At 47.8% G+C, this 55,842-nt stretch overlaps 2 protein-coding genes and 1 pseudogene across 2 annotated transcripts; 1 reads left to right on the top strand and 2 right to left on the bottom strand.

Moving 5' to 3' along the window:
• Positions 1-62: 62 nt before the first annotated feature.
• LOC144129653 (uncharacterized) lies at positions 63-809 on the top strand (annotated as a pseudogene).
• An 11,462-nt stretch (positions 810-12,271) lies between these two features.
• On the bottom strand, positions 12,272-17,934 carry LOC144129654 (zinc finger Y-chromosomal protein 2-like). Its single transcript, XM_077663765.1, has 3 exons — positions 17,703-17,934; positions 14,999-15,164; positions 12,272-13,393 (listed from the first exon to the last, which is right to left on the bottom strand). Exons 1-3 carry the CDS (start codon positions 17,932-17,934, stop codon positions 12,883-12,885), a joined length of 909 nt encoding a protein of 302 aa, XP_077519891.1. The 3' UTR covers positions 12,272-12,882.
• Positions 17,935-22,815: 4,881 nt separating this feature from the next.
• Positions 22,816-33,153, bottom strand: LOC144129655 (histone-lysine N-methyltransferase PRDM7-like). Its single transcript, XM_077663766.1, has 5 exons — positions 33,138-33,153; positions 32,624-32,859; positions 30,364-30,616; positions 23,189-23,296; positions 22,816-22,988 (listed from the first exon to the last, which is right to left on the bottom strand). The coding sequence occupies exons 1-5, from the start codon at positions 33,151-33,153 to the stop codon at positions 22,816-22,818; spliced, it is 786 nt and encodes a 261-aa protein (XP_077519892.1).
• Positions 33,154-55,842: the final 22,689 nt, after the last annotated feature.

Genomic DNA, 55,842 nt, shown 5'->3' on the forward strand with positions numbered 1-55,842 from the left:
GACTGCCAAGCAAAGCGCTTTTCCTCTTTTTTGTTTCACTTTTTAAAAATGTGGCTCTTTATATTCCAAATCGCAGCACTGTAGCAGATGCTGTTCTAGATGTGCTAATGAAACTAAGGCTTGCGCTGGTGAACATTGACATCAGTCATCGTTTCGGGCTCTCAGAAACAACAGTGGCAAGGATAATGGTAAAGAACATACCAATCATAGCTTCTGAACTGAAGCGTTTCATTATTTGGCCTTCACGGGAGGACGCATGCAGAATAATGCCCATGATGGTGCGCAGGATGTATCCGACATGCATGGCCATAATTGACTGCACCGAAGTACGAATTCAAAAACCATTAGGGTATTCTGCTAGGTCTAAAACCTATTCCCATTATAAAAGTTCCAATACTATCAAATTCATGGTCAGCATCACGCCATGCGGTGCTATTAGCCTTGTCACGAAATGCTGGGGAGGGCGGGCATCAGACAAGATCATATTGAAGTCAGGCTTCTTGGACAAACTTCAGGAAGGAGACATTGTTTTGGCTGACAGAGGGTTTTTAATCAGATAAGATGTTGCCCATCGAGGTGCCAGGTTAGAAGTGCCAGCCTTGAGAAGAGGCAAAAGGCAACTTTCAGCTAAGGAAGTGGAAGATGTCCGGCACATCTCTAGAGTGCGTATTCATGTGGAACAAGCCATTGGCCGCATTAAAGTGTTCCACATTCTCAGGGACCGACTGTCCATCACTATGCTGCGGCATGCAACAGACATTGTTGTAATTTGTGCTGCTATCACAAACATGAAACCTCGACTTGCATAAATATGAAGCAGAGCATGGCACAGCATCTTTCCGCTATATCGAATAAAAAGGAGCAGCAAATTGAGGCGTGTCAACATGCGAAGATTTTGCTGTGTCTTTGCTTGTGCTGTTTTAGATGTGTGTGCCGAGTGAATTGCTCTGGGACAAATTAAACATGCTACTGCGTCGCAATAACCAACGTACCTGCATTTATAAACCAACGATTGATGGCAAAGTTTTGTACGAGGCGGAACTGGCTGATGCTTTCAATAATTTTTTTTACAAATATTAGTATGCCAGGAAGCTCCTCAAATGCATGTCAATATATCAGCATGCGGAATGCAAAATCAATATTTCTACAGCCAGTGAATGTACAGGAAGTAATTTCAACAATAAAAATTAAAGAACAGCAGCAATAGGGATATCAACGAAATTCAAATCAAACCAGTCAAGTATGTCGCAGATGTCATTGCACCAGTCTTAACGCATATTTTTAATAAATGTCTGACGACATCGACATTTCCAGTGCAAATGCAAACCGCAAAAGTAGTGGTTTTTCAAAAGGGAAGCCGAAAGGAATTGGGCAATTACCATCTGGTGTCTATCTTACCTATATTTTCTAAGCCCCTTGAAAAAATAATACACTGTATAGGCTTGTAAACTTTGTTCATCACTGTGAGATAATAACAAAACACCAGTTTGGGTTTAGGAAGAATATGTCTACAGAATTAGCTCTGTTTCACCAGAAAGGGTATATTTTAACAGTTTGAATGCAAGGCAATAGTACTCAGCCTATTTGTCGATTTTTCCAAGGCATTCGACCTTGTGAATCATGATGTTCTGCTGAAGCTGGACTTTCACGGTATACGAGGGTCTGGATTACAGTTATTGCAATCATATTTATCTCATCGATGTCAAGTAGTCCAAATAAGCAACTCGCGATCACGAGTGCTGCCGCTGCCTTGTAGTGTTCCACAAGGCAGCATATTGGGCCCCTTACTATTTAACCTGTGTATAAATGACATTGTTAACATTAATCAGAACGCCAAATTTATTATTTTCGCAGATGATACCAGCATGTTTTTTTCTGGTAATAACATCGATAAACTTATCACTGATTGCAATGATACCATAGTCAAACTGCAGCAATGGTCCTTATCCAATTACATGAAGATTAACGAAAATAAAACAAACGCAGTTCTCTTCCGGCCAAAAAATAAACCTGTTCCTCCTCATGCCGATATTGTTTTAAACTCTCATCCTGTGGAGGTTGTTGACCAATTTAAATGTCTAGGCGTTATATTCACTGCCAATCTTCCCTGGGAATCGCATGTGAATTTTCTATTAGCCAAACTTGCTCGAATAACCGGTGTAGTCGGTCGTCTCCGATACATGCTTTCTACTAAAACCAAAATAATGCTTTATCATTTTTTTCTATCCACATGTAAATTATTGCCAACTTGTCTGGGGCACAACTACTTTCTCTAACACAAAAAAAATATTCCATATGCAAAAACGGTATCTACGCCACGTGTACAATGCTGGTTATAATGCAACCACTGCAGAATTCTTTCACAGGGCACATGTTATTACAGCTCACAAGCTATACCGCTACCGTTTGAGTGCTAGGTTTAAGTATGAAGTGAAAAAAAATATTCATAGCCTCGATGCCTTGGCACATTTAGAAAGAAATGAGAAATGTTATAATACTAGACGTGGAGAAAACTGGAAGCTTGCTGTACCATGCTTGAATTCTGGTATGGAGCGTTTGTGTTTTTCTCTGCCATCTCTTTTAAACTATCATCAGTCACTGAATTTTGATTTATTTAGTTGTTCCACTGTTACACTTTCAGACCTGTTTGCTCATTGCCTAACGTGACTTCATCTATTCTGGTGTTTGTTTTATCTAGCTGACTTTTTCTTTTCTTCTGCAATTATCAAGTGTCTTGATATGCTTATGCTTGTTCATTCTTTTGTGCTGATGGTGTTTGATTGGTCTGGCTCAAGACTTTTTCTTTTGTTTTGCTCTGATCAAGTGCCTTGATTTGTTTATCGCTTGTTTATGCTCTGGTGCTGTCTAGACGCTGCCTTATATATGGATCTGCGGACTCGTCAAGCTGCCAAGTGGCAGCTTTTTTTCCGTAGCCCCTCCATCTGTAACACCTGATGGAAAATAAAGATTTGATTTGTATGACTTCAAGGTTGTATGCTCTTTTTTACAAAACTCCTGTAAGAGCCTGTCAAGGCCTTCAGTATCTATAAATAAAAAATAGTACCTCTTCTGGTTTCTGCTTCTGAAATATACTGCAAGTATGGCAGAAGACTGCGACTGCTTTCTGGCAGGCACATTTCTGTGACCATCTGCACAGCCTGAGCCACGCAGTAATGAATGCCAGGCAAGTAAGACTGGGAAAGTGGAAAAACTTTATGCCGTGAGGCCACATTAAAAACAGCCAGGCTGCTATATTTAGGCCTCATGACTGCAAAGGGGCAGTTATGTGCTAACTTGGTGTGCTCGAAAAACCATGCTAATATATAGTTATCGTTAACTCAATGCAGCAAAAAGGAACCCAGGCACTTACTGAATTTTTAATGGCTCAAGAGGCAAGCAGACAAAATCTGGCTGGTCACCCTTGTTTGCAACTGCTTTGTTGTAAGAGATGCAATACTAAGTAGATTTCTGAGAATGTTCCTTATCAACGAACAAAGTTCTTGCAATGAGAAAAGCAGCAGAAATTATGGTGGGTCTTCTGGATATGCTAGTCACTAAAGCAGCAAAGATAAAACAAAAATAAAGAACTCCACATCCCAGACTGGAGCTGAAGCAGTAACATAATCACTCGTCTTGTGGTGCACGCACAAGCCATGTTCCTGGCCCTCTTCCACTTGCTCACACAAATATTCCTGCTACAAGAAATACAGGCATTTTCTAAGTACATGTAGGCAAACTCAGTGAGGCAACAGTTAGTACAACTGGGCTCCTTGATTTTCAGAACAAGCTCTTCCTGCACAGTCTCAACATAAACACTGCTCAACAGTCGCAACAGTCTGAAGGTCACAGTAGCAACATGAGCTTTGACGTGAACATAGAACACATACATGGAATTTGCTAATGGACCTGAAACCACTGCATGCATCTGTAACGCACCATAGTCAGGAGCTTCCTTTCCCATTGAAGCTTAATGTCAAATACCATGCCCAAGTGAGCAAAGGTTGTGTACAGTGAAGTTCTTAGTTGCCAACCGGCCACTGAACGCTATCCTGGGTTACTGCGTGGGAAAAGCATTGAAATTTGTTGAAAAAAATCCGGATGCAGTAATTTACCAGATGTATGCATAGCAACTGAGGTTAAACAAAATGCTCAGCTTCTAGCCGGAGACGTCTTCCAAGGTTACCATGTTGTAATTATTATACCACAGATTTGTTAGCACTTATTACTTAGCACAGCCTGCTAAGTAATAAGAATGAATGAACTGCATGCATGAAAATAAAACATGGCCAGTAGTCTTTGCAGGCCAGCTTACAACAGAGCAGGAAGCACATGCTCGGCCCAAACAGCACGAGCTTTTTCTAAAAGAGGCTTGAAGAAGTGGCTGCTATATGGCACCTCTACAATTCCAAATTGGTGCGGCAACCACACCACAAAATGGCACACAGCTTTTCTACAAACGTGCAGCTGCGTCTGCACTTGTGTAAAATACGTGTGGGTCTCCAAAAGGGTCCCACTGGCACTCAAGTATGAGGCTTCCGATACTTGGTGGTGGGGCTCCTTAAGAGACCAGGGACATTTGATCTCCGGTAGGCCCACACCATGGCAACTGCAGTGCCACAGACCGTCAGGGGTTGCACCAAGGAAGGGAGCCTGGGAAAAAATATTGTGGAGGTAAATTCATGCACCACATAAAATGAACAAGACCACGATCAAGTTCCTTACAAAGCTGCTAACTGAATGTGAATTGAACAGAAACATACATCTGTATCAATCACAAAGCCAATTTCATGGAGCTCGAAGTTGGCATGATGTGCTTTCATGAACTCCAGGTACTGCTCCTTGGCCACCTTCTCTTTTTCTGCACCCCATCTGACAGCCTCAATGTTGAGTGAGGGCCGCCGCTGCAGGACGCTGTCCAGAAGGCCCTGGACATTTGTGTCTGCCTTCAGTGTTCGGATCTAAAAAATAAGATGCAGCTATTTTAATTCACTTACTCCTATGCTCTCACTACAAGCAAATAGTTACAAGTACAAAAATGATTTCTCACCCTGTGCATAGTGGTGCCAGTGAGCCTTCCGTACCTGGCTTCATGTCACAACGATGATTTGCTTGTTAACCTCGTGGCTTTTTCTATTCGCTCAATTTCACTGAGCGGAAGAAACATATCCTCAAGGAAGTCTTCCTTTGTGCTTCGTGCTTTTCTAGCATTCCTGGGTGAAAAATTAGGCATAATTTTTTTCCACCCAAAGCATACTGACTATATTTTGAAGTTGAACATCTCATTTCGCCTCAATCAAATATTTTGCAAAAATTATCAAAGGTGCAGCACTCATTAAGCATGTCGATGGAACACTAAGTGACGTATAATTAGCCATGTCATTTACCAACTACCTTTCATGCACCAGCCGATAATCTCAGAGCTAGACATGCAGGCCTAACAAAGTGCCTACTCTGCCATGGCAAGAAAACTTCACTGCCATTTCTTTTTGCACTGTTTGCAGCTAAGTGCATGTACATTTATTTCACTTGTTTCAAATGTCCACCTTCTAGCATTGCAGTGTGTTCTGCTATTGTTACCGCTTTTAATAGATACTCCTATTCATGTTTCTTTTCTTGTACAGCTTGCGTTGCAAATGAATGTGCTAGAGTTTGAGATCTAGAGTCATGCACTCACTTCTCGCATGATCACAAAAGGCAGCAGAAATTCTGGGATACATTGTTTTTCCGAAAGAGTAGATACAGGGTTGTCCATTCCTAGCTTGAACATGCGAGAGGTGCAGCAGTGCTTTTCAGATTGCCAGTGCGTCCAACATGGCTATGCATCAAAGCAAAGTGGAACAAGAGTAAAAGGTTCTAGAGCTGGTGCTTCTAATCATATACCGCTTTGCTTTGATGCACACGTGGAATGGACACACTAGCGTTCTTAAGAGCGCAGCCATGACATGCCGCTCGCGCGTTCAATCTAGATATGGACGCCCCTGTACGCTGGTTTAAAAATTCTGCTGCTAGCATTAGCTACCTGATGCAGCACAGAAACTCACGTATCAAGAAAGAGGTCTATATAATATAAAAGCAAGCAATAGCAGAACATGGACAGCCTGGGTTGATCCTGACCTATTACTGAATTGTGCATGACAGTGGCAACAAGAATTTGCAAATGAGCAAACATATAACAAAACATACTAATGCATGCAAGCTCCTGTTTTTGGGCAAATGTGCTTTCACGAAGACACTTGATGGCACTCAAACGTGAGAAATGTACCTTAAAAACGTGTACATTTCTTCATCCTCTGAAGCAGAGTCTGTGTCCTCTGAATCTGTCTTCGGAATGCTTCTCAGAACTACAGCACTTGAGCTTGCCTTCCTCAAGCACTGAAATATTTCTATGTCTCTCGCGTCATAGGTCTCAGAAGTGTGATTGGCTTCCGCAGCAAGTTTTCGTGCCTTCCTGCCGGGCATGCTCAAGTTAAGCTGGTCAACTGGGACCATGGTGGCCTAAAATGTAACAAAATTATGCACAATAACATGATGCAGGTATTAGTTGTTTCAAGAAAGCTTTCTCATGCCAATGTTAAATTTACCTTTTTGGACACAGCTGCACGCCAAGCACATGGCTGCGAGGTGCATGAGACATCTGCACGCTCCCGAGCCGCTGCCTCGAGCACAAACAGTAGTGCAGCAACATGGCTGCACACTTCACCTAGCCTGCATAACAAAGTACTCGATGATCACCCTGACATAAGAAGGATTTAGTGGAAGAAGTCAACTTACCCAGCTTTGCACTGGCAGTGGCCTGCCAGCATTTGTCCTGATGTGTCGTTAACACACCCATGTATCGTGGCCTTTTGCAGCCGCGGTTTGCGAGGGCATGACCTCGGCGCGCACAAAACTTATTTGCACATCAGCTGGCCTCCACAGGCGACACTTTCGGACCAGTCCTGCAGACGGAGGATACACCAGGAGATAAAAAAATGTACTTGTGATCCCAATGTTCCCATCCAAAGGCACAGCGAGGGAAAAAAATTAAAATGCATAAAATATCCAGCCTTAAAGGCGAACGGTAGTTTCTGACTTATGAAGCTGTACCTACATCAGATATCGACTTATCTGATAACCGGTTGGTCTGCAGAGTTTAGCGTCTAGGAGGTGTCCCGCAGTACGCAAGCTACCATGGAAGGCGCCAGATTAAATTCGTGCACGCGCAATTTTTAACGTGCCCACACATCACGCGGCACACGATGTGTGCGTTGCCGCCGCTGCTCGCGCAGGCTGAAGGCATCCCGCTACTGCGCTACCGCAGCGAGTCAAGTAGAAGAAACAGTTGACAAGTATTCTTGCGGGAATATAATAATTTTCTTTTTGTTCTTTGAAATGCGGTAGGTAACACCGACAGCGATGCCACAAACGCACAAAACGGATACAAACGCCACACAATTAATGCAGCGATTTCAACCGTCTAAAACAAGGGACTACATAGCCTGACAGTCCCTACGGCGCGTTGGCGCTGTGTTACGTTTCGCCTACGACGCGCGGTATAGCCGGCGCGGATACAACCGACGCCGGGGCTTCGTTCAAGGTGGCGGTCATTTGGACCCGTTCATCGCTGCCACAACGCCTCCCGCCAAGCGCGTCCAGGCAGGTTTCAATGCCACGTGTCTTCGTGTGTGCGTGTATGTGTGTGCATGTTGGTGCCCACGCTTGTCAAAGCGCGGCAGCCGGGGAGAGGAGCTCCCCAACTGGGAGGCGAGGAGGTCTGACCGGCGCCGGCCCGGCGGACGCGCACGTCACGTCTGAACATGTCCGAGCGTCGCCGTGTCGGGCGCCTCATCCCGAGCTGCTCCTTCTTGCCCTCGACTCCGTGGGTATAGAGGCAGCTGCCCCGGACGCCAAAGAGAGACTTCGATTTCTTCCGTCGAGTAACGTGGTCGCCCTGACCGGCTGCTCTTTTGCGATGCCAGAATAAACAAGTTGTTCTGTTGCCAGTCGACTCATCCTTTGCCAGGGCCTTCGGATGTTTCCAGCTGTGCCCCAGGCCGCCAGGCCAACGCTACCCTTGGGGCTTGCAACCCATTTGCAACACCCTGCTACCGTTGCCGTGCTTACCTACACTTATCTGCCATGCGGTCGTAAGTGCCATGCGATGGTGCTATAACCAATGAAGTACTGTGCGGAATGCTTGGTTCGCGCCATGCTGAGCGGTCTGCGCGCCCTGCTTGTATACGTACGAGAAGACACATCGGCCACTTACCTGACTCAAAGTAGTTGTAAGCCTCCAGAGCTTTGTAGTTCTCAACGTTTTCCGCAGTGAATTTGCTCGGTGAAAACAGCAGATATACAACAACGCTGCTCATCTTCACCGGCGGACACCGACGCTTCCCTTCTGCGCCTAGTACCCACTCGCTTTCCGGTACGGCGTACGGGTCCGGACACTGCGCACCGTATACATGGAGCTTCTCCATGTACTGCTTCTGGTCCGCACCGCTCAGGTTCACGACATAATCGCTCGCGGACAGCATGGTCGATGAAGCAGACAAAAAAAGCACATACAGCTCACTCTCGCTAGCTTGGTCGCACTGTAACTTAATGTAGCTTCGCAGCCTTTTGCCTACCACGAGGTCGCTAACGACTGCAGCGCCACCTCCACCAACTCGTTTGTTTGTAAACATGAAGGAGGTCCATAGGGGTTGTTGGCGGCCCGTGATATTGATAGTTGGCTTGTTATACTTAGTGCAGAGTGAAAGCACATCATGAGTCTCGAATAATTCTAGATGTGTTCGTATCGCTGCGCAGAACAGATAATTGTTTGTTCTTTTATCGATATAGCTTTCTGCTCAGGGTCCTAATTAGTGCCGAATTCTTTCTTACCTGCCAGCCTGTGAACAAATACTGTTCGAACGTTTAGTCTGATGCTTGGACGAGTTTGTATGCCATTTTCAAGAACAGCGCGAATTAGACAAGGACTGAAGGTAGACACACACAGACAAGCTCTGACTTGCAAACAAAAATTTACTGCCTGTTCACACGAATACACGGATACATCCTCTCATCTTTATACTTTTCTTTTCTCTTGCTTGCAATTTATATTTGTAATACGTTTCTGTTTTGAATTCTTGTACCCACTCTTTCCGGCAAGCGTTCGATTTCGAACCAACCAGCTCTCGCAGCCGAGACGCGTACCCAAGCGAATAAGCAGAGGCTACGGTAGTAAAATGTGCTACGAGCAGTTACTCATCAAAACTTGCTATCCAATAAATCATTAAAACAACCAAACTAAGAAAGAGGTGTGGTACTCACTGCTACTAAATTTGGTTGTTTTAGTGAGATAGGAGCCGCCACGGCAACCGATTAATGTTTATGATGTTACCACAGCAGAACGCATTGGTCTATTTCAAACCATGGCTGCTTTGCTAGACTGTGGCCGGCGCGTCGTGCTAATGGGTGGCTTTATTTGCGTACGTCATCCGCCAGGTCGTGCTACTTTTGATGCTCCCAGGGACAAGAGCGAAAAGTATTCTCACGTGTTGCAGGTGTCGCTGGGCTGATCAATACGGGAGCATCTCGCCCTCCTTCTCCCTTGTTCACGCTCATTCGAGGGCATTCTCGCGCTCGTATTGTTCAATGTAAGAACGTTCCGCTCTCGCTTCACATAGGCTTTTATCTGAAACTACCAGCTCCATTTGGCGATCATTGAAGGTTGTTTGATCAGCTCGGAGGCATTCATTGTTCAGAATTTAATGCACAATGTGCGCTTCGGAACAAAAATTTTTCATTCATATGCGACTGTAACTGCTATATTGTGCTTCTTGTGGCATTCCCCTGTTTGCCGCTTCGGTATTATTTAAGGAGGAAGTACGTGCGAAAGATTTTGAACTCGGCTGTTCTTTACTCTCGTAGGAAAGTCTAAAATCCGGCACTTCACAAAATTTGTACAGCTTGAATAAAATAACACGCAAAGCATCTGTCTCCAATGTGGTTGAAATTTCTATTATGAAGTGTGAACCAAAAAATCATAATGGGAGCCCAATGATGAAGAGCCGCCTCAGTTCGAAATTGTACGAAACGTGATTTGAACTGTGAACTCCAGGCATGAAACGCTTTACTCAACGAGCACTGTCTTTGACTGTGAAGTTTAATCTAAGGAGCATGTCCGAAACATAAATTTTCCTTCATCAATTCTTACACGGCAATGTGTAGAGCTCCTTCTCATATCCGTAATCCCACATTCCGTCGCATTTCACGTCCCTATTGGAGCTTTATCAGAACATTCTTGCTTCTTTATTGGCAGCTCGTTCACGAGGTATAAGTAGCAATTTATCAGTTACCTCTCAAAATCGCCTGGCCTTGATACAATTTCATGCGAATTTCACTCGTGTATTAACTAAATGAATGCGTCAAGAAAGTAGCACACCGTTGACTACTCGCTGTGGGAGCGGAAAATTTCGCCAGGAAAGCACCGGTTACTATGGTGCGCCAATGCAACAATATGCTATTGTTTACGTAACTGCATATACAAACATGTACTGCTTGTTTTCACTGCATATAACGGAATCTAAACTCACATTATCTAAAATATTTTTTGCGCACCGGTTGTATTTTCAGTTCTTTAGACACTACAATAACGCTGCAATAGGCGCAAATGATGCGATCGCCTGCCTGGGAAACGAAGCTTGATGGTCGGTTTTTGTTGACACAGCTAAGGACCAGCGCTTTCGCTAATTCTATCTTCTTTTTTCAATGTGAAAACATACTTGATTGTGAATGGTTCTAATCACTAGCATTCCCGGTGACCGTATAAATTTAATAAAACACTCAAATTTGTTGCCCACAGCTGGCGCCAACTGCTTCTGGCAGCCTGTATGTTGTCTCATAACATCGAATCACTGCAGTACATTATGCTTACTGTACGCGCTTCCCCAGACGTACGCAATGCTCTATTTAGGTCGCAGTTGACAGAACTACGTTAGATGGTCATTTGCATAAGGTGAAACTTGAGAATTCGCTTTAATCAAACGCCTGTATCGAACACACGAATCTGCACACTTGCTAGGCTTACAAGTCGAGGAAGTAGTCAGCCTGGCCGGCATCGAACGAAATTTCAGGCGAATCCCATCACTTCCAAGTGTTAATTTATGATCATATAAAATTTAGCCCATCCTTTCGGCTTTTCTAGCAAGCATAAGGCTGCGAGAAGCGCCGCAATTCAGGTCGTCAGCAGGAATCTCTTCATCGAGCTGCGACTGCAACCTCGATCGTAGACGAAAAAAGGCATGTCCACCGAAACCACCGCCCGCATTGCAGACGACTCTGCGGCCTGCATGTCCTTCCGACGTCCGGTGAGACTTTCAATGCGGCGGTCGATGTCGGATACCAGTATCTATCGCATGGGCACTCAAACTTTGGAAAGATAATCGCAGCCTCTAGTATTTTTTAGTGAAGTTCAAAACCGCAATACTTCGAAGAACCTTGCCATAGCCCGCATGAGAAACTCATCGTTTAGCATGATTCGTGCGTCTTAATATGTCCGCGAACACAACGCTGCAGATGCCGCTTCAATATCTCAGAGAGCGGATTTTTAAAAACTGCGCTTTACCTTCGATTAAACACCCTGTGTATATACTCAACATGCGCACATGCCGGCCAGGCAATTCGAGATAAATTTTGTGCTAAACAGGAACGTTTTAGGCGCTGTAATGGAGCTCGGCAAGTGCTGGCGACGACAAGCTGCAAATGTTGATATTTAGGAAAATAAACTAAGCGTTATGGCGAACTTGTCGCGTCTAAGTGGAATTGTGAAATAGGGCTTGCAGGTGCAATTAAAGTGAAAACCCATTCAACAGCCAGTGATGGCCACGCATAGGTTCTGTGCTGAGGCGAGAGGGAAATAAACCCGCAGTGAATTGAGGCCAATGACGAGGAATGTAGCACATGATAGAAGTTTTCGAATGGCATTCGGGAGCAAAACAAAAAAAATGAGGTTTCCAGTAGGCGGCGAAAACATAGCCCGCCGCCTATTTCCGTCCTTTATTTCCAGCTCTTTTTGAGATCTGTGCCATTTTAGAGAACGCTGACACGGCGCCGAGTATCGATAGCCGAGCAGAAGAACATCAACAGGACGAGTACAGAGCAGCGTCAGTTCACAATTTTGGATGGTCAATTCATCTGCGAGCACCACAATGACTTCTGCGGCGTTATAATGCCAAATTGCACAAGCGGGACAAATCCAAGCTTATCAGCACATGATTGTCTGAGCATTTACAGTAAACAAAATGCCTGCTTTTGTTTCCTTTCGTTGGGAAAGTACTTATCGAATGTAGGCGGCTCCACCCGAGGCAACTGTTTTGTTTTGTTTTTTTGTTTTAGTATTTCTGTGTTTCTCTAGATGCTATTCTCGTGAGACTTTTTTTGTTTTTATTGAAAACTTTCTTGACCAACTTAGATGAGATGGGTCGTTTTCCTCGCCATCTCGGATAAAAGTAACAGACCTCCTTTTTCAACTTCCGACACCTGCCACTGTGCGTGGGGGCGCCGCCTTACAAATTACTTCAGCTGTCGAGACCGGCGCAGTGTGCCCTTCAGTATAGTGTACTTCTCGAAGAAAGAAGTGCTTTGCCAAGTGGCGCTTCCCGCACAGTGGCACCAATCGCAACCTGGAGGGGTGGTCTGCTACTTTTGCCCACGATAGTAACTAGGCTCTTCCAATGGCTTTACACTCCATTCGGCTTTGTCCTGCCTCTTGGAGGTCGTCGATCATTCCTTTCTGTCGCACAAGCTTAACTTGGCTACGATACACTATGTACTGTGCGTTATATCTGTCTTTCACGTCGGCATTAGGACAGAAGCACATACCCCTTCCCTCGCGTGTGGGCGCATAATAGAGGTCGCTCAGTCCTCGCTGTATTGCGGTTCCTCTTTCTCAGCGGAAGAGTGGCATCTCTGCACGTGGATTCTCAGATGAGTCACGTCCCCAAAGCCCTGACCGCAGTGCGTGCAGTGCAGCGTGTACTGGCGGCTGTGAACTACTCTCTCATGCCTTGTTTTATTGCTGCGCGTCGCGAACCTCCGCCCACAATGCGAGCAGGCATGTGGCTTCTCTCCGGTGTGCGTCAGTATGTGTTGATTGAGGAGGCCGAGGTTGTAGAAACGCTTTCCGCAGAAACGACAAACGAGTGACGCAAACCTGCCGCCGGAGGAGTGCCGCATTTGGCGGTGACGCGTCATATCAGAGGCGCGTTTGAAGCGCTGTCCGCAGTCGGTGCACTCGTGAGGTCTCTTCTTCGAGTGTGTCAGCAGGTGGCTGGTGAGGTGATCCCTCCGTGCAACAGCCTTTCCGCACTCCTTGCACACGAAGGTCCGCTCGCCAGTGTGGGTCCGCTGGTGTTTGGTGACGTTGCTTCTGCATGGAAGCAAATGAAAGGAAGCGGGAAGAGAGCATATTTTCACCGGCATAGTTGACAACGATTACCAGAAAAGCAGGAATATTTCCTGCATAATACATAAACAACCTGCGCCTATCCATCATCATCATCGTCATCATCAGCCTTACTGCACCCATTGCAAGGTAAAGGCCTCTCCCATGTCTCTTCAATTAACCCTGCGCTTCGCCAGCTGCGCCCACCCTCTGCCCGAAAACCTCTTAATCTCATCCTCCCGCCTAACCCTCTTCCGCCCCCTGCTACGCTCGGCTTCTCTTGGAATCCACTCCGTTACCCTTAAGGACCAGCGGTTATCTTGCCTTCGCATTACATGCCCTGCCAAGCCCATTTCTTCCTCTTGATTTCTACTAGGACGTCTTTAACCGCGTTTGTTCCCTCACCCACTCTGCTCGCTTCCGGTCTCTTAACGTTACGCCCATAAAGAATTCAGCATGAAGAATTCAGATATTTTTTCCCGAATGCAACCGCAAGACTCTGCTCAGTTTGTTCTTGTAACAACAAAGTATTGATCATCTCCAACTCCGTTTAATCCGGACTGAAAATGAATAATTCCGGACAAGAAAAGGGGATGGTTGAGCAAGGCTGAGCATGAAATACCGTGCAGAATCGCTATAATCACAGTGCTGCATTTCCATTCCGTCAACGCCATAGCGCAACAACTCCTGGTCTTGCCTCCTGGCTGGTCTCAAATGTTTTTTTTATACGTCGATTTTTGCTGCGAAGCCAGTCATAATGCAAATTGCATAAAATGTAAGGCACATCACGACGAGGAATAGTAAATTATTTGTTGGGTGCGGTAATTGCTTTTCCAAATAATTAAGAAACCAAATTTGGTTGTATTCAGTTGCTTAAGCGAGAAATTTTCGCTCGGATTTCAGAATGCGACCAAACAAGCAACACAATCACCAGAGAAAATGAGAAATGGCTTCCGTTTAGTAGATTATGTAAAAAAAGAAACGAATAAAAAAGTGTTCTTGCAAAAATTCGACTCTTACGCGGTCTAAAGCAGTTCTCTAATGAACTGTGTAACATAAGAAACGGAAATCAGCGGTGTTAACTATGCATTTACACGTGCTCAGTAATATCCTATATTCCACGTGCCGACGAAGCTGAGTTACTGCGCTGTACCGTCGACGGTTCGAAAACGCGTGAAAAAACAGTTTCGAACTCGACGGGGCACAGAAGAGAAGGAAGACACAACACGCGCGCCGCCTTCTCCACGTGAAGTGCCTTCCTTCGTTTCTATGTCCCGTCCAGTGCGCGCTATTAGTGCCTAAGCACTAATTGGATGTGTACCAACGCAGAGAAGAACCGTCCGTTTTCTGTTCTATATTTGTTCGCAGCCGGCCCATCTCGAGCGTTCCGTCCTGCGGCGCTGCCCGCTCATATCGTCTTCTACGTGGAAGTAATCTTGTGGTTATAACCCCGTTGGAAGATATTCCTCTGCCCGCTCATGATCATCTTATACGTAGCAGAAATCCCTGCTTGCGCAGTAATCACAATATAGAAAAAAAAATTTTCTGCACCATGTCTTAACAATGAAAGCAAGACATATATTGGCTTACTTGTTATTGCTGGAATAGGGGCAGTATCTACAGCTGTAGCTCCCTTTCAGCTTCTGCGAGTGGCTGCTCTGCCGATGCCTCTCCAGAAGCTCTTGTGCGGAGAACTGGTCGCCGCATGTCTCACAGGGGAAGGCCGGAACAGGAGCAGACTTAGTGTTTTCACCCTCTGAGAATGGATCAGAGTAGACAGGATGTTTTGGTAGACACCGTAAAATTGAGACCATATTCATTTTAATACCGCCCTTTCTCTAATAGTCAGAAACGCCACCGGAAACGCACGGCAACAAAACAGGCGAAGTTGTCTGTCGGAACCTTTGTTACTTAGAAGAAAGAATCGAATGAAAACTTCATTTCACTAGATGCTTTCTTGTAAAATAATTACGAAGGCTCATCCTTGGAAAATATTCACGAGACGTCGCGGGCGCCATTTTGTTGTACAGCGCGCAGCTTCAGCGGCAAACACACCGGGCTGCCTTTCGCTCTGCCCCAAGTACACCTACATGGCGGTGACTGTGGCTCGGTTGAATTCTCCCTATACTACCGCTCCTACAAACGACAACCTTGCCCGCAGTTTAACTAAAGCACGATTTCGAATAGGGTGACAGAGAGCGCAGTGAATATGTGTTCATCACACCTTTATTTCCTAACACCACTCACTCCTCTCCCCTTTTCTCATTCTGAGTTAACGCAGGGGGGTTTTAATTCAAGATCATTCACTTCAAAACGCATCTTTAGAGTCTGACCAGCATAGATTTGCTCACAAGAAATAAAATAGGACCGCAGTAAAATAGTCAAACTTGGTCGGCAACATTAAATTACAACTACTTAGCAAAGTGGACCATTGTAGTTAACTTCCCGAGCTGCAATTGAAGTTTAAATGAGCTGTTCTGAAAATACTTATTAAGTGGGTGATTTGTGACTAATGAAAGCACACTTGTGGTCATATCGCGTACAAGTCTGCAAGGGGGCCAATAATAAAGAAATATTTCTTTAGAGCGTTACCACTTATTTGCGTGGTAGCGGGGGCGGCGTTTACGTCCGGCTTCATGAAATGAGGCGTAACAACCTCTCCTGCATTAATTCCTTCCTTCATGACCCCAACTATTCGGAGAAGTTGGAGTGCGAGACCAGGGCGACGACATTTCCAACAGTTCCAGATACAAGTGACACACTCTTGACCCCCTCGGAGCAAGAAAAGTCGCGGCCTGCCGCCCCGAGACATGCTTCCGAACGCCGCTGCGATGAGCCCAGTGGCAACGTTCTGACGCTGCTTATGTAGTGCCAGTAGAAAATAGGCACATATGGTGGAACCAGCGAAACTGACGCAGGATAAAACAAAGAGGCACACACACAACACCGTACTCACACAAACCTGTGCATTATGAACCAACTAGCCCCGCAATTAACTCTGTCGAAATAAAATCGGCATGTGGGATAGCGTGCTTTAAGGTGTGCGTGCGCCAAACGCTATTTCATATCGAGCATTACATTATGCTTGCTTTGCGTACCCTACTTTCCCAGTTTATCGTACGCGGCTCTTGCGCGCTCTAAAACATCTTTTTACAAAATGGAGGCGCCAATTGAGGAAGTACCCCTCGGACTCTTGCCTAGGACTGAATTCGTCGTTTTTACTGTCGTTTTCAAGTGCGTTCACTGGCAATAAATTAGGCTTTCGTTTAGTCTCATCTCGGCTATAGCAAAACGTATGAGCAATAAAATTGCCTTATTATTTTACCTAGGCTATGATTATGCCGTTTCTAGTCTCAAAAACTAGCGTCGATTTTTTGACAAAAATTCCCCTATTTCAGGCAACCTGGTGGCACCACTAGGCTGAGCTTATCGTTACATCTCCGCTTGCATACGCTCAACTAAATGTGTTATTGTGACAAATCGCATACCTTGCCGCAAAATGCGTGCGTTTAGCGTACATAAACGAGCATACACTTATGGTACGTAGACAGCGTGAATTATATTCTTTTATAACCATAACTGTGTACACCGCGAGCAGAGGAACGCATATGACTAGGGGCAGAGGAACACATTTAACCAGCTCTCCTGGTTGACTGAGGAGGTCTCCGCCAAAGGGATGCTACGGGATTAGGTTGTGTTTCCGTCGAGATGATGTACTAATGCCTGAACAAGGTCCCAGAAATCACTAGATAGGTGTGCATAATCTTAGACTCAACGAACTTGGTTTCATGGTCTTTAAAAAGGCTGGCTGTACGAAGAAGCATGAAATCAAGTTCGCTGGGTATACGGAATGTGTATAGAATACCATTCACTTTCAGAAATAAATATATAGGTCAGATTGGAAGGCGCCTGACACAGCGCGTGCGTGAACATCGTTACAATTCAAGTAAAAGAACGATGGTTTCACTGATGTGCATTTGCATGAAATGCAAATCGAAGAGCAAAACTACAAAACAACTATAAAGAATGCACTGTCGTCACTAGGAATGGTTGCGAACTGAGGCACAAAATCATTGAGGCAGAAGTCATAGATAGCTTTAGTGACAAGTGCATCGCTAAACAATGTGTCGGGCTAGAGCTCTCAAAGAAGTAGAATACCTAAGAAACCACTAAGCAGTTCGTCTTTGGGCCCTTCGCAATGTATGGGCACGTCGTGTGTATCACTCACGGTTCAATATAAACCGTTGGAAGTTAGCTCTCGTGTGAGAGGCTCAGAGGCTCAGTTCCTGTATGCCCTCCCGCTGGTCCGGATGACCATACACCAGCAGCTGGCTATCGAGCGCTCCTGGAGGGCTGCAGTCCCTCTGTGCTTTGGACTTCCCCGTAGCTCCCAGGTCCCGGCCACACTTGCTGAGGCCGGGGTGTGGCCCATGGTGCTGCAGGCCCAGCGGACGGCACTCCGCCATGTTGTGCGTCTGCACCACGCCTCGCTCGGACGTCCCCTCCTGGAGCTCCTTCTCGGCCATCCACATTCACGAATGGGGAAGGTTGCCCAGGAGCTCGAGCAGTTGGTGGGAGGGCAGCCAGAGCGCCTTCCTCCCCCTCTACGACCGGACCTGGCCATCTGTTCAGGGTGCTCATGCCACCATGTGGAACCAAGCCGATGCGCCTCACCCCTGCAGTTGGCCTCCGGCAGGAGGCAATAGCGACCCTGGAGGAGGACTTGGCTGGCTGCACTCAGCTATACACGAAAGGGTCGGTCCTCATGGATGCCTGCCCGTCTGCCGCAGCTGCCTGCACTGCACCTTCATTGGGAGAGAGCCGGCAGGCCAGGCTCCCGTTCGTGGCCAGCTCGTCCACATCAGAGATGGTGGCCCTCCACCTGGCTGTCGACATCCTGGAGTCCGACCCCGCATTGCAGTCTGCGGCCTTTCTGAGCGGCTCCAGGGTGGCCCTCCAGCTTCTGCAAGGAGACACGGGGCCGGCTTCCCGTTGTACGCAAGTTGCCCGCGAGACTCAACAGCATCTGTTCCCGTGGATGCTCTATCTCTGGATCCCCAGCCACGTTGGAGTCCCAGGCAATGAGGCCGCAGAAGCCCTGGCCAAAGCTGATCACGGAAGCCGTACCCCCTGCTCTACTGCTGTGGTGCCTCTGCATGCTGCCAGAACCATAACGGAGGGGCAGCTGCGAATGAAGCACCCCGACCCAAGGGTTGCCCGAGGGACACCCCCTCCACGCCTGCCAAACAAGAAGCTAACTAGACGGCACAGGTCTCTCCTTCCCCGGCTTCGCATCGGCTGTTCTTGAACCGGGGCTAGGCTCCATCGCAAGGGTTTGACACTCGCTGCAGACTGCCCCCGCTGCGGCCATACGGAGGAGACTACAGATCATCTCCTCCTCGATTGTCGTGTCTTTGCCATCCACCAGGCAAAGCTGGCTGCCTGCTACAGGGACCTGAGCCTACCATCCGACTCAGCCAATGCCCTCCTCTTCCCCACCGGCCCCAACGCTTCCAAAGCGCTCCGGTCTCTCGTCGCCTTCCTGGAGGACAAGGGCCTGGACAGCTATTGCTAGCCTAAATCAGCTGACTGCCACAACTGCGTCTCCGGCATCTTCATACTCTCCTTTTCCTCTTGCCTCTCAATCTCTACCTATCCTTCTCTTCTCTATCTGCATGCCGGCAGTGGTGGTGGTGCGATCACATCAGTCACAGGCCCGTGCACTTTTCCTTTCCCCTTTCGTCCACATAATACTACTACTACTCGTGTGCGTGCTTTCTTTTTCCTGCGTGATGTTTCGTTATTCTCTATGTTATGTTAGCACTACTGTTCCCCAAGGACGGAGGAGTAGCTGCCGCTGATGGGTTAAGCCCTTGCGAGCGGGTGGCGGTGCTCAAATATTCTATCAAAAAATAAATAGCTATGGTTAGCTCTGATGAAACCTGTAGCGACGCGATAGCTACATGTGGCCCAGTGGAACTCGCTCACTCGAATTGCGAAGTCGGTCTTTCGCCGCTCGTTTCGCTCGGCGTTCCATCTTCATCTTCGTCCCAGGACGTGGGTTCACTCTTCACCGGTCTACACTCCCCGCCCCCCCATACACACACACTAGGTTCCGCCGGCGCGCCGTGCCGCGTGCAGCTGCTCCGCCCCACGTGACCAGCCACGGCGGCGCCACGCAACTCAAGGCGTGTCTCGCTAGCCCGGGATACACGGAGCGCTTTGGTCTGCGTTTTTCGCCCGACGACGCGCGTTTGACGCTCGGCGTCGAGAAAAACACCCGCGATCTGGCCCCACAAGATCAGCGAGACTGGAAAGTGGCAACCGAAGCAAGCCAATAGCAGCGCAGAAAGCCCGCTCTTCCGGTTTGGCTGCCTCCGCCGCCGCCGCTAACGTCGCCGCCATAGCCGACGAGCAATGCGAGGTTTATTGCACGGAAATCTAATTACCCTGAAAGAAAACACTTCACCAGACATGAAATGCCACTTTTTTGGAGAACTCGACCGAATCGAGGATCGAAATGCACGCCTTTCCTCCCTGAAGCGAAGGTGCCGAAGAAAAACGCAGTCGATGGTAGCCACGGATGAGAGGGCATCGAAATGTACGCGACCGCATGCATACGAGCACGCAAAACATTGTAGATACCTGCGCACACGTGCTGCAATCAGCACAGTGGTGTACAAATGAAGAAATTCGTTATTCTAACAGAGGAGTCAGCGTCGCTGCTCTCGCAGAGTTCCTCGCTCAATGGTGTTTGCCACTTGTTGATCACAGTGCTTTCGCTCTAAGAGATACGCGGCGTCGGGCTGCCGCTTATTCGCTCCATGTATCTCCGGCCGGGCGTCGCGCCGCCACGACGTTTCCTGCCACGCGAACATCGTCGAAAAAACTCGCATGTATCCCGGGCTTAAGGCTCGAAGTTCGCCCCTGGCAGGAAAGAGCATGATGGTCACATGGGCTGGCGTCCACCGAAACCAGCCCGACGGCAATCACGGCGGCAAGCTGAGCATGAATCACGGAGGGCAGATGCTCCCCGTAGTTTTGCGTTCTGCTGCGCCCTGTAGCTACGCACGTGTACAGTAGAAATAGGCTGCCTAGGAATGAAAACAATGACGTGAAGTTATTGAGGGCTGCCGCAGACTGCAGAACAAACATCCCATCGCACTCACACCCGTATATATCGACGGCGACGACGCGGTCGTGTGCTTTAGATGCACTGTGTGCTGTGAAAGCTTCAACAAAACCCTCAGATGCATTCGATCAGCAATCGCAATCTAACACCTTTCAGTCTACATCACATCGGAGGGAAAAACTGCCCTTGCGTTGCTCATCAAACGACCCACCGCGCTCTCGGATTAATAATAATAATAATAATAATAATTGGTTTTGGGGGGGAAAGGAAATGGCGCAGTATCTGTCTCATATATCGTTGGACACCTGAACCGCGCCGTAAGGGAACGGATAAAGGAGGGAGTGAAAGAAGGAAGAATAGGTACCGTAGTGGAGGGCTCCGGAATAATTTCGACCACCTGGGGATCTTTAACGTGCACTGACATCGCACAGCACACGGGCGCCTTGGCGTTTTTCCTCCATAAAAACGCAGCCGCTGCGGTCGGGTTCGAACCCGGGAACTCCGGATCAGTAGTCGAGCGCCCTAACCACTGAGCCACCGCGGCGGGGCTCGGATTATCGCATGTTTGTTTAATGCAGAGTAAGAATGACTGGTATGACCGCAAACGATCCACCCTGAAGCGATTGACTCCGCGCTGTGGTCGTTGCGATTCCTACATTCGTGAACTGCTTCCTGTGGGCTGTAATCATAAAAGAATCGGGATTCAGGATACGCTTCGTTCAACTGTAGTCTGTCGGCAACCTGATTTTTCTGCCGGTTAGGAATGCGCGCATAATCACTGACATCAACGAATATCAGCTGATTGAACATTCATCTAGAACAAGCGAGTGTACTGTACAACTTTAGCTGTGTATTATATCTCTAACGCTACAGCTTTACCGCAGAGGACTGGCACTCGAATCGAAGGCACTACAATCCGGCCTCACGTGTCGGCGCCTAACGCATCGCGTGTGCTTGCATGATGATCCGCGCAGGGAAACTCTTCTCTTTATCTTTTTAATGAGCCAAACGCGAGGACGATGCATACGCGGGGTACTTCACAGATATTTTAAGCATCTGCGGCAGAAGACCTGAGCATCAAGCAGTACGGCAATCGGAGACGACGCAACCAGCTCTCGTTTCGGCTGACAAAAGTGCACCTGTGCGACCACATATATGCTCTCGCAGATGCCAGGAGCAATGTGCTTATGACGTCTTTTTATAAAGGAAATGTTTCAGTCAATAAAGCATTACTCAAAGCACATCCGCCTTTTCACTACACAGAACGCAGTGTAGACGCTTCCATACGCTGCCGTATCGCGTTAGACTTAACTCACCAAACACGTCCAGCACATTCGTATTTGCGCGCGTACTGGGAGCTGGAATCTGCCTCGAACAAAAAGGCCTCGAACACCATCGCAATATCAGCCGGTCGCATAAAATTAACAGTCGATATATTTTAGAAATAATTTGCGATTGTAATACGAAGCGACCATTTGTGATTGGGAGGTGATCAGACCTTCGACTGCAATCACACACATCTACGCAAAAAAAATAAATGAACAGCAAGAACTGCCGCAAAGGAGCCATTGCAGGCGACACGGACGATATGCACCATGGTCTGTTCAAAAAAACCCCTGCATCGCGCAAATCATCGCAAGTAGAACCGCGGTCCTTCTATTTCACATAAAAAGGCTGCGCGCGCTTCCCGCTCCCCTACCATCTCTCCGTCGTCTGCGAGTGCCCCGAGTGCTCCCAGCACGAAATCGTCCTGGCGAGTCTGGCTGCCCGCTACCAACCGAAAACCGCCCAGCCAGAGAAAAACTAACGCGTTCGGGGCAGCCACCGAAAGTGAGCGGAGCAGCTCGAAAAAAAAAATTAAGGAAAGGAATATTGCCGGCTGCGGCATTTGCTATCTAATATCTTAAGCACCCGAGCTGCAGCAGGCGGAGGTTAAAGGGAAAGGGAGAGGAAAGCGAGAAGTATAAATTGGAGTGATAGCAAGAAAGTACAGGGGAGAGCTTTGTACACTATATACAAAATACAAAAAAGTAATCAAGTTCGCGCCGCTCACGCGTCAATATCCAGGTTCTGTTCCCAAATAATTGCGCGCAAGCGGCCACTGTGCGCAATTATTTGCAGAAAAAAAATAAATTACATACATAGCCGCGCGCACGTAGCGCCCCGTCTGGAACAAATCGCGCGCGCGGCACACTACAGGAGCGGCCGGGGTGGGGCGCCCGGCCGCGCGTATTGTGAGAGGTAGCACCCACGGAGCGTTCATGTCACGCGTGCACTACTTGGCGAAGAGCAAGCGGAAGTCCACCTGCTCGATGAACACACAGAGGCTCACCATTGTTCTGTCACGGGTGCGCGCACAGCCCTGGGGCCGTACGCACAGCAGCGCCTCGAGAATGGGCGGCATGATTCCCAGTGGCCTGTAGGCCGCGAGCATATCCCGACGCGGCACTGAAGAAGCGGTGCAGAGAAGGGCTATGTGCTCCAATAGAGAATTATGCATATTGCAACCGCGCAAAACGACGAGGGACGACGAGAAAAACGCACAAGACAACGCGTTTTGCGCGGTTACAATATGCACTACCCTCTTAACCACCAACTAGCCCGCCTTTGCCTTTTAAAAGAGAATTATGCATAGCGCGATCCGCTACCGTGGTCCGTTATCTCGAAGCCGCTGGGTGCACGCTCATTGGTGCCGACACGGCCGGCACGCACGCAGCTGACGGGCATGTGGAGCCATGAGGCGTCCACAGGGCGACCTGCGCATGCGCAGTGGCGCCTCACGGAAGCGGGTCACGCTAGCGGATCGCGGATTGCGCTATACGATAACTCTATAATGTCTCCACCGCACGCGTCGCTCGACGAACGTCCGTGGCGCACCCGTCTTTCTCCGGCCACACGCAGCCAACACTGGATCCACGCTCAGGCGACCCGCAGGCAGACCGCGTACAGACAGAGGCGGAAAATTGAAGAGGGCCACTGTGAAACACCACACCCCTCTCCACGTTCCCCTCGCCAACCAGCGCCTTACAACCTCTCTTCGTCTTCCATAACCCACTATCTCTGTCCCTCATCTTTCCTTGAGAGGAGGGGCACATTTTCCTCTCATCACTTTCCCCCTGCCAAACGAGGCTACACACGGAAGGAAGGAGTTTTTTTTTTTTTCCCGCACTGTCAGTGCTAAGGCTGATGCCTTATAAAACAGAGACCAAACTTTGTGGAATCATTAAAAACATTCCTGATGAGTATGTGACGTTATGCTGTGTTCTTTTTTGTTTTTCTGAGGATGTATGTATTGTGTATGCATACTTTTGTTTATGCCTGTTTAGAATCTGACTTATTTTATGAACGCAATGTACCGTCCTCGCATGCCGCATTTAAAATGCACAATATGGACCCGAAAAAAAAATGTACAGATGGACCCGAAACTAGCCTTCAACTATGGGTCTAATAGCATTGTGCGTATTGTAACCTTGTAAATTCATTTTTTAATAAAAAAAAATACGCCTCCACGCAGCTCCTTTTGCACTAAGCAAATCACCCCTTGACCTCAAAGTGACAGCTATACAACCAGCGTATTTCAGATCGAGACTGACCCATTCTGGTCGTTATATGTTCGGCCACCCCACATGTTAGACAAACTTACCGACCCATATCCTTCACGACAATGGCAAAATACACTAAAAAAAACATGTGTCGAGAGTCCACTTCAGTTTTGTCATCATCATCATAAGCCAGACTACAACCCCTGCAGACTACGCCCTCTGCATCTCCGATGTGTCTGCAGTTAACTCTGTCCTTTGCCAGCTGCACCCACCCTATACCAGCAAACTTCTTAATCCCATCCGCCCACCTAACCTTCTGCCGCCCCCTGCTACGCTTACCTTCAAATCGAATCCACTCTGTTTACCTTAAGGTCCAGCGGTTATCTTGCCTGCGCACAACAAGCCCTGCCCAAGCCCGTTTCTTCCTCTTGATTTCGTCTGGGATGTATTTAACCCGGGTTGGTTCTTTCACCCACTCTGCCCGCTTCCGGTTTCCTAACGTTACACCTCTCATTTTTTTACTTTTCATAGCTCGCTGCTTTGCTCTTAACTTAAGCTGCACTCTTTTCGTTAGCCTCCACGTTTCTGTCTCATCGGTGAGTACCGGTAAAATACAGCAGTTGTATACATTTCTCTTGGATATATTGGTAAACTGCCATTCATGATCTGAGAGAACCTGCCACATGCGCTCCACCCAATACTTATCCTCCTAGTTATTTCCCTCTCATAATCCGGATCAGCTGTCACTACCTGACCTAAGTAGACGTATTATTTACCACTTCAAGCCCCTCGCTTCCACTTGTGAACTGCTGTTCCGTTGCTAGGCTGTTGAAGATTACTTTAGTTTCCTGCGCGTCAATTTTTAGACCCACCGTTCTGCCCTCCTGCCTAACTCATTGATCATGCTTCGCAGTTCATCTCCCCACTGATTCAACAAGGCATCAGTGAATGACAAATCGTTTTGGTATTCTCCATTAACTCTTATCCCAAACTATTGTAATTTAAGCATTGGAATACCTCCGCCAAACAGGCGCTGAACAGCTTTGGCAAGATTGTGTCTCCCTGCCTGACGCCCTTCCTAATTAGAATTTTATTGCAGAATTTATGGAGGACTATGGCAGCTGTGCAGTCGCTATAGATATCTTCCATTTTTTTCGCATCAGCCGCTTCTACACTCACAGAGCCTCAACATTAGCGCATGAGCGGCGCGAACTTGATTGCTTTATGCCTTTTGTAAATAGTGTAGAAAGGTCTCCCGTGTCCTTTCTGGCTATCGCTCCCCTCTATACTTCTCCTCGGTATCCTCTCTGTTTCCCTTTCAGCTCCACCGGCTGCAGCTCGGGTGCTTAAGATATTAGATGGCTAATGCCGCGGCCGGCAACATTCTTTTCCTTTCGTTTTTTATTTATTTTAGATAAACTACTACTACTTCTACACTCCGATTCCGCAATGCCTGCATGAATGCACGGGTTTCCATTGAGTCAAATGCTTTCTCGTAATCGCAGGCGGGCATTTGACCTCAAAAATCTGGACCTCACCTCAACGTCAAAAAGAATTTGCCGACCTCACTAAACCTCAATCTCATCAGTTGAGATTGAGGTCTCCTTAGATGCCCTCACCTGACTTTTCCTGAAACCACTGCTCACCTCACTTAACCTCACTTCAACCTCAAATTGTGAGGTTCAGGTCGGCTGCTCGACCTCAGAAAACTAACGAACAACAAAACAAAAAACGATTCAGAAGTTATTCAGTTAAAAACAGTTCTCAAGAATCCTGTGAGACAGTAAAGCCGAAATGATGATAGTATTGTTTAATAACGTGTGTACAGACACTATTGATGTACACGCAATAGGAGAAGCTTATAATCTGGGATGTATCCTCAAGTATGTGGCCCGCGGGCAGGGGTGTCCCATACGCGGTTACCAGCAGTACGTCGGTGAGTACTTTATGTGTCAATATTTTTCAGCCTTGATTACGAGAAAGCATTCGACTCAGTGGAAACCTCAGCAGTCATACAGGCATTGCGTAATCAGGGGGTAGAAGAGCCTTATGTCAAAATACTGGAAGATATATATAGCAACTGCACAGCTACTATAGTCCTCCATAAAGTCAGCAATAAAATTCCAATAAGGAAGGGCGTCAGGCAAGGAGACACGATCTCGCCAATGCTGTTCACCGCATGTTTGCAGGAGGTATTTCGAGGCCTGAATTGGGAACAGTTGGGAATAAGAATAAATGGAGAATACCTAAATAATCTGAGATTTGCTGATGACATTGCCTTGCTGAGTCACTCAGGAGGTGAACTGCAAATCATGATCAACGAGTTAGACAGGCAGAGCAGATCGATGGGTCTAAAAATTAACATGCAGAAAACCAAGGTAATGTTCAACAGCCTAGCAAGGGAACAACAGTTCACAATTGGCAGCGAGAGCCTAGAAATTGTGCCGGAATACGTCTACTTAGGGCAGGTAGTGACAGCTGATCCGGATCATGAGAGGGAGATAACTAGAAGGATAAGAATGGGGTGGAGCGCATATGGCAAATTCTCGCAGATCATGAGTGGCAGTTTACCAATTTCCCTCAAGAGGAAAGTGTACAACAGCATAATCTTACCGGTACTCACCTATGGGGCAGAAACGTGGAGGCTAACGAAGAGAGTTCAGCTTAAGTTAAGGACAACGCAGCGAGCCATGGAAAGAAAAATGATAGGTGTAACGTTAAGAGATCGGAAGCGGGCAGAGTGGGTGAGGGAACAAACACGGGTTAATGACATCCTAGTCGAAATCAAGAGAAAGAAATGGGCTTGGGCAGGGCATGTAATGCGAAGGCAAGATAACCGCTGGTCTTTAAGGGTAACGGAGTGGGTTCCAAGAGAAAGTAAGCGTAGCAGGGGGCGGCAGAAGGTTAGATGGGCGGATGAGATTAAGAAGTTTGCAGGCAAAGGGTGGATGCAGCTGGCAAAGGATAGGGTTAATTGGAGAGACATGGGAGAGGCCTTTGCCCTGCAGTGGGTGTAGTAGGGCTGATGATGATGATGATGATGATTTTTCAGCCTGCTTCGTGTATACTTGTTCGTATTGGAAGGCTGTCGCTCATTCACGCACGAACCGGTAATTGACAAACACAGCCGTCCTACACCATCCAGCAGAAATTGGGAGGTGGGGGAACGTATTCACGATACTCTTTTCAGGCTTGAGAAAAGTTACCAAATATAAAGAAACTGGTCGTCGATGGCTATGCAGACGATGGCTATGCAGACGCATATCAGTATAATTCTATTTTCTCGCTCTATCCGGCATAGCGAGAATGCTCTTTTCAGTCCCCTGTGTGTTGCCTTCGAAAACATTTTACAAGCTGCGACTGTAGTACACCAAGAGAGGCACGTTGTGTTTGTGTCTGTGTAGAAGCGAGCGGCTTCTTTTATTATCGCGAAAGCATTAAATGGCTTACTTTCAAGGTCATATCCGGAAAAAGTGTCCGCAAGAAACGGCGCCATGTGACGCCACGAGCCGACGAGTCACGCGACGACGATGATGACGTCGCATATTTAATTAACGCTAATTAGTATAATTAGGTAGTGCTAAGACTAATTAGTATAAATAGTGCTGACATCATGTGAGTGTGACATCATACCAGGGCACTTGACAGCTATGTATTGTGCCATCAAACCTAGCAACGTGACGACGATTTAATACGAAATCACACCTCCTGAAGTGACAACGATGTAATTTCTCGTCATACCAGGACCCCCTCCACCCCCCTTCCACCCCCATTTCAAGATACATATAAGTATCCCACTTTACTACACATGCACGCATAACGCATTACAAAGAGTGCCTACAACCCGGTCCCCATAAATGGCATTCGAATTGTCCAGCAGGTAAACGCGCCACTTCATGTGGGCTTAGGCGTATTTTTTTTTTTTGCCCGAGGCGGGGGGGGGGGGAGGGGGGGGGGGGGGCGTCTTGGAAAGAGATTTTGCTGCGGGGAAATTTGAGCAAAGAGCCATAGTGCTCTGGACAGATAGAGCGGTTCACGCTGCCCTTTCTAGGCCACTTGTTTAAACCCGTGTGATTTTAATATTTGGCACAGTGTTCGAAGACATAATCTAGCTCTTTCTTTCAAAATGCACAATAGTTGTCTTCGGTTGCTGGGTAATATACAATAAACAATATTCTGTCAGGATTCATATTGATAGCGCTATATCAGACTTCCCCGGGCTCACAAAGATATACTGTTAGCATCATCATCATCGCCATCATCTCGAGAGTCAAAAGCATGTGTCGTTGCATGATCTTTGTAGTATGTATACTCATACGCCTCAACAGAATTCTGGGTACCATTTCGTCAACCAGTCTGAGACAAGCTGCTTTAGGTCCATCACTTCTTTTCCTTGAAAACTGAACTAATCAATGGTGCGCCAGCATCCTCGACATTTTTTACCCACGAGCACCACGCGAGCATCCTACGAAGCCATTTAAGGTGAATGATGGGTATCTGCAAAATAGTTGAAGGAAAGATAACGGGTAATGCCTGGTCGTCTGCAAGGCAGGCCGCCAATCTAACTGATCCCATACGAGAAAAGAAAAAAAAGCGAATGATTAGAAACACACAAACAAAAATTGCACACTAAAAACGGAAGCGAACAACAGTATGCCCCTATTAAACTTCATATTAGGTTTGAAACAGCGACTCAGCAGCACAGCGCGAGCATGTAATAAGTTCCATGCATACATAATAATTTAAAAAAAAAGAAAAGGGAATCAGCTACCACATCACCGTACAATCATTATACTTTTGCATTTTTTCGCCGCTGCAACACCGTATGCTGGTGCGTTCGCCTCGTGTTGCGGTATTTCGGCATAATAAGCGAATTTCCGAGAAGGAACAAGGAACCGGAGATCAAAAGGAGAGGTTGTTCGAAAGGATAAAAGTGAAATTATATTTTCATCTGCTTGCATTACGGAACGGGAACATACAGAATTAGTGTGAGATTCGAAAGGGGAAGTCACCTATCAAAAGCTTCGACGATGTTATACAGGTTTTTCTGGCTTCGTGCTTTTCTAATCAAATCAGCAGGTGTCGTTGTTAAGAACAACCTGAATCACATTCTCTCGCCTATGCTGCATTCTCCAGTTTCTGTTAAGTCAGCTTGTAATGTACAGCAGGACCTCCTTTACTCGAAGAGCCGTGGCATCAGCGCATGAACACCGAGCAGTCTTGCTTGCGGCAATTCACGCTGCGAAGAATTTATTGCGTGCCTTTTGGACTGAACTTCTTTGTTTGTGGCATCAAACAAAGCTACCGCGGGTCAACATGAGTTACGTGTTTTGCGCACTCCCGGGAGTTTGAGGCGACCGTCACGCAGCCGGGTGCTACGCCGGCGGGGCAAGGGGGAGAGAGAGTGGCGTGCTGCGATCCTTCCGGGAAGACCGGAAGGGTGCGTCTTCCTGTAGGCTCACGACTGAACGGACATTACGGCGCAGCACCGGTAGCTAAGAAGGAACTGTGGCATCCGGTTGTCCAAACAGGGGAAGTCGAAGACCAAGCGTCATTGCGGTAATGCACTGCAACTCCGTTTCGGAAGCGGCATTCGTCGGAGTAAGACGTGCCAACTTCAAAAAGTGTTGACCTCAAAACTTCGACCTCACTCAACCTCAAACTCACGCGTGCGGTTGAAGTCTGATTTCCTGACCTCACTCACAAAATGTCGAGCCGTCGCCGACCTCACCTCAACCTCACCTCACGACGTGAGGTTAAGGTCATTTTGAGGTTGAGGTTGACCTGGTGAGGTCGAAACCTCATGAGGTTGCCCACCTCTGCTCGCAATCAATGAAGGCTAAATATCGGGGTCGCTTATAATGTGCGCATTTTTCTATCACCCGATTTATAGTGTGAATATGATCTGTTGATTAATTGCTTTTACGAAAGCTTGCCTGACCGTTTGGTTCATTCAAGTCTATTTTTGCCCTTAGTCTATTAGCGATTACACTAGTAAATTCTTTCTAGGCAACGCACAGGAAGCTGATCGGTCTAATTTTTTAAGTCCTTGGCGTCTGCTTTGGTATGAATTAAGATAATCTTAGCGTTCTTCCAAGCTTCTGGTACGCTCGAGGTCATATCTTAAGGTGGTCGCGCATTTAAGCACGTCGCTAGGGCATTCTGTAGCCGCAGACATCTTATTCCATTGGCAGAACATTGATTTAACGTTGCGAGCTCGAGGTGGTATCACCTTCCCACATGAAGTGAATCACATCCGCGAAAAGAGCCGACCCCCTCACCGTCCCAGGGTGGCCGCGAAGCTCGTGGCTTGGTGAGCAGCCCTCGCTCCCGGGCGCACGATGGGCTGCATGACACGAGGAGCTCCTCGCCCGTGCCGACAGCCTTGCACGTCCTGTAGTAGATATTACCTTGACGCGTGTAGGCCACCAAGTTAGATTCCCGCGGGCTGGCCGCAGAGTTCACGTATCGCATCCAGTTGGAACTCTCGAGTGGACGACCGTCCACCAGGAATTCCTTGCCGTTCTTGCGAACCTGGGAACACCACGAATAAACTCGACTGTGTGTCAATCCTTCAGGTCATGATAAAAAGGCACCATGAAATTTATTTATTTATTTATTTATTTATTTATTTATTTATTTATTTATTTATTTATTTATTGATAAATACATACTGCTAGTCCCATTTGGGATTGTTGCAGGAGGGCAAAATAGGGTTAGTAATAAGAGTTCAGAAAATACATCATTTTGGTGAAGATCGTAAAATAGACAACTAATAGTAAGGGTAAAGCAAAGGCACTGGAATTAACTATGGAAATACAACCAAAAGTACAACAACGCAGAATAACAATACAAAGAACTGTATCATAACCCTATCGAAACAAGGCAAATTAATCTCACAATAGGCGTCATGACAAAAGTTGTATCGCAATAGTTCAGAAAACAATACTGGTAGTCTGTGTATACCTGAACAAAGGTAACATTAAAAAGGCACACAGAATAGGAAGCAATATTAGCAACACAGAAAACACACACAAAAATATTTGCTAATTATGTACAGTGCTCTCGATGGCAGCGCTGAACTTTCCTAACGATGAGCTGCTAGTTATTGAAGGTTTAAGACTCTTCCATTTGCGAGTGGCAAACGGAAAAAATGAGTATTTGAAGCAGTCAGTATGGAAAGGGTACTCGTTAAGTGTCTAAGAATGTTTGTGACGCGTCGGTCTTGCTTTAGAAAAGGAAATATATTTATTAACGTCAAGTTTTAATTGCTGGTGAATTAGTTGATGCATCATCTGTGTCGCGCGAGTTTACTACGTATTTGAAGTGTTTGTATCCCCTCACGTTTCATTATTTCGGTTGGTGAGTCAGTTGTTTGGTATTTGTTAAATATAAATCTGACAGCTTTTCTTTGAACTGCTTCGAGTTGGGCAAACTTTTTGATTAGTATGAGGGAACCAAACGACGTTACCATATACTAAGACATATCTAACCAAAGTGCTGTACGCTAATAGTTTAGTTTGGGCAGGGGCTAGTCGCAGACGTCGTCTAATAAAAAAGAGTCGTTTTAGAGCTATTGATGTAATCATGGCCACGTATGCTTTCCACCGGAGGTCATCAGTTATTAGTAGACCAAGATATTTATGTTCCGTGACTGTTGTGAGTGGTGTGTTATTTATGGTGTATGGAAAATTTGATTTATGCTTCTTCCTTGTTATTGTCATATAAGCTGATTTAGTAGCGTTGAGGGGCATCTGCAAGTCCATGCACCATTTTGTTATAGATTTAAGCGCATTGTTAAGGGTTTGATGGCCATCAACTGTGTTTATTTCCTTATAAATGATGCAATCATCTGAAAAAAGTCGTATGTTGACATTAGCATTAGCGGCTAAATCATTGATGAAGATTAAATAGAGGATGGGGGCCAAGCCACTGCCCTGGGGAACACCGGACACAACTTGGACTATGTGGGAAGCTTGCTGGTTAATTTGTACAAACTGTGTTCGATCTGATATATAATTTCTATTCCAGTTAACTATAGGTCCTTGACCTAGTGTCGCCTCAAGCTTATTAATTAGTTTGCTATGCGTAACTCGATCAAATGCCTTCGAAAAATCAAGTAGTATTAGGTCGGTTTGTTTTCGGCTATCTATGCTTTGCGATAACTTATGTATTAGTTCTATTAATTGAGTTACCGTTCTGTTTGATCACGGTGGAAATTCTGCCTATCATTCTGCGCTGGACACCGCTATCTTGCTGGAGGCAGCAATGGAAGATGTGGGGCTGTTTATAAAGTGTCAAACATAAATTCGTTCTGAGAAAGCTATATCATGAGCACTTGAATGGCAGTGCGCATGATAATATCTGCCGTTAGTGGAGGCGGAATACACTCAAATTTCTCCGAACCTCATCAGATAACGACAGAGCCACCGACTAGAAAATATTTCACCTTTAGAGCTATTGTAGTAGAAGACAGAAGACGCCTGTGCTGTAAACGCAGCCGTGGTACATGGTTCTAAACAGGCCTCGTATTAGACCCACCTGCCAGGTGTAGGCGTTGCCCTCTCCGTTGACTTCCACCCTTCTACCCTCGTAGGGGCCGAAGAAGACCCTCCTGGGCAGCGGTTTTAGCGTGAACACCCCGAACTCGGTGCGCTTGAAGACGTAGCGGCGGATGTACAGATCTTTTGGGAGGCTCTTGTTGGCACGCAGTGGGTCCCCGGCTGCCACCTGCGAGTGGCACGCCCTCTCGTGGATGCCTGCACTGCTCCCAGCTTCTGTTTTTCACAGCATTCACACGAAAACCAGACTGACTACAGCATTCAGCCTCAGTGGAGCTGCAATTTCATACAAGAAAACTCTGTTCATTTGCATTTTAATGAACGCCACAATCCTAGGAATCTATGCTCAAAAGGGGTCGTCCAGATATGTGATATGTTGGCGGGTAATCACGATAAAACGAAGGGAGCAGTAATTCACTAAGAAACGGTTGTCCGCTGAATAGAGTGGTCAAGGCATACCTCGTCCCTGTGAGATGTGGCTCAATCACACTCACGGCCACTCACACTCATGTCCACTCACACACACAACCATTTACCCTCACAACCCTTTACTGGCGCTCATGTCCACTCGCTCACATTCCCGTTTACTCACTGTTTCCTTGTTTTGGACAATGGAAGGAATGAAATATTTACTGCCACAGCCGACTACGCTCGTGGCTCTCCTTGCAGAGCCTGGTTCGCACATATGCATTGGTGAGCAACCCGGGGCTCTATCGGGTTCTTTAGCCAAATTTCGCGGTTTCGACGCTCGAAAAAATTTGTAATATATCACGCACATTCATGTCCCGAACCAATCTTACGCGCGTGTGCTCCCGCGCTTGCTGCTAAGAGGATGAGTGCGTGTTTAGCGTCAGGTAAGATGCTTAGACACGTTTTTGAACGGTGTCCATAGGCGTGCGCACGGTTGTTCATTACGGGGAGCAAATTTTCAGCGCAGCGGCCCCTACTTCCCAACCTCCTCACACCTGGGGCCTTAGGATCAAAAATGAGCGCTAAGATGAGGAATGATGCAATTGCAAGCTATACAAAATATTGAGCTGTAGTTCATCCTTTCAGGTGTAGCATACGCAGATGAAAACCGCCCCTGCACCGCTGAGACGTCAATTTAACAACGTGCTTCCCAAGGCATTCTCATAATATCTAAGCCAAAGAAAATATGACTCATCTTTCTTTGTTAATTGCAAAAAAGAAACTGAAAAGATCGCCTCAGATTGAACTGGCAAGTAAACATTTCTTTGAACGCAGCATCACGAGACCTCGGCTGCCGGTATCGTCAAAAAGCTGTATTCCCAGAACACTGCACTAAAGGCAATGAAGGAAAAGGTCTAACAGAAAAAAGGCATGGGGCAGACTTGGCGCCCCAATAGATGCTAATGGCGAGAGGGGGGGGGGGTGCAACCTCGTCCCCCTTCCCCGCTGCACACGCCTATGACAGCGCGTACGTAACAATAATGAGTTTGTGTTGACAAGGGTCTTGGATAGCGTCTGAGTGCCAATATTTTGCTTGCCTTTAGAATGGCATGCCTAAGTCTGTATGAACACTGTGGACGCAACTCGTGCCTGTGAATACTTTTCGCATACTGAGAAATGGAGAGAGTTTCTGAAAAGATCGGGGAATTGACCATGGGTGTATGAATGGATTCTGCTGAACCCTTTAAATTTGCGTAATAGCGAGCGCCACCTGTCGTGCAAAAAAAGAAGCTCCGCTGGCCCTTTTGGCTGGAAACGGGTTCTCGACAAAGCATATGCAAGGCAGCGTTCAGCGTTCACGCGCGCTTGTTTTGTGGTTTTAATGCTCTTTATTTGCAGGAAACGTGCGTTTGCTCGCGAAAGAGGATGATAGAGGGGGAGAACACCCCATTTTCGCTTTTAGATACGGGGTTGAGCGAAGAGTTTTCGCGTATTATCCCGAAAAACGACAATGCGTGGCAATACCTGCGCTCTGCTACGTCAACGGAACGCCTAACGACCAAGCGAAGATGTGCGCGTAGGCGGCGCGGGCGAGTGTAACATTAAGGCGGAACCGCATGGCGCGATTTCAGGCGCGATTGACGCGCGGATGGTGGGACGCGCGCGTCATTTATACGCGAGCCCAGTATGATCCGTCACGAAATCGCGCCGCCGCGTGCTCCTACTCGGAGCAGAAAAAAACGCCTCACGCGGCGCGTCCGCCAATCAGAGTTCAGGTAAGCCACGTGGCATTTGGTCACGTGGCATTTTGGGTTTGTGGTTTTGCCACCAGATGGCCTTGCTCTCTGCGCATCTCGACGGAACCTCTTTGGTGCATTTTTTTTTCCTCGGCTGAACTTGCGCGTGCGTCAAAGAAAACAGGTGCTACCGTGATTTCGTTCGCGAATCGTGTTCACCTGAAATGGACAAAGCAACCTTCAACTAGGCCCTAATAACTTAAGTGGAGAAGCGTCGCGTCCTGTGGGACGTATGCGACCGCAACTACAAAAACAACATGAAACGTGGCCAGGCTTGGCGAGCAGATGCCCTCAGCGTAGACGGTATGCACCAAATCTTAATCTGTGCACACGTGATGTGGCTGCCCTGCTTGTTCTATGTACATTCGCCTCGACAAGCGTGTGAACTTGGCATGTTTACCCGCCGTTTTCGTATTTATCTCGCTGGCAGAGAGCATGCCGCCGCGACGCGAAAGCGCCGCTCCCTTTTTTTGTGCGGGTGCTCGGGCGTCGGCGGCAACGCGGGCGTTCGCCGCGCGTCGCGTTTTTCGCTCGCGGAAAACGCGCCATGCGGTTCCAGCTTTATAATAGATGCTCTTTGACTTTCCTAATGCGCACAGAAGAGTAAGTTCGCGCTTCCTTCATAGGGCAGGAGTTTCTCTTAACTTCGCACAGCACATTTCGCCTCAGTGCACTCTTAGCTGATTAGTAAACGACCCGTAGTACTATCTTAATCAGGGCTTGCGCTGATACGGCAGAGCGCTGCTTTGCGTGTTAACGGACGGGCCGCAGGAGCGTTATAGAATGCGCGAATATACGCGAAGTTGCGCTCTACCGTGCTCCCGCTGTTCGGATAACTCAGTTTGACATTGCAGCATTTATGGTGAATGTTCATACTAGTATAAGCCATTTGATTTTCGTGTGTCGATGGCAGAACTCTTCTAGATCGACAGCAGTGTGCACTTTGCAGTAAGCGCGGAATATAGCAGAAACACCCGTTTCGAAACGTGATGGATGTGCGCATTACTGACCCCATCAACGGGCTCGTTTTTGGCGCCTTGCATCTCGTCGCGGCCTTCATTACGTACAAGTCTCGCTGTTGTAAAACGCGCGGTTAGTTTAGACAAAATATTCTTGCAGTTACATGGCAATGACGTGGCACTTACAGCTCACATCAGTCGTCGCACTATAACGGAGGAATGCACGGAAAGCTTATCTTTTCCAACCAAAACCGAATCGCCTGCAGAGAGTGCTGGCGGCGCCTTCACCTCGCATGCGCAGAAACATTTCCGCAAATGGTCAATTCCTCACGAAAAAGAAAACGGCTCGAAAACGCCCTCTCTCGTCCCGTTCTTTGCGCTAAGCTGTTTTTGTGGATAACCAACAGCCCTAAATTCACACCTTAACGCCAAGTAACACAGTAAGTACAGATTTGCCCTTAGGAAAAAAAGGATTCAAAGGGGAGTGGTAACCTACTTCGGAGGCATTCGTCTAGCTAGACAAGGCATGCGGGACCGATCTGTGGACATGCCTGCCGTGCAGTAGATTGTCTGCGTTGCACATAATCCCACTCTGAAGGGGGCTTTAGAGACCAGTGTGGTGTTCTCGTTTGAGGGCGGTACATACAGAGGCCATGTGCGCATCTGAGTTGCCATAGGGGGTGCTAACACTGCACCTAGTTATTCTCACCGTAGTCAGCCTCTTCGTTCGTTGAGGAAATGTCATTCTCGGAAGAACGCGTACGTAGCTAACTTTAACGTAGCGTACGTAGATAGCTAGCCATTTTGCGGTACAAGCCCTTTTGAAACGGCTCGACGTTACTGGGAAAAAGCTCTATCCAGAATTTCAATGAGGCAATCGCATTATCCGGTTGTGAGGATTCCTCATGCTTCCCAGATATCAGTGCAGCTAGAATTGTTGAAATCGGAGCGTGCAAACAGAAGCTATTCCGCTGACATGCAGAACTGAAAACAAAAAGGTAAAAATTTAAGAAGCCCATTGCACACGACCAGTGCTGTTGCGCTCGACGCCTGCCGCAAGCTCGCCTATGGACCGGAAATGAGCTGCTTCCTTGAGCCAGCCTTGGTACAGTGAAAGAACATCAGTAATGAATGGTCCCTCTCGGGTAAGGCCGGTTAGCAGAGAACCTGGCCAACGTGGTGGCGAGACGTGCTCTTGCGAGGGAAGTAGGGGGAGAGTTTGGAGGCAGTGACGAGCCATCTGCAAACGTTGGCGGCATGTGCACAGTGGCGAGTCGCCGCCGGATTCCGAAAGGATTAGCGCTGGTGTCGCGCAGTTCGGTGACCTCACCCCCTAATATACCGCGAGGGAGCGTGGATCGAGTCTCATGCGTGAAGGCCCCTGGCTTGGCGGTTCTGCTAGTGCCGGGTCGCCATGCGGCAGAAATTGTTGAATGCTCCAGCACTGACGTCCTTGCGCGGGTGCGATGCGCGAAGGTTCGCGTCCGACTTTGGTGGAGACTACAGCTGGGCCGCGGCGGTGATGGCAGCAGCGACGCAAAGACGAACTCTTTGCTGATATAGAGAACGCGCAGCTGAAGTCCAGCTGTGCGATGGTATCACCTTCGTGGCGAGACCCTGTATCCGATGTTGATTTGCCGCCATCGCCGATAGAAACAAGGAACATTGCCGGAGGACGGGCGTCTCCGCCCCAGGGCTGAACCTGACCCTATTGGTGCGCATTGTGTCTGAAGGGCATTTAGACCACGTAGAAGGGTGGAGGAGGAACTTTTGACTCGGATGATGATGGGAACGAATAAATTTCAACCTGTAACCCGATGGCTCTCAGGGAAGCTCCTTCCATGTGCCGACAGAGGGAAAGAACGTGTGAAGAAATATAACTATAGTGCCGATCATTGGGGCGCGCCAAACAGTACCATGCCTTGCACACATGCAGCGGAAGTTCGTATGAAGTTTTTGATTTCCAGGGAGGCCTCCAGCAGCCCAAATCACCAGCGGCGTATTTCCGCGTACATTGATACTGACGGCAGTTTTTTCACGACCATAAATAAAGGGGCTTTTTGGACTCTGTGGCGATTCAGGGAGCTTTATCCTCAGCTCGTTCCCGCTCTTCGAGCAAAGTCCACTAACTTCTGTCGCTTTTTTTCTGTAGCTTTCTTTATCAAGAGCGAACAGACAAGACTCAGAGACGTTATATTTTCGGTCGCTTTCTCGAGTGTAGAAGAATGAAGTTAGAACTCTACGTCCAGCAAATCAAAATGGGTGCGGCCCATTTGGCTCCCACCTCATATCTACTGCAGAAAATCGCCGCAACGTTTCGCCACCTTCGGCACAAAAAAATCAATTATCGAGCAGATTAAAGCAATTTATATTACCACTTCGCCATGACAGCTATCTCCTTGGCGTCAAGGCGTTACCATGTCTGATCTTATGTGTACAAAGAAATAAAAAATATATATGCTTGATTTGCGATGATGGCCTCCTCCAAGTATACGATAGGAACAAGAACCACTGGCTTTACAGAAAAGAGCACTTGCTTTTCGTGCCTTTTCGGGGCTTGAGCCGATTTGTGCAGTTCAGGAACCATGCCAAATGCGTCAGGTTCTTCACGTGGGTCGAGTTCAATAAAAAAAAATTACGGCCAGAGCACAGCTCTACAATGCCCACAACGGGGCACAGAAAAAATTGCAGGGGACACTTAAGCTCTGCCAAGAATATGACGTGACAGCATAATGACTTAATTCAATGTATGCACAATTGGTCGTTGTCTTCAATACATTCTTAGAACTCCGGGGCCAGTGGTGCAGAGGTTAAGCGATGCGCCACAGCCCTGCGATGGCAGGCGCTGCCACAGGTCGGCTTTTTGTGCCCCAGGTTGCTCTTCCCAAGTGGCCAATCTTTTTAACTGCCACCTACGACGAAGAGCAGTTGTTCACACTCCGGTGGGCAGGTTGTGATGACAACACAAGATCACGTGACCAAGGTGGCCCACCTGCATCCTAGGTTCCTTTCCTGGGGATACGTGGTCTTTTTGCTGCTCACGGTCAGTCATGACGCCGGATTTTCTGCGACATGAGCTCCTTAACGTTATCGGGATATAAACCTAACCGTCCACTGCAGTACTCGAGATCCCACCTTACGCTAGTTATTGGAGATCATTTTACTGTCACTGTTTTACCAGCACGCATTGAAACTCTTCGTATATGAGCTCAAGCCATGTAGAAGGACTGACAAGAGAATGTACTTTTCTAGCAGTGGCAAGGCGAATTTCGATCATAGGATCTGACACAATTCGTAGCGACTCATTGCACCCGCGAAGGGCGTGCGTCCACGCCAACTGTGAACTAGTAACGCGAACACGAACGAAAGATTCACGTTCCTGCGCCAGCAAAATGCCCTGCTGCGGTCGTCCAAAAACACCGGCATGGTGCCTTATGCAGCTCGAGGCGCCCTCGGTCATGAATAGTTGCTTCCCTAAGCTGTCAACAACATGAATAGCGGATACCTTAATCACGAAACACACGCCAGAAATTTCACTGTCGCGTCCACGCGCCACTCACATCCACTCACGACCACTCGCACCCATTCACGTCAGCTCATATCCATTCTTCACCCATGTCCATTCACCAGTCATCACTACTCACACTCACATCCACTAACTCACACTCATCTCCACTCACACTCTTATCCCCTCACTCGCACTGACACGCACATGCACTCACACTCCCAACCAGTAACTGACACTCACACTCACAGGCGTGAGTGTGAGTGAGTGAATGAGACGATGTGAGTGGACTAATGAGCGTGTGTGCCGCCCTGTCGGCCAAGTAAGACACAAAGAGGCGGGGAAAGGAGAGAAACAGGAAGAGTGGAGTGGCTGCAGTGGACAGTTCCCGTTATGCATGCATGCTACGGCAAGTGAAGGTAAATTCTGGAATCAAGGAATGCCCTATCCACTCGGCGCATTGCCTGTCTAGTTTTGCGCCGGTCTGTGCGGACTGAGAATAGCCAGATACGAATTGTACTCCAAGGCAGCGTTTCACTCTCAGCATGCACGTGCTTCGCACTCACCTCGGTGTCCTTGATGTGTGTCAGCGGTCCGTGTACGGGGCAGTCGCCGGGGTGGTCGCTTCCGCAATCGTCGCAAACTGCAAGCATAGTGTCCAGGTCAAGGTTTCGCAGAAGACGCAAACAGAAGGCTAACATTTTTTTGTAATGCTCGCTGGCTTAAGTCAGGACGAGGCACAGAATTGGAAGTCGTTTACATACACATGAAATATGTGTGTCTATAGGTGCCAAAGCCTGATTTGGTCATCATTTAAAAGGCAGTCTTCAACATGCTCCTTCAAGGCGTCAGACATGAACAGTATAAAGTCGTTTTCCAAATGCTGCTCCGGAACGTAAGATGACCAGTAAAGTTATTTACGACGTGCGCAAGTTTTCCAAGGAAGGTAGGGGCAGGTTTTTGTGGACAGCTCACACAGGTATTCGTCGGAGTTCTCCTCGCAGTCCGTGGACTTGACTCTTTTTATTTTTCTTCTCCGGTACCGGGACTCGTCGGTATGCTCCCTGGAGGAAACTGCGATTAATTGCAGGAAAGTTGCTGTAAGAATGGTTTTGGCATAGATTCTTACGAGCACTTGTAAACGCAAGCAGCGTTTATGTGCTAAGAGCAAGAGTAGTGGCTTGAGCCGAATCAAGTGTCTATCATTACGGATGAACTTATAGGTGAAAAAAATTAACTGCCTCGGACACGTAAAAAAAATCAGTTCTCACACAAACCGAAGTGATCTTTCAAAATTGAAAGGGACCATGACCGTTTATTTTCACGCTTACCCACCTGTCGAAGTTAATTCTCAATTTCTTAAATTAAAATTCCCCCAAGATTCAGTTGATTCTGTGCCGTAAATATTTTTAAAATGAATTTTTTCTGTTTCTTCTACGAACTGCTTGCTGGTCTGGCAACCTCTAATTGCTGACGTCAGAGAAGCATACCCGCTCCGCGTCGTCTTCTGCGCGCTGTTGAGGTGCTTGCATGCACACCGTAGCCGGCGGACGCTCAAAAGTTTTCTTTTTTACCTTATCGAAATAAAATACATTTTCAGTGTTTTCTTTTAGGAAGCGGTCAGCTTAGTACGTCACCTGAGTGGTCCTTAAGAAAGCGGACTAGCTCGTGGCACCCCTTTTCTGATTGTTGAGGAAACAGAAATCGATGCACCCCTGCTTTAATATTTATGCTCATAAACATATTTTTATGTTATGAGTGTGGTTTCTTATGAGCAGTCAAGTGCTCCTGTATGTGAAAAGCAGCACGCGCCGTGCATGCCTTCGCCGGTGTGCGCCGTGAAAGCCGCGTTTTGTAGCTAGCTACAAAGTTCTTGTCCGCTATTAATCGGCTCGATGATTAAACTCAAATTATCACAAGGTGGCAGTAGAGTAACCGTGATGCGCGAAAGAAGCAGAGAAAAGTGCCGAATGAGACGACTTTCCCGCTGCATGTGCGATTTTGTAAGTCGAACATACATTCCCTTCGGCCCGTAGAACCCTTTTGCAGGAACCAAGCCGCTTGAAAAATACTACGCGACTAGAATTATTTCACTGCCCGATAGGATGAATCGTCGCCGCCATCTAAAGGATTACTTGAAAATAATAGTACATCATTTAGCGTTTACTGTGCGTGCGCATTGTGGCCCAGGAATGCGATGATCACGACAACTGCAGCCCCAAGCTGGGATTGTTTACATAGCAGTGCGCAAACAGTACTGGTCGTTTGCTTGACATAAAACGCAAGGTGGGCTCCCCTTATCTTAAGTATTACGTAGTATTGCCCACAGATTGTAGTTTTACTTATTTACAAACTATGATAACACTGCAATAAGCGCCGCTGATGCTATAGCGCCTGCTTGGGAAACGCTTCGCGTATGACCTGCGCTTCCCGTTAATTGTATCTGCTTTTCATCGGTATATTATTTTAATGCGCTTTAACTAAAAATACATTGGGACATTACTTGCATTAATGAAAACAACCGGATTTGTTGTCCACAGTCGACGCCGACGGCTCCTGCCGGCTGCCTTAGCACATGCTGTGCAGACCAGGTCACATATCGGCACTTCCCCCTTATTGTACTCGAGCCCTGCGATGTAGGCAGTCGTCGCATTGAGGGAACTGTGGCCAAACCTACGCTCGACAGCTATTTTCAGGCGTTAAAACTTGCGAATTCGCTCTCCGCAATCGCCAAAATCGCACACATGAATCCTGCGTACTCGCTATAGGCCTCGTCACGAAAGGGGCCGGTGGTCTATCGTCGGCCGAAATTCAGGAATCTGGCAGGGAGTTCCCCTCAGATTAGTAAGGAAGTGTGAAGATATGAAATGCAGCCGCTCGTTTCGCTTTTTTGGATAAGGATAAGGTACAGAAGCGCTCTTTTTCGGGCCGTCTATTAACCGGGCGTGAAGCTTTCGCTCGGCCGCACAAGCCCAGGCGACGACTACGAGCGCCGTCGCATCAGCCAAGTGCAACCGGACCCCATACCGAAGAATAACTGCGTTCCTATTATTAACGCTTTTGCGGCACCAGTCACTCATATATGGGGGACGCCTGCTACTTCGATCGCCCGCGAAAGCACAGAGGGGCAAGAGACCTTGCTGCGCACATCGCAGCAATGAGAGCAGACGACGTTGCTCCGTGTATGCCCTGGTGGCGTCACGATAGTATTCAATATGGCGTTCGCTGCCGGTGGGAGGAGGTTTCCGTTCTCAATTTCGATCACATTTTTTGGAACATAGGGCTCGTCTAGGGCAGACAAATTTCGGAAACTGAATCATAAGCTCTTGTATCAGTTGCTGAAGCACAAAACACCAATATGAAGAACGATCATTTCATGGCCGCTTTAAGCTCGTCTTATTGGCCCAAAAAAAATGGTTTCCGGCCTAAGAAGCGAAGAATCAATAGTATAATTGCTTCACTACTCAGTGTCCTGTGATGAATCACATTAGTGCATTATAGTGGGGGAGACTGGCTGAAACCTCTTCGTATCACAATCAAAATTATTGTTTGTACTTTTCCGCGTAAAGTTCTGTACTGAGTGCGTGCTTCCCTGTGCAAGTGCATGTTCTGTGGCTTTTTGCGGCGTAGCGTTACATATGCGAACGCCATCTCTGCTAGAACCAAGGCTGGGCAACCTCGCCCTCTCCTCCCTGCTGCTATTTTTCTTCCTCTCATTCGTGTTTGGTGAGAGAGTTGAATTTGCTGTGCGCGGCGAGATCCCTTCCCCTTCAACCTCCCATCTCACCTCAGCTGCTTTCCGACACCCGAGGGAAAGCGGTTATGGTTCTTCAGCGGGGTTACCATTGCATATCCCATTAAAAGGTGGCCCATGAAGACCTCTCGCTGTGAGAATTATTGCGAAAATCTCATTATCTAAAAGCACTGTAGTGGCATACAACTGAATAATGCGGCGGCGAATGCATTTCAACAGACGCCCTCCAGCCAAGACGTCGACAGGAGTGAGATAATGTAACGAATAACTTTCTTGCGCCTGTCAGCTGCCATCAATGTCCCACTAGTAAGCAAGGGGATAAGCCGCGACGTCATGACATTCAGTCGACGCCGTTGGCTGAAAGGCCTGCTCTGAGATGCACTTTCTGCTGCATTAGTATATTAAACTGGACCCACGGCGCCCCATGCCTCCATGCAGCAGGCTGTGCGTGCCGAGCACGTGTCATCAGGTGTATTTCAAGTGCGAACGGCTGCTTCCGAGTGCAACAAAAAGGCGCATGTTAGGCAAGTGCTTCTTCGCGTCTGGCCATCAGCTAGACAAAGACTGAGCGAGCAGCGTGCCGGGGAGATCAGCGCGGGTGCTGTGCACGCGTGTACTTCTTGCTTATGACAATGCGGACCATCCGGCAGCCAGACGTTCACGGTTCGCGCTATTTATTTATTTCTTTATATATGTACCTACGTTGGCCCGCAGGGGCATTGCAGTAGGGGGGTGTACCACAGTATACATCACACATTAGCGCCGCGGAAACAATTATATATGGAAGTATTACAATAATAGAGGAAAATGCAAGCACTCCGAGAGGACATAGGAGCATGCGACAAAATATCAGCGTAAATGAACACTGTGAATTGAATGGAAATACATAGTAATGTCGCAGCGCTCACTAAAAATTTGCTAAGTTTAACACGATGCAAAGAGAACGAATGTTCCCCCTACAATGTCGACATACATAGTGACACAAATTCGACATACAGACCACGTGTAAGGCCGCGCTTCAAACGAGTACATTTTTTTTTATTCCTTTAGCTTGCGGTCACGGCGGGCCTCTGGTCTACATGGAGAGCTCTCAGCGAAGCTCCGAGCTCCCCCCTACTCGCGTGCCCCCCCCCCCTCCTCCCCGCAAGCAGTGGCAAACGCGCAGGAGGCACTGGCTGCTTCACAGCACTGCTGTGACGGCCGAAGACACTTGGCTTTGTTGGGCGCACGAAGAAACCATGCGAGGGGCGCACACAACGAGCACGTGGGGCCGCTTGGTCTAATGGCGCGTTCACAATTGGACATTCGGCGGCGAGAGGAAGCGGAATCCGCGGCCGCCGAAATGCTGTCTCGTTCACACTTCCCGGCCACCGCATCGCCGCTCATCGTCTGTGTGTCGTGTTCTCACGGCGTACACAGATGTGGCAGGAGGTTAATCGATGCTGTCTACATACCAAAACCTTATGCGCGTTTGCGTATGCAAAATGCAGCTATTTTGTCGGACGTTACGACATTTGTTTTTAAACGCCTAGTGGCGCTATCTGGTAGTTAGGAGAGGAATCATTGTTGTCAACAAACCGACGCCCCTCTTAAGCCTAAAAGGGGAGGAATCGTCACCCGAAATAAAAATTAAAGCAAATTTATCGCTCAAACGTGTTCTTATGGCGAGATAAGACAAAGCGAAAGACCGCTGGCTCTTTTATGGCCAGTGAACGCGCTGAAAAAGGCAGTAACAGCGACGAATTCAGTCTGAAGCGAGGCGTCCTGCATCGAAGGGCGCCGCCATGTTTGTCGCCGCGGGTACTCGCCTTCCTATTGGCTGACGAGATTCGGCGGATTTTTTTCCGGCGGCAGAATTGACCATTTGCGGAAAAGTTTCTGCGCATGCGTGGTGAAGGCGCAGGCAGCGCCCTCTATGGGCGGTTTGGTTTTTGGTTGGAAAACATGAGCCAGCCGTGCATTCCTGCGCTGTAGTGCGACGACTGATGTGAGCTGTAACTTCCACGTAACTGACATGTAACTGCAACGCGATTTATCTAAGCTAACCACGTGTTTTGCAACAGCGAGACTTGTACGTAATAAAGGCCGCGACGACGTACAAGGCGCAAAAGACGAACCCGTTGATGGGGCCAGTAATGCGCACATCCAGCACGTTTCGAAACGGGTGTTGCTGCTTTATTTCGCGCTTACTGCCGAGTACACACTGCTCGGTCGTTCTAGAAATGTTTTGCCACCGACGCAGGAAAACCGAATGATATATACTAGTATGAACATTCACCATTAATGCTACAATGTGCTTCCTGAACAGCGGGAGCACGGCCGAGCGCAGCCTCGCGTATATCCGCGCATTCTAACGCTCCCGCGGCCCTTTAGCACGCAAAGCAACGCTCTGCCGTATCAGCACGAGCCGGGATTGAGACAGTACAACGGGTCCTTTAATAATCAGCTAAGTGTGCCCTGAGGCGAAAGGTGTTGTGTTAAGTTAGCAGAAACTCCTGGCCTATCAAGGAAGCGCAAACGTAAACGTCTGTGTGCATTAGGAAATTGCAACCCATTATACTGTCACACTCGCCCGCGCATAGGCGCACATTCACGCACATTTTCATTTGGTAATTCGGCGTTCCGTTGAGGTAGCAGAGTGCAGGTATTGCCACACATGGTCGTTTTTCAGGCTACAGCGCGTAAACTCTTCGCCCCACCCCGTTTATAAGAACGGAAATGGGATGTTCTCCTCTTCCATCATACTCTTTCGTTAGCTGACACACGTTTCCGGCAAATAAACAACACTAAAACAACAAAACAAGCGCACGTGAGCTGCTGAACCCTGCCTTGCGCATGCTTGCTCGAGAGCCCCTTTCCAACCAAAGGTACCGGCGGAGCTTCTCTGTTTGCACGACAGGCGGCGCTCGCTTTTCCGCAAATCGTCAATTCGGTCCTGGACCGACCGGCCTTTCCGCTGGGTATTTCGGCGGAATATTCGCCGCGTCAGCGGATTCCGCTCGCTCTCGCCGCCGAAAGTCCAAGTGTGAACGCGCCATTAGGCAGCATTCCCACGGCGGCAGACCGTCATACTGGGCCTCTGCGGAAATATGTGAACCACCTCGCATTTCGCGATGGGTCCTTTTTTTGGCATTCTCGATGGCACCGAAGCTTCGCGGGTCTCCGCCGTCTGACATTCTTGCGGCGAGCTAGTGGATTAGTGGTCCCGCCAATTAGCTGAAAAAGAACATTTAATCCCTCGATAGGCCTGTTGCGCATTATGACAATCAACTTTACCAGGCAGCATCGACTCGCGAGCTGCCGTACCGAAGCACCAGAACCTTACGATCCGTATTTGGGACAGATCGCGAGGCATAGCCAGGCCAGCCTCGGTCGGCGTGAACGTTCCCGCTCACCCAACGGGGAACGTGCACGGAACTGTGCAGCGCCGCCAAAAATTGGTGTGGAGACACTTGCACGACAGTGGACTTTGGTGTGCTTCGTGTGCTGGGTGTCTGCGTGTAAGTGTGCGGTGCGATTGTTAATAGACTTGTGCGCCGAAGTGTGTGTGTGAGCGTGTGTGTGTGTGTGTGTGTGTGTGTGTGTGTGTGTGTGTGTGTGTGTGTGTGTGTGTGTGTGTGTGTGTCAGTTATTCAGATGTGACATTTTAGCGCCATATCCGGATTTGTATGCCGTCATGTTCCAGTGTTGTGTATTCCGTTTCTTTTGCTAGTATGTGTGGCTATAACCCCTGCACCAGCGGATTTGTGTGCCGCTGTGGCAAGAAGTTGTCGCACGAGAAGCTAAGCTTGCAGGCTTAGGTTGTTGCGGCCTTTATTTGGTTTTGCGTAAATGAGCGGACTCCAAGCTCATTTAGCATCTTAGGGGGGACGTGTAAGGCCGCGCTTCATCAACGCGTACATTTTTTTATTCCCTTAGCTTGCGGTCACGACGGGCCTCCGGTCTACACGGAGAGCTCTCGGTGAAACTCCGAGCTCCCCCCTACCCGCGTGCCTTCCCCTCCCCCCGCAAGCAGTGACAAAGGCGCAGGAGGCAGTAGCTGCTTGACAGCACCGCTGTGACGGCCGCAGACATCCGGCTTTATTAAGCGCACCAAGAAACCAAGCTAGGCGCACACAACGAGCACGTGGGGCCGCTTGGTCTTAGGCAGCATTGCCACGGCGGCAGACCGTCATACTGCGCGTCTGCGGAAATGTGCGAACCACCTCGCATTCCGCGATGGGCTATTTTTTTTTTTTTTGAATTCTCAATGGCACCGAAGCGTCGCGGGTCTGCGCCGTCTGACATTCTTGCGGCGAGCCAGTGGATTAGTGGTGCCGCCAATTAGCTGAAAAAGAACTTTTCATCCCTCGATAGGCGACGCGCGGGTGCGGCAGGGAAGGGGAAAGCATCAGGCAATAAGGGCGTGAACTCCCCCCGGGGAGAGGGTTTCCAGAATGTTTTCAGTGTTTCTTTTTCTTTTTAGCCAAGCCCCGGGCTCTAAGTTGGGTCCAACCTTCCGGGGCTGTGGCTACCTCCATTGGTTATCGAAGCTTAGGGCGGGCCTGGAAATCGGACAGCCCTAACTTCTTTGTTTGCAAAAGCTTTCAAATTGTATGTAAAATCATTGGAGGGCAGTTTTGTCTAGTTGAGCTAGAGGCTCCGTGCAGTGGCACGTAATTGTACAGACCTAGACTCTAACATCGGGTCGATGAGTAAGGTCTTGTCGAGTTTCTCTGTGTGAGATCTTTTCTTTTATGTTACAGTTCAACTGTCTGTGTGACTCAATTTGTAACGCAGTTTGTCAATGTACATCCTGTAAATATATTTTCTCTTTGTCTCCATCATCTGGCATCAATCATCGTCTGCTCCTTCTACAGCGTTGAATCACCGTTTGGAGAGGTCCTGTGCCCCTCCGAAGAAACGCAAAAAGCCATCTTTAATTTACTCCACGGAAATCAGTGTTAAACCAGAGCAGCCCGTAGTGCCACAAAATATTCTGAATCGGATGCAGCCACAGGTATGTCGCGGGGAAGACTATTTCATGCACTGATTATTCGTGAAAAAAAAATGAAAAATTCAGGTACACGCTGACATTTCTTTAATCAGGTGATGTACGTAGGTGGTAAAACATAAGCACCTTTGTTCAGTACAGTGTGGCAATGAAATATGTCTCGTATAAACACGAGTTGAAAAAAAGTCCCGACTTGAGGATATAAGAGGCTATTCTAAGCTACTTCTGATGTCAGTGATACTGTTAGGTGCGAATAGTGGGATACAACACGGGCGGCTCGGTTCTGAATTTTTTCCAATCTGTTGTTAAGAACTTGCGTACGGGTCCCATATGGCACAAGCGTATTCTACGATTGGGCGGATATTTTTTACGTAGAGCAGTTTTTTGACAGCTTGTGGAGCATATTTAAAGCTTCGTTTGACGAAATTTAAAGAGTGGGCAGCCTTCAGGATTAGTCTACATGGCGGTTCCATGTCAAGTCGAAGCTATATGTAACTCCTAGGTATTTTGCCTTGCTTAGATGAGAGATCATTTCAGTGTTTAAATAGTATTGTCTATTGATCGGTTTATGCTTTCGGGTAAAACGAACATGCTTGCATTTAGACAAATTTAGGTTCATAAGTCAGGAGCGACACAAGAATGAAATACTGTTGAGGTCATTTTGAAGTTCTATCCTGTCGGAATTATGTTTTATTTCTCGGTCAAAAACGCAATCATGACCGTACAATCTAATTATGGAGGTTATACTGTAGCCGATGTCATTTACGTCGATCAGAAACAGTAGTGGGCCAAGCACTGACACTGGGGGCACACCTGAAGGTACGGAAACGTCTGTCGATTGGGAGCCATTAATCAAGACCTTTTGACGATGTCTCGTCAAATAATTTTGTATCCATCAATTTATATTGTGTGGCAAAGCGAGAAAGGATAACTTGTGCAGAAGAAGCGGCGTTTGCGGCGTCCGTCCCAGCAAATCGCGTAGTGTGGAAGCTCGACTGCCGTCGAGGAATTAGTTGTAGCGGATAGTCTCATCTGAGCGTAGAATTCAGAACCCAGCCCACTGTTGCGGAGCTGAGACACTACTGAGTTGTTCCGTTTGTGTGAGTGCTGCCCTGTTGTTTGGACCACGGTACGAGCGAATTGTTTTTTTTTTTGTTTATTACTGTGCGCTTCCGTTACCGTGCCATAAACTCTATCATCTGCTGCGCTTGGTCTGTCACTCATCGGGCGATACCTTGGCTCGCGAACCTCCTGAAGCTAAGGGGTTTAACTTTTTGTTGTTTTTTAATTTTAAATGTTAGCGAACTTCTTTTTTAATCGTTATTTCAGAACGCAGTTCTCGTTGTTTTTTTTTCTTTTTGATGAATGAACTACTGGCTTTTTTTTTTAAGTTCTAAAGTATAAATGCTGTGTTGTTAAAAAAGTCGCTCACACTATTTCGGCGTTTTTGTGAGCATCAAGCGTTTATCTACCAAATATTAACGTTCACACAGCGGCACTTGGAGTTCTGCTTGTGGAAGTTTGTTTCTAAGGGTAGGTTGGCATATGTCATGAGTGGAGTGTTCCGCTGGGTCCAGCGAGAGTTCGGGATTTAAGGCATTCTGCGTGTTAATTGCAGTGGCAGAACTGCCACTCAGTAGGTCAGTTGTCAACGTAGCTTCGACATAATACTTTGTCGTGACGCCCATGCAATGTGTCGTTTCAATGTCCGACATGAAGTTGGCAAAGCTACTTAAGCACCGAACAGGTCTAAGCAGGTGTGAACAGTGAAGAAGCAGTCCTTAGCTAATAAATGGCAAGGAGTTGGAGTTTTCCAGTCTGCACACACGTGAAAGCTATATAGCGACACAATGCATACAATCGCAAAACCGCGCTGCTTATTCAACCCCAGCGTCTTATAACGCTCCAGCTTCCACACTTAATTTTCATCTTTGAGTGTAAATCGTACACAAAAGCCACCTAGGAGTACATTGCTTGCAATAATACTAACCTCTTCCTTTTAAATTAAATTTCTAGAACCTCATTTGATGCACTTTTATTCCTTTTCGGGGGGGGGGGGGGGGGGGTGTTCAACTAAAACTGTCAACCCCTATATACAGAATCGTCTTTTCTTGGGCTAGTTGGTTTTTCATGCTGTAGGTGTTTGCAGATGGCACATGTAGTAGGACGTTTTGACATCTTCTGAGTCACATGTTAAAAATTTTTGTATAAAAGTCGCTTATTTTTCCAATAAAGCTCAGTTGAAAGTCAGCGCTGTGTTTCGTTCCCTTTTCTGTCCGTCCGTGTTTCGTGTGCGCTGCAAACACCTACAACCCTATATACAACAATATCAGACCGTAATGGTCTGATCAAGTCTCTAGATTGCCGGGGTCGTAGCAGTCAAAGACTGCAGGTCCGTACAGAAACCGATTACAATAAAACTTACTTTTATTCTTCCCTGTAATTTGCCAATAGCCCGTAAGAATCAGCGCCCGCTCCGGGGCGATTTAAAGATCAATTTCCACTGCTGCCGCCCGAGCACAGCCAGGCGATAACGCAATTCCCTTTTCAAGTTCTTAAAGGACTCAGGACTGAGTGCAAGGTTGCGAATTAACAGTGTGTGCCCTGTGTACACTGCAAGTAATGAACAACGAGCATGTGGAAAAGTGATCCTATCCTTTTTCCCTTTCCCCTTTCTATTTCTTACTGCGTTCCCCTTCCGACGTGTAGGGTAGCATACCGGGCGCTGCCTAGTTAACCTCCCTGCCTTTCCGTTCGTATTTCTCTCTCTCTCTCTCTCTCTCTTTGACCTCACTTATTAGGCAGGGAACCCCACCACTCACAGGAGGGATGGCCGGACGACCCTTGGCCGCTGTGGTCTCCGTGCTCTGCGCAGCTGGCCTGCTTGACGACACGCTTCGGGAAACGCTTGTCGTCAGCTCCGATGGCGCCAGTTCCTAAGACGAATGAGTGGGGATATTAAAGGTTACAATAGCGCGCGGTGAATGCACACCCACCGCGAGACCTGCGAAGAGGAAACTCCCTTTGTCTATGGTGACACAAGTCTAGCAGCATTCGTACGGGTTAATTAGTTTCACGCATTCTGGGAACAGCCGTAATGCCACGTTGAATGCGTCATTCGATTGTTCGCCAGTAAATAGTTAGCCTATGAACACAAATCAAAGACGCGATCAGCCTGAACGAAAAAAATGCGCACAAAATCCAAAACAGAATAACGATATACACGCAGAGCCAGAGGCATGCTAAACAAATTCATAGAATGCGTAGGGACTGGCTCCATTGTGTTCCAAGGGTAATATTTTCAATTATGTTAAACACGTCAGAACATGGACTTGAATACCATCTTCACGGAAAAGTGGAAGACATAGCTGTCCCCCCCCCCTCCCTTCCTTGCCTAGCGATGGGGCTGATTTCACAGCCCATGCAGATGATAATACCACACATGTCCGCAGGGCGCGTGCCCGCAGTCCTTCAGACATCTCGTCGAGTTTCTGGACTCCATGCAATTGACCTCTGATCTGTGCTCTGAGGCGGCTTGCCCCAACCAACCTCCCGACACGCGACGACCAGCATGTATCCCCATCCCCCTCATCCCATCCACTTCTCTCAGGCTCGGCCCTCAGCTGTGAAGGGCAGCCAGGAGATACCATTCTATTGCTCACCACTGCTCGCAGCCCGAAGAGGAGGCAGCTTTGTGTTCCCAAAGTGCGGATTGGCAACCAGTCACAGCCGATGCTGATGCCAACAGTCGATGGTCGTGTTGTTGCGGCATTTTCAGGGAGATGACTCGTTTCTTCCTTTTAAGAACTCGGCACGATTATACCTTTCTCTGGTTTTAATTGAGCGACTCGGGTGTTAATCGTGGCTTGTCGCTGTAAACTGTTCCCGCAATGCGACGGTAAAGCTCGCCAAATTGTACCTCGTGATAACAGAAGCTGCTATTCAAGCGCCAAAGTTTTATTTTTTCCTCTCTGCATTCTATTTTTTCGCATCGATGTCTATTCGTTCTCAGCACTCGTATATACCGGTCTCCAAAATAAACAAAAAATCAAACCTAAGGAAACTACCCTACCCGCGCCGTCAGTACTTCGAGGGCGCACCTCGAATCGATGATGTCATGCTCACGATGTAAATGTAGAGACGTGAACAGGCTTGTATGGTAGTGCTTAGGCGGTCGTCTGCACAGCAAACGGCGTGAGATTTTAGAGCAGGTGCTGCGTTTCGTAGCCTGACCCCGCGCTTACGCTAAGCTGCACCGAAATACATGCAAGGAACGAACAGCACTTGCGCGCCATGATTTGTTCCGCATCACACCACTCCAGCGCTCTAATCAGGTCTTCTCACGAATATTACACGTGAGCACGTTGCTTGCTCAACTGAAGTGTTCGGCGCAAGTAAATCCTACCGGGATTCAGCTTCCTGAATTGAAATCCAAGCAAACGACTGTCGAGAGCGAAACAATCGCGATCCATTCTATAGCTTTCATCGTTATGCAGCAATTAAGCACAGCCCTGCTTACCTAATCAATGCAACGCGACAATGCCGGGTAGGAACACTCAGCGCTGGCGATCTTGACGTCACTAAAAACGTCGTGGAGGTGGGCGATGATTCTGCACGGTCACCTTGCATGGTAGACGTTTGCAGGCACAGGTCGACGATCGCCAGTTTGTAATCTGTTTTATGTATTACGCCGACTATGCAAAGCCTTTAGCTGAACCTGTAGGCGCCTACCTTCAATGCAAAAACATGAGTCAATCGTTCAATCAAGAAAACCTGTTAATGCGCCCAAGCTGGTCACAGGCGGAGTCCTCTTTACGGTTGCCATTTTATCTCGACTGCGACGCCGCATGGTCACTTGAATTCACACCAGGGTTTACGGGATGAAACTCTGCCCCTTGCATGCATACTTTGGTCGGTGGCGGTCTCCGTCAGCGTTGCTGCCGTGCTCCGCTGAATTTTTGCTGTCTGGACACACAAATTTCCTTTCTTTTCGCGCAAAATAATTCCTTATTCGCAGATACCTTTAGAGCGAGTACCGGCAAAGAATATACTTTAAATGTAAAGAAACTGCAAAGCTCACGAACAATATAGCGCCAGTCTGGAACCTGCATAGCCAACTCCTGAGCTAAAGTGCCGTAATTATTCAATAGGTCGTGGCAGGGCGCGATAACCGCACTTAACTACGTCGTAAACGAACGCCACTTTGATTGGGCAGTTGCGCTTCTTAGCGCTGCTCGAGCTGGTCCAGAAAACAGGAACAGCGACCAAAGATGGTCGCGGGTTTGGTTGCCCGACATTCTGGGATCCAATCTCGGATAGCGGTCAATGACAGCAGCGCTTCCTTGAAACCAGAGACCCGCATGTAGTTCAGGCACATTCACGGGGGAGACATCGGTGATCCGGCCACTCGATATCTGCGGCGCGTCTGCGGTGCTTCTTGCATAACTGTCGACTGCGTATATGCGCAGACCCATTGGTTTCCGAGCTCTACTATACATCTGTGGCCTTTATATAATGGTTCCAGTGTTACTCTTAGGACGATCCGCTAATTTTTACGACAAAGTGCACCGCAAACAAGCGTTTGGCAGCCACCAAAGTTTGGTTCGGAGTTGAATTAATGTATGTGACCTAGTGCTGCCTTGTGCCTTGAGTGAATTCTTGGGGCATGCGCTTCGTTTTTCGGTGGAGTAGCCACCACCGAGGCGGCATCTCCTTAACGTGGACGATGCTAAGTCTCCGCTTGCGTCAAGGTGATACTGCAAGCTCGCGTCCTGTAGCAGGAGAACGGCACACTAATTTCTGCACAGTGCTCTGTGCTGTGAGAAGCCAGCACGAAAAAAAGACACGACACTGAATAAGCGCGGACTATCAGGAGTCAGCTACCAGATACTCTAGTGCTGGATTTTGTGAACACCCCGCAGAGTCTGCAAAAGTGAACTTCCAAGCCTACTTTGCTGTCTTTCGAGCGGCCGTTCTAACAAGCTACGACCACCTGGATGTAAAAAAAGAAACAACTCCTCCAAAGTGGTAAAAGGGCTTCCCAAGTTTGGTCATCTGTATGCGTTGTTGGTACGGGACTCCTACACCTGACAGAATTGTCGCCTTTTAGGCGAATTGAGTGACAGATGTCGCGCGACTGCTTTCGCCCAATTAATTACGGTTTACAAAGCACTCGGAAAACGGGAGGGAGCGTAGGAAATCGACCTGAACCTGTCGGGCGGCCTCCGCGAATCGAGAATGTGAATCCGGCTTTTCTCCAATATTTAAGGTTGTTTTTTGCTTTGCTTTTTTTTCTTTTGGGGTGTATAACGTCCCAAAGGTACTCCGGTTATGAGGAACACCGTGGTGAAGGGCTCCGGAAATTTCGACAACCTGGGCTTCTTTAACGTGCACTGACATCCCTTCCATCCAAGTTTCCCTTCCATCGAAATTCGACTGTCACGGCTGCGATCGAACTTATTTAAGGCCGGTTCATACGCAAGCGACTGAGCGGGACATCGCAGCAAAAATTTTCAACTTGTAAAGCCCAACTCGATGGACTCATTTGACGTACGACCTACGGGCACGGGCGTAAGCTGGAGCCTGTCTGCACATGAGCGAGGCGCATGAGCGAGGCTGAGAGTCGAACTCTTCACTTGGGAGTGAAACACGGACCACATTTGCAGGCATAGTGTTCGAAACTGGTTTTGTCCCCGAAAGGGCGCAGCGGTGTTTGCGAGAGCCTCGATCCTCCAAGCACACACATCTGAAGAAGCCTGGCGCCGGGCCGGGGGTGGCTTGTACACTTTTTTACCGGTGGGTGTCCGGCGGTGGGTTTCGAACCAACCACCTTCCGATGCCGAAGCGGACGCCCAGACTTCTAGGCCAGACCACTAGGCAGAAGGGGTTTATAAGCGCAAGGTGCCATACAAGTCAGCTCATTCTAAACTCGTGAAACGAGCCATCATTAACCTATGCATGCTCTCGAAAAGTCATGCCTCACCTTAGCAGCTTCAGCTTTCAAGTACAACTTAGAAGATTCCTCGAAGCAGGGTATCCTAATTATATCAGTGCTTCCGCGTCTGAAAGCTTGCTGAAATAGAAACTTCAGGAAGAAGCAAGAGTGCAGATAAAGCGCAAAGCAAGAAAGCTGTCACCCCTTATAACCATGGTCTGTCGCATAATCTAAAGAAAATAGGAAAGAAAGCGAATGTTCGGGTGGTTTTTTCAGTCACAGATAAACTAAGTGTCATGTGCACAAGAACCATGCCCGTCGAACAACGTCCCCCAAAAATGCAGTGCAACATCCGCCACCGGAAAAGATTTCTTAAATGCACAGAGGGCATCGTGTGCAGCATCCTTCTGTCCTGTGGGAAGAAATATGTGGGACAGTCCGGTAAGTGCCTCAACGAAAGGCTTCGTGACCACAACAACGTGAAGTTTTTAACGGGCAGCAATCGGGCCTTGCATTGCAAGGAATGCGGGTGCGTGCCAGTTTTGAATAAATGCTTTGTCGAGCCAGAAGTAGAGATAAACTGACAATAGAAATCATTGAAGCCACACAGATAAGTATAGTTTGCGTGAACTGTGTGTCAGCGAGCCTTCTATATTCTTACCTAAACGAGAATTGAGATTCCTACGTTTGTAATAGCCTTTATCCTCTTATTATTATTTTTTTTTCCTTTTATTTCTTCGGCTTGACACCTTTGGCGCATGCGCTCAGTGGTTTGGCTCAAGTCCCGGTCGACAAGGTTTTGTGCTTTTCCTTTAGTCCAAAGTTAGCCTTCGTTCTGTGTGTTCTG

This window comes from Amblyomma americanum, chromosome 4, assembly GCF_052857255.1.
Source record: "Amblyomma americanum isolate KBUSLIRL-KWMA chromosome 4, ASM5285725v1, whole genome shotgun sequence".
Lineage (NCBI taxonomy): Eukaryota > Metazoa > Arthropoda > Arachnida > Ixodida > Ixodidae > Amblyomma > Amblyomma americanum.

Bases quoted from the DNA above. Each gene is read 5' to 3' on its own strand.
- LOC144129654 (XM_077663765.1), bottom strand. From the start codon at position 17,934: ATGGCCGAGAAGGAGCTCCAGGAGGGGACGTCCGAGCGAGGCGTGGTG. The intron at 15,165-17,702 runs GCATACAGGAAC...ATCCATTCTCAG, and splicing joins TCATCCGGACCAGCGGGAGG to AGGGTGAAAACACTAAGTCT. The intron at 13,394-14,998 runs GTAAGCCAATAT...GCTTCCATGCAG, and splicing joins CCCTATTCCAGCAATAACAA to AAGCAACGTCACCAAACACC.
- LOC144129655 (XM_077663766.1), bottom strand. The intron at 23,297-30,363 runs GTGAGGGGGTCG...GCGCATGCGCAG, and splicing joins TTCGCGGCCACCCTGGGACG to GTCGCCCTGTGGACGCCTCA. The intron at 22,989-23,188 runs GTAGCGGATCGC...CCGCTTCTTCAG, and splicing joins CTTCGAGATAACGGACCACG to TGCCGCGTCGGGATATGCTC.